Here is a 72,089-nt window from a genome sequence, read left to right as displayed (position 1 = left end):
TTCCTCATCATCTACAACCATACTTTCCTCGCAATTTTTTAATGGGCCTACAATTTCACTTTTGATTCTTTTTCATTTACCGTCTTACGTACTGATCTGAGGCTGACTTTGCTGGGATGGCCAGGTCTGAACAAGTTTATATCTTCTGGGCAGTGGAAAGATTATTACTCTTTATTTAGCAATCTTTTCAAATCTCCATTTCAGCCCTAAAGGCATCTAAAAGCTTATATCTGAGAGCCTCAGGGATTATTTTTGGACTTAGACATGGTCATTCCAACAACAGAGAGCAAAGCAAACTAAACTACCAAGTTGTGAACTGGACAGGCTCTTTAAAGAACATCCCTAAGGTGAAGATTCCACTCTGTGGTATCTGCACACAGTCCAAGCCTTGCTCACAGATGTTGGCCTTTTGTTGTACAATTTTTATGGTAAAACTGTGCAGCTATTGGTCCCAACATGTGGACATGGTTTTGGACTTTTGTAGCGATGGGTCATACAGTTGTGGCCAAAAGTGTTGACACCCCTGCAATTTTGTCACATAATACTCAGTTTCTTCCTGAAAATGATTGCAAACACAAATTCTTTGGTATTATTATCTTCATTTAATTTGTCTTAAATGAAAAAACACAAAAGAGAATGAAGCAAAAAGCAAAACATTGATCATTTCACACAAAACTCCAAAAATGGGCCAGACAAAAGTATTGGCACCCTCAGCCTAATACTTGGTTGCACAACCTTTAGCCAAAATAACTGCGACCAACCGCTTCCGGTAACCATCAATGAGTTTCTTACAATGCTCTGCTGGAATTTTAGACCATTCTTCTTTGGCAAACTGCTCCAGGTCCCTGATATTAGAAGGGTGCCTTCTCCAAACTGCCATTTTTAGATCTCTCCACAGGTGTTCTATGGGATTCAGGTCTGGACTCATTGCTGGCCACCTTAGTAGTCTCCAGTGCTTTCTCTCAAAACATTTTCTAGTGCTTTTTGAAGTGTGTTTTGGGTCATTGTCCTGCTGGAAGACCCATGACCTCTGAGGGAGAACCAGCTTTCTCACACTGGGCCCTACATTATGCTACAAAATTTATTGGTAGTCTTCAGACTTCATAATGCCATGCATACGGTCAAGCAGTCCAGTGCCAGAGGCAGCAAAGCAACCCCAAAACATCAGGGAACCTCCGCCATGTTTGACTGTAGGGACCATGTTTTTTTCTTTGAATGCCTCTTTTTTTCTCCTGTAAACTCTATGTTGATGCCTTTGCCCAAAAAGCTCTACTTTTGTCTCATCTGACCATAGAACATTCTTCCAAAACGTTTTAGGCTTTTTCAGGTAAGTTTTGGCAAACTCCAGCCTGGCTTTTTTATGCCTCGGGGTAAGAAGTGGGGTCTTCCTGGGTCTCCTACCATACCGTCCCTTTTCATTCAGACGCCGACGGATAGTACGGGTTGACACTGTTGTACCTTCGGACTGCAGGGCTTTGGATGTTAGTCGAGGTTCTTTATCCAACATCCGCACAATCTTGCGTTGAAATCTCTTGTCAATTTTTCTTTTCCATCCACATCTAGGGAGGTTAGCCGCAGTGCCATGGGCTTTAAACTTCTTGATGACACTGCGCACGGAAGACACAGGAACATTCAGGTCTTTGGAGATTGACTTGTAGCCTTGAGATTGCTCATGCTTCCTCACAATTTGGTTTCTCAAGTCCTCAGACAGTTCTTTGGTCTTCTTTATTTTCTCCATGCTCAATGTGGTACACACAAGGACACAGGACAGAGGTTGAGTCAACTTTAATCCATGTCAACTGGTTGCAAGTGTGATTTAGTTATTGCCAACACCTGTTAGGTGCCACAGGTAAGTTACAGGTGCTGTTAATTACACAAATTAGAGAAGCATCACATGATTTTTCAAACAGTGCCAATACTTTTGTCCACCCTCTTTTTTATGTTTGGTGTGGAATTATATCCAATTTGGCTTTAGGACAATTCTTTTTGTGTTTTTTCATTTAAGACAAATTAAATGAAGATAATAATACCAAAGAATGTGTTTGCAATCATTTTCAGGAAGAAACTGAGTATTATCTGACAAAATTGCAGGGGTGTCAATACTTTTGGCCACAACTGTATATATAGAAATAAGAATATGCTATAGGGAAACTATTAATGTCTATTTAAATAAAATGAAACACGCATAACAATTGTTCCAAACGAACCTAAGGTGCAAAGACAGTGCATGAAACGTACATAATCTACACATCAAAAGCATAGGTGCCATTTCCCTTATACTGACCAACATAAAGGAAAAGATTATTCCTGGCAGCATATATAGTAGTGAGAAATATATTTGAAGAAGCTTTATGTAGGTTTATGAGAAATACAACCATACATCAGAACATAAGTGTCATCTCCCTTACACTGACCAACATATAGGAAGAGTTATTGCTGGCAGTATTATATGGTGACACAAATATCTCAAAAAGATGTAGGTAAATCCATATGGTGTAATTTCTCCTGTCTAGGGGTGAGGAAATATGGTCATTCACAAATATGTATGCATAAACAATAAATTGGATGGTCCTCACCCAGCATGAAGTTTTCAAGAGTCAAATAGCCCTTCACATGGTCCTATTTGCCCCATGTCATGCCCAAGGCTTTGTCAGGTATGAGGTGCTCTGCTCCCAAAGCAAATAAATATATATGTCACTATTATATACAGTGCCAGGAATAATCTTTCTCTTTATGTTGGTCAGTATAAGACAGCACTGTCTTTGCACCTTAGGTCAGTTTGGACCAATTTTTATATATATTTCATTTTATTTAAGAAGATAGTAAAAGAGTAAATGTTAAGTTTTAGGCAACCATATTTTGCTATTGCAGATATGTGTACTTATGAACTTCTCTGTAAATAGAGAGTAACAAAAGTCAGTGCTCCCACTAGGAATTTCGGGGGCCCCATACTGGCAAAATTTTCGTTGTCCCCTTGAAACTCCACCCCAGCCCTGCCTCCACCCCTCTAACTGTCCAGTCCCACTGCTCTCTCTTGGAAAAACTCCACTTCTCACCAATCACACATTAACAGTTCCCATCACCAGATCACACATATAGCCAGTACATATTACCACCACACAGTGACCGAATAATAGCACATACAATGGACAAATACCACCACACCATAACCAGACCACATATTACCACCACATAGGGACCAAATAATAGCACACTCAAGGAACAAATACCACCATACCATGTCCGGACAACATAATACCACGACATAGTGACTGAACACTACAATACTGATCATTTAAAAAAAAAAATACTATCACCATAAGTGCCATTATACACAGGAGCTCTGTATGCAGTGTCTGTGTACAGGTAATACAGTGATCACTGGTGACATTATACACAGGAGCTCTGTATATAGTGTCTGAGTACAGGTAATACAGGGGTCACCAGTGACATTATTCACAGGATCACTGCATATAGTGTACAGGTAATACAGGGATCACCAGTGACGTTATACACAGGAGCTCTGTATATACTGTCAGTGTACAGCTAATGCATTGATTACCAGTGACATTATACACAGGAGCTTTGTACATTGTGTCAGTGTACAGGTAATACAGGGATCACCAGTGACATTATACACAAGAGCTCTGTATATAGTGTCAGTGTACAGGTAATATAGTGATCACTGGTGACATTGTACACAGGACCTCTGTATATAGTATACAGTGTATAATGTCAGTGTACAGGTAACACACTGACTCACCTTTGACGTCTGTAGGTGAAGTCCTTCATCTTGGCTTTTCATCTTCATTTAGCACAGACCGTCATCACTTCTTCCAGCCAGAGCTTGTCTCTGCAGGAAATAACACAGTTATCTAGAGCTCCACTTGCAGAACACATTACTTAGCTTTTTCCCAACTTCTACACTACAGAAAAAAAGGCGACATAGTGTCGCTCTGCACAGTAACAGGACCACCCCCCATTTAAAACAGTATCCTCAAAAATAAAATAAATGCATCACTGCAGTAATAATATCCCTTAATTAGCCCTTATGGTAATGATATCCCCCATCCTGGCCCCTGTGTATCTCATTCCTGGCTCCAGCCATACAGTTCCTTGCGAAAGTATTCGGCTCCCTTGAACTTTTCAACCTTGGATCATTCAGAGATCCACAATGAACTTCTGGAGTGAGTTTGCTGCACTGAAAGTAAAGAGGCCGAATAATATTGCACGCCCCACTTTTCAGTTTTTGAATTTCCACAAAAATTTAAAATAACCAATAAATTTCATTCAACTTCACAATTATGTTCCACTTGTTGTTGATTCTTCACCAAAAATTTACATTTGGTATCTTTATGTTTGAAGCGTGATATGTGGGAAAAGGTAGAAAAGTTCCAGGGCGCTGAATACTTTCACAAGGCACTGTATGTTCTCCCATCCTCACCCCATATGTTCTCCCATCCTGCCCTCATGAGTATCCATTCTGCCCCCATATGATCTTCCCATCCAGCCCCACCTGTCCCATGATCCTGCCCCACCTGTCCCATGATCCTGCCCCATCTGTCCCATGATCCTTCCCAATAATCCTGCTCCAGCTGTCTCCATTCTGCCCCATCAGTCTCCATCCTGCCCCATGATCCTGCCCCATCTGTCTCCATCCTGCCCCATATTCCTGCCCCATTTGTCTCCATCCTGCCCTTTATCTCCATCCAGCCCTGTGTCTCCTTCCTGTCCCCATGTCTCCATCCTGCCCGTGCCTTCATTCTGCACCATGTGTTTACATACTGCACCATGCCTCCCATCCTGCCCCCGTGTCTCCCATCTTGCCCCGTGTCTCCCATCTTGCCCTGTGTCTCATCCTGCCCCATGTCTCCCATCCTGCCCCCGTGTTTCCATTCTGCTACCGTGTCTCCATTCTGCCTCATGTCCCCGTGTCTCCATTCTGCCCTGTGTCTCCATTCTGCCCCTTGTCTCCATTCTGCCCCTTGTCTCCATTCTGCCCCATGTCTCCATTCTGCCCAGGCAGGATGGAAAAACATGGTTCATGTGTCTCGATCCTGCCATCAAAACATATTGCGGCTTGCTGCTTTCAATAAAAATAAAAACAGAAACTTTCTCCTTACCTGGCCGGGTTCCTGCGGCGATGTGCCCTCCAGGCATTTCAAGCACGGACTTGCCGGCGAATGACAATGATGTCATATGCTGGTGACGTGCGGTCTGACGTCTGCTGTCAGCCTTCGATTGACAGGTGGCTTTTAACTATTAATGTGCAAGCCAACATGGCAATAGAGTTTAACTGAAACTGTGTCTCTGACCGCAGGTTCAGTTTCTGCACCAGAAGAATCCTGCCGCTGGCGCCCGATGAGCATAAGAGACGGGGTTCGATGCAATGCCCCATACACCAGCCAGGGCAGTAATGCCCTGATGGCGACCCTGACAAAACTTGATTAGAAACTCCCACTTTGGTTTTGTGCCTTGCCCCTTTTTGGCTTAGTGTATACCCATATTTGCTGGGATTGTCTCCAAAAATAAGGGACAGTCAAAATAAATTCAGGACTGTGATGAAATAGGCACATTTGACTGCAATGACATGGAGACAACGCCTATCTTCTAATTAGTTGCAGCTCATTTGAGACTTGTGATTCTAATTTTCAGTCTTTACAGTAGTGACATATATACCTGTGATATGTGTGATAAGTAATTTTAAAATCAATTTGGTAAACTATTCAGTGGCATAACCTTTACCACTGTGGATCTGTAAACTTAGACTCTATTAAGCTGGAGATATTGTAGGATGATCTTTATGAACTACAAGGTATATTCCACAAATCCAGGATTACATTGAATGTAATTGACTGTGGCAATGTCTTTATGCTTTGTTTAAGTCAGAAATAGAATATCTTGAATGTTAATTAAGAATGTTTTTCTTAATTCAGAATGTTTCTATTTAAACTCTGTTGCTAAATAGAAGTCAGTTATTTTTAATATTTTTCCACAAAGCCTACCACTAGTAGGGGTTTATCCTTTAAGTAGTAAGATTTTTGCATACATAACCCAATATTTCATTTTGACTGTTCAGTTGCAAGAGAAATTGTACTTTATTTCAGGAAGTTGGACCCTTAAAATTTTTTTGGGGGGTGAGCCCACAAAGCTTCACATTCCATAAAATCCCACAATATATTGAAACTTAGATCTAGTTTAATTTTTATTTAATATTGTGTATCAGACACCTGTTTCCTTTATGAATGGAACTTTTCCATTAGCATTTCAGTGCCGACTGGTGACCAAGATCTGGCATCTAAGCCACCATATCTGCATTTGGAGTATGTTCTTGCCACATGGGGCTCACTCATAAACAATGTCTCTTCCACATATCAGCTGTTATATTCTCAGCATGAAATTACTGAAATGTAGTGGTGATGACCTGACTCAAATATAAAAAATGTTAACTAATTTGAGCAGTGCCCACACATAACAACATTGCAAGAAATTCTTACCATGCATATTTCCAGTGTTCATACACGCTTATTATCCCTCCTTTGTCTGAGTGTACAAACTGTAACTTTTTTGCCAATCCATCTGCTTTCTCTACTGCCAGCCCATCTGTTCACCTTCCTGCCAGGCTGCTTCATCAGATGTTGTTCTGTATTCTCAACTGGCTGTCTCTGCCCTATGAAGTGTGTCTATCCATTCATATCCTTAGGAAGTGCCAGCTGCCCCTCTACTGTTAGGCAAGAAGCTTGTATGATTTTGGCTTGCCTAAAAGTTCAGTTTATTGGCTATACTGAATTATACCACAAGTCTCTGAAAACCACATATATACTCTTAGAATATTTTATGAAATCTAAATAGCAAATTTACAAGTAGAACATTTGTTCAAAATGTTCCTTTTTTTGTTGTGTACATACTGTACGTTTATCACCTTATAGATATAGATTGTTGAGTTTGGAGATGTGTCCAACATGATAGTTGTCTGTCCATGACTCTGAAACTACAGTGTCTCATGGGTTTATATCAAGAAGGTTGAGAGTGGAGATGTATCCAGCCTGAAAATTATTAACTGGATTGTCCAGTTCAAAAGGATAAGTCTGTAGTCAATCTGTGTGACTTATGAATCCCCCCAGAGCACGCACTGTGCGCTATGGGGATTTACCGGTTTCTGAGCTGGGATCAAAGGGTATGTATGCGTTATACATACTCCAGGCCAGAGCCCGTCTTGGGGGTGTGGCCTCACTCCATACATTTTTATTGAGCAAGGCCACGCCCCATCTAGTGACAAAGCCGACAAGTGTGTGGAAGCGAGGCCGTGCCCACTTAATCCATTCATTTCAGGTGGTTAAGCTTATTTAAAGTAATTTGGAAGCACTCATTAAGTTGTTGGCGAGTTGTTATTATTTCATTTATTTTTATTTATTATTTTGTTCATATACATATTTTTCATATCTTTTATTATTTTTTCACTTTTTATTATTGTTTTTCATTCTGTACAGGGTGGGCCATTTATATGGATACACCTGGGTGGGTCATTTATAAAGTTGGATCCAAAATGGCCGACTTCAAAATGGCCACCATGGTCACCACCCATCTTGAAAAGTTTTCCCTTCTCATATACGAATGTGCCACAAACAAAAAGTTGATATCACCAACCATTCCCATTTTATTTAGGTGTATCCATATAAATGGACCACCCTGTATATTTGATACATATGGATCCATGGTATGACTTTATATATATTTTCCTACTATACTACATCCCTATGAATTCATGATATGCAATGCTGTTGGGTATTCCTCTTGCAATTGTGGCATAATATATTTTTTACATCTGTTCATGTTACTTGTTTATCATGCACAATTCAGGTTTGCAGTGGTTACACCTGCACATCTGCCAGCTCTCGGCATCTTGTGTGTTGACTGACGTTGGATCGTATGATCAGTGTGGTCCTGATACCGCCTAGCATCTTGGTTTCCATGGCGACGGGTGCATAATTTCCGATGGATACCGCGATTTCATTGGTTTGAGACCTCTTTTTAATCTTGTCACTTCCTCTAATGCACCGCCATTTGAAAAAGTCTTCCCTCTTTTTTACTGGATATAAGTGAGCTCCTCAAGAGAGAACATTGTCTCCATATTGGTCAAGATATGCTTTTAGCTACAGGGGACATTGAACCCATGTATGCTAATATAAAACATTCAGGTTGGTTGTTTGCCACTAAATACTATCTTACCATGACTAATTTTCCCAAGGAATTTATATCACTTGCGTTCATGCACAATTTCTTTATTTTTATTGAGTCCTTCTACCTGCAGCTCCAAGGAACAGCTATGGGGGCATCTCTTGCCCCAGCATATGCCAGCCTGTTCCTGGGGCTGTGGGAGAGGGACCTCTGCCTGTCAGATCACCATTTGTCAATGGACCGTGTCCCCTTCTGGGCATGGTACATCGATGATGGTGCTGATCTGCCAGGGATCGACTGAGTCTCTGCATGAGTTTATGGAAATGCTTAACAGTAATGATAAGAATATTCACATCACATACCAGTATGTTGTGGATACGATTTACTTTCTATATGTTACTTTGAAGAGAGATGAGAATGATGCTCTGCAGGCAAACATCTTTAGGAAGAGTACGTCTACTACCATGCTCATACACACCTCCTCACCTCACCCCAAATCCATAATACGATCAGTGCCCGTTGGACAGTTTCTCCATCTGCGCAGAATCTGTTCCAGTGACCTGGATTTTGATAATCAAGTGAGTGACCTCTGTAACAGATTCTATGAAAGAGAGTGTAGCAGAAAGATGATAAAGAGCGCCTATCATAGGGCAAAGCATTCCACATGCCATTCATTACTATATAAACAGAGGGAAAGTAAGTCCACTGACAAAGTGAGATTTATTACTAACTACCATGCATATTTTTTCATGTATGAAAGGTTTTCACCAAAAAGAGTGGCCAATTTTACAAACTGACCCTATGATCTCTAAATTTTTGCTTGAGAGTCCCATTGCTTTGATTCAATGCTCCCAAAATTTGCCATACTATCTGATACAGAGTCATTATCAGAGTGATCCGAGAACAACGTTCCTTGATAATTTTGGTCCTGGGTGTGGATATGTGCCATGTAGTCGGTGCGTCGCATGTTCCAATATTGATCGGATTGTCACATTTTTCAATCCATCAGGTTCGAAAACATGTGATATTAGAAAATATATTACATCTAGATTTCTGATATATTTCGCTACCTGTCTCTGTAATTTAGTATATATTAGTTTAACTACACGCCAGCTCAAGGTGAGTGTTAGGGAACACCAGGGGCGTAACTACCACGGTCGCAGCGGTCACCACTGCGACCGGGCCGGGGGGAGTCAGGGGCCCGCAGGTCAGACCATGGTATCTCCCAACTGTGCTGATTCTCGAGACAGTCCCGTTTTTGACCCCCCTCCGCATCCCGCACTAAGCCACCATGCCCCCCCATGCACCCCATTATTGCCCTCCCAGATAGACTCCCTGCAGCCTGCAGTGAAGTCCTTTTCTGTCTGCACAGGACTTGTGATGAGGTCACAGGAGGGGAGGAGTCAGGGGTCACATGATCAGGAGCCTCGTTGTCTGCAGGACTCTGCTGTGTGGTTATCATGATGTTGGATGAGGTAAAGTTTTTGTGTGGAGTCAGGGGAGGTTAACAGGGTGGATGTAGCAGAGCTATGTGTGCACAAGGTGTACGTAGTGAAGATGTGTGTGCATGGGGTGCGCAGAGCGGAGCAATGTGTGAACAGAGCAGAGCCGTGTGTGTATGGGATGTACAAAGCGGAGCTGTGTGTACAGAGTGGAGCCGTGTGTGTATGGGGTGTGCAGAGCAGAGCCGAGTGTGTACGAGGTGTACGGAGCAGAGCCGAGTGTGTACGAAGTGTATGGAGTGGAGCTGTGTGTATGAGGTGTGTGGAGCCGTGTGTGTACGAGGTGTACAGAGCAGAGCCGTGTGTGTATGGAGCAGAGCTGTATGTGTACGAGGTGAGTGGAGCCTTGTGTACGAGGTGTACGGAGCAGAGCCGAGTGTGTACGAGGTGTACGGAGCGTAGCCGTGTGTGTACGAGGTGTACGGAGCGGAGTCAAGTGTGTACGAGGTGTACGGAATGGAGCCGAGTGTGTATGAGGTGGACGGAGCGGAGCCACGTGTGTACGAGGTGTACGGAGTGGAGCCGCGTGTGTACGAGGTGTACGGACCGGAGCTGCGTGTGTACGAGGTGTGTGGAGCAGAGCTGTGTGTGTACGAGGTGTACGGAGCGGAGCTGCGTGTGTATGAGGTGTGCGGAGCAGAGCTGTGTCTGTACGAGGTGTACGGAGCGGAGCCGCGTGTGTACGGAGCGGAGCCGCGTGTGTACGAGGTGGACGGAGCGGAGCCGCATGTGTACGAGGTGGACAGAGTGGAGCTGCGTGTGTATGAGGTGGACAGAGCGGAGCCGCGTGTGTACGAGGAGGACGGAGCGGAACCGCGTATGTATTTTGGAATGGGGGGCCCCATTTGAAAGTTCGCACCAGGGTCCATAGCTTTGTAGTTACGCCACTGGGGAATTGTTATTGGAATTGTTGGGGCGGCCGATCACTACAACATATCAACACTCAGGATTATGCAACGTCACTTCAAAGCCCATCATAGATTTGGCAGCACCCTAATTAGGGTGAGGGGCATAGATCAAATTGATGCTTGTATTCGTGGGGGAAAAGAAAGCCAGAAGAATGGCTCAACTAAAAGCCAGATGGATTTGGACCTTAGATACACTATACCCAAAATGTTTAAATGAAAATACAAAAATATTAGCTATGTCCCGTTTCTTTATTCTTTGTTGTGGGATATGCACGCTTGTTATTTTTATTATTCTTCTATATTTTTATTCTAATTTATGCTTTGTTTCATTTAGAAGCCTCTGTGTTATGAATGGGTCACTGATGAGGAAACAACACAAGCCAAGTCTCAGAAAACCAGAGGGGTTGGTAACTATGCAGATTGCAGATCCCTGATCTTACCACACAACTAGCAGCAGTCGTGGAGCGTACCTAAGATGATCATAGACGCCTCGTCACAACCGGAGAGCTACATAAGCCTAAAGCAGGAAAAGGGGAAAACTAACTGCCCCAGAGCAGACCCCAAAGGAAAGACAGCCCCCCACATGTATTAACAGTGAAACAAGAAGAAAACACAAAGGCAGAAAAATAGGCTGAGCAAACGATGGGGCCCGACTAACTAGAAAGGACAGGAAAGGAAAGACACTGTCTGCAATCTGCCAAAAACCCTACCAAAATAATGTCCAACACTTCTGATAGCAAAATTAACCCTGAAGTCACTAGACTTCTCCCACTATATCAGCACTCTGAAATATTCTGAGACAGAGCAAAAAGAGGCCAATCTAATAAGGGACCAAAAGGCAAATACAGATAAATAGGAGTGGAAATTCAGCACAAGCCCAGCAGCGGCTGGCTGACCGCAAAAAACTGAATTGACCAATAAGAGCAAGTGTGAACAATAGCAAAAACAAACTTAACTTGAGAAGACTGGAACAGAGCTGAAGTCCAAGACCTGAGAAGCAGACTGAATCACCAGCACCAAGATAGGGCATCAGCTGTCTGATATCCAGTCTGATACTCGAGAGATCCAATCGTTATCATCCTCATCAGATGGCAGATCACTACCAATTAAACCAACCTCACTACCTCCTGTCACCACCAGAGGGAGAACGGAAGGAGGAGCAGAAAATGAGTTCACAACACCTCTGTCCTTCTCCATAATTTGATGCCATGGATACTTAAATGCCCAAGGATAACTGTATCGCTGGGAATGATTTAAACACTCTACCACACCATGTACTATGTATTATTACTATGTGTTTGTATGGTTATTATTGTTTATAATACTGATGGCTAACTATTTATTCTTAATTAACAACATAATGACTCATATGTGTCCAATTTCATGGCCATATAGATGGTATATATGCCATGACCCATGTGGCCAATATTGTTCCTTTGTCTCTCGCATGGATTTGTCACTGAATTGCATATATGGACACACTTACTATGTATATGCATATGTAGTGCTAACATTATATGTTGTATTTCCTACACATGTATTGGTTTATACGGCACATACAACTTTATTATACATACATCTTTTGATTTATACCTTTTATGTGGTGTGTGTATATATGTACTCTTGATGATAGCCATGTGATAGTTATATGTGTACATTATTATTTATTATTTTTTATTATTTCATTTATTATTTTTCATTTTGAATATTTGATACAAATGAATCCATAGTATTGCTATATATATATATATATATATATATATATATATGTTCCTATTATACTACGTCCCTATGATTACATGATATGTACTGCTGTTGGATATTCCATTTGCAATTGTTCTGGCATAATATACTTTTTACATCTGTGCACATTACTTGTTTATCATGCACAATTCAGTATTTTGGGTCACAGTGGTTACACCTGTATGCATGCGCGCCATGGTCCGTGCACGTCTGCCGGCCTTCAGCATCTTGCGTGTTGACTGACGTTGGGTCACATGATCTGTGTGGACCTAACATCATTCGGCATGTGATGCCGCCACTGGGCATCCTGGTTACCATGGTGACTCGTGCATCACTTTCGGTGGATACCGGGATTTCATTTGTTTGAGACCTCTTTTTAATCCTGTCACTTCCTCTAATACACCGCCCTTGACAAAGGCTTCAGTCAAAACATCCATCTGTGGGCACACAGATATCCAGGGATCCCCCTGGCCCATCTGGCTATATTGATTAAGGTAATTGTGCAATTCCTTATAATATAACCCACATTTGGGTGTTTCTGTTTACAATACACTCACTGGCCACTTTATTAGGTACACCTGTCCAACTGTGTGTTAAGACTTAATTTCTAATCAGCCAATCACATGGCGGCAACTCAGTGCATTTAGGCATGTAGACATGGTCAAGACAATCTCCTGCAGTTCAAACCGAGCATCAGTATGGGGAAGAAAGGTGATTTGAGTGCCTTTGAACGTGGCATGATTGTTGGTGCCAGAAGGGCTGGTCTGAGAATTTCAGAAACTGCTGATCTACTGGGATTTTCACGCACAACCATCTCTAGGGTTTACAGAGAATGGTCCGAAAAAGAAAAAAAATCCAGTGAGCGGCAGTTCTGTGGCCGGAAATGCCATGTTGATGCCAGAGGTCAGAGGAGAATGGGCAGACTGGTTTGAGCTGATAGAAAGGCAACAGTGACTCAAATTGCCACCCGTTACAACCAAGGTAGGCAGAAGAGCATCTCTGAACGCACAGTGCGTCGAACTTTGAGGCAGATGGGCTACAGCAGCAGAAGACCACACTGGGTACCACTCCTCTCAGCTAAGAACAGGAAACTGAGGCTACAATTTGCACAAGCTCATCGAAATTGGACAGTAGAAGATTGGAAAAACGTTGCCTGGTCTGATGAGTCTCGATTTCTGCTGCGACATTCGGATGGTAGGGTCAGAATTTGGCGTAAACAACATGAAAGCATGGATCCATCCTGCCTTGTATCAACGGTTCAGGCTGGTGGTGGTGGTGTCATGGTGTGGGGAATTTTTTCTGGGCACTCTTTGGGCCCCTTGGTACCAATTGAGCATCGTTGCAACGCCACAGCCTACCTGAGTATTGTTGCTGACCATGTCCATCCCTTTATGACCACAATGTACCCAACATCTGATGGCTACTTTCAGCAGGATAATGCGCCATGTCATAAAGCTCGAATCATCTCAGATTGGTTTCTTGAACATGACAATGAGTTTACTGTACTCAAATGGCCTCCTCAGTCACCAGATCTCAATCCAATAGAGCATCTTTGGGATGTGGTGGAACGGGAGATTCGCATCAGGGATGTGCAGCCGACAAATCTGCGCCAACTGTGTGATGCCATCATGTCAATATGGTCCAAAATCTCTGAGGAATGCTTCCAGCACCTTGTTGAATCTCTGCCACGAAGAATTGAGGCAGTTCTGAAGGCAAAAGGGGGTCCAACCCCTTACTAGCATGGTGTACCTAATAAAGTGGCCAGTGAGTGTATATAGCGTTTATCTAGGTCATATGGGATGGTGCAATAAAAATGACAGTGTTTCTGCTGTCATATAGATTTTGTTTGCATTAATATGGATAACACTAATGTGTGATCTCTGTTTGTGCGCCCAACTATTTTGTATGCATGCAACTTTTATTCCTTCCCTTCTCTCCTTGTATCTGATCTAAATAAAGTGTTGCATATTATGGTAATACCTGGCATGTTGGATTGCTTTTTCTTTCTTTTTGCTCTTAATTAGGGATGAGCGAGTAGCTTCAGATAAGTAATTATCCAACTAGCTATATCGCTTACCGAATAGCTGCATCGGGAACCCGGATACCTGGAGCGCTCCCGATAATCAGCTGTTTGGCGCCACAGCTGCATGTGTCGTGGCTGTGTGACAGTCACAACAAACAGGCTCTCCATGTATGTGTTGTGACTGTCACACAGCCGCTAGACATGCAGCTGTGGCGCTGAACAGCTGATTATTTGGCAAGCGCTATAGCTATTTGGATAATTACTTATCCGAAGCTATTCGCTCATGCCTACTCTTAATCCTTTGAGACTGAAGAGCAGACTTGTGAGGGAGTAATCATCATGTTCAGGAGAAATTGTATGGGCTATGATTTGTTTTGAGGTGCTGGACACTTCACCCCGAGCCGCAAATTGCAAAGGACATTATATGTTTAAGTAGAGGCCAGACAGTCTAGATGTTTTTTTATACTGTTGATGTTTTATTTTCTGCTTTACTTTTTTTTTGGGCTAGTTTGAAGTAAATTATAGCTGTTTGTGGCCAATATTGTGGCCAAAAACCACTATGCTGGACCAAATGTTTCTCTTGTATCAACCATCCAATCAAAATAATGTCCCTCCCATAGGCTTACTTTTCTGGTGCCCAAAAAATAACTTGTACACAATGGGTATTTGCTGTTTAACTGAATATATGAAAGGCTAATTTCTATGCGATACCATACTATATATGCAGATTAGTTTAACATTTTTGTTCATACTGTAATATAATGAGCGTTAGATTATTAATAGTTGACTTCTAAGTGAAATCTCTCAGGCTATAGGGGTAAAATGAGTATTCCTAGCTGTAACTAAATAGAACTTTATGTTCCATCACATTCTGAATACTGGCACTATAATAGTCTTACTTCTACCCTCCCTAATCCACTGCTTCTAAGGAGGACATTTGTGATGTGTAACTCACATCAATATGACAAAAATGTCACAGCTGACATGATTCAGGGAATGAGCTGAACTGCTGGGAGATATCATTGAGGAGCATGCAATATATATCAAGGCAGCATGTTAATCTACTTCTCCCATGCCTGTGATGCTTAAGCTCTAGGGCTCTCTTGGTGACTGATTTTATCTTCAGGGCATTGTTACTGGCATCCGCTCTTGTGGCGCAGACGGCTTGATTTTGAAGGGAAGGACCCTGTTGCTGTGTGCTTGTAGTCCGCAGATATTACACTGACAAATCGAAGCTTGCAAAACTATGCTGTGTGAGTTATTGACAAAGTATAACTGTTAATAGTTTTAGCATTAATTGCAATATTGAAAAAATGAAGTAATGTTAGCCATGAAACATTTTTCCTATACTCAACCACTGTTAGATACTGAAAAAGTTTATGCGTTTTATTAGTATTTAACTGTAAAATATGTAATACTGCTTTTTTTCATTTGTGGCAGCCTATTTTTATGTAAAAATGTAAAAATCTCTAATTAAAAAAAACCCAATCATTTACATAAGAGTTTTCAAAATAAAGTCTTCAAAAGTCACAATTTGAATGAAAATAACCCCTTTTCAGCTTTTTTTTTAATTTTGTGATCAAGCCCGATTTTCATATCTGACATGTTGAACTTGTAATAACTTTGGAATGCTTCTGCATATTACAGCGATTCTTGGATTTTTTTTTTGACACATTGTACTTAAGTTAGTTTTAAATATAGGTTAACTTGTTTCGTATTTGCTTATGAAAATATCTGGAATTTGCTGATAATTACCGTATTTTTCACTTTGTAAGACTCACTTTTTTCCCCCAAATTTGGGGGGAAAATAGGGGTACGTCTTACAATGCGGATATACCTTATTTGTGCTGCCGCTGTGGGTGTCCAGTGCTTGCCGCCGCCGCGCTCTGTTCCCCGGTGATTGCCGCCGCCTCTGTGCTCTGTCCCGTGCTGCCTGGGGGGCTCTGCCGTTCCATCCATGCTTGCTTGCCCTGTGCGATGGATTGCTTCTGGGAAAATGGGCGCAGATGGAGATCTCGGCACTGAAATTTCGGGAGATGAGATTTAAGCGCTGAAATCCCTAGATTTCAGTGCCGAGATCTCCATCTGCGCTTGTGCGGTGCCCATTTTCCCGGAAGCAATTCATCGCACAGGGCAAGCAAGCATGGATGCAACGGCAGAGCCTCCCATGCAGCACGGGACAGAGCGCGGCAGCGGCAAGCACTGGGGGAGAGAACATGGTGCTGGCAGCACCCGGCAGCATGGGGGGACAGAGCGTGGCGGCAGCACCTGGCAGCACCGGGGTACAGAGTGTGGCGGCAGCATCGGGGGACAGAGCGGGCGCCAGCACCAGGTACAGAGCGCGGTGACAGCAACACCCTGCAACACTGGGGACATAGCATAGCGGCAGCTGTTATGAATTCGCTTTCTGGTCTCCCTCTGGTTATTACTGAAGGTAGTGGAGCTGGTCAGATCGACAGAGGGGTTGCGAGTTCTCTTTCTGGGCTCCCTTTGGTGATTACTGGAGGTAATGAAGCTGATCTTATTGACAGAGGCTTGCAACCTGATAATGATGATGATGCTTGGAGATCTGGGGTTTCAGATTGGGATTTAAGAGAGCTGACTCCCTCTATCCCTGCTGGTGATTTGCTTTCTGTTCCTCCTGAGGTCTGATTTCTCCAGCTCTATCCCTGCATGTTCAGCTAAGTGGTTTATTTGCTGTTTGTGTTTGATCTGGTTTTGTCTATCTCTTCTTGGTGTGGGTCAGTCAGCTCCAGCTGGGGCTGTGCTGAATCTCCGCTCATATGTTACTGCTTGTGCCAATTCGTTATATCCCCTGTTAGATTGGTCTCTTTTTGCTCTGCTTTCAGAATATACCAGAGTGCTGATATAGTGGGGGGCGAAGTCATGTGACTTCAGTGCTTTTTGCATCAGACGCGTTGGACTTTTTGCAGGGTTTTTTGCGTGATTGCAGACAGTGTCTTTCCTTTCCTGTCCTGTCTAGTCAGTGTGGGCCCCATCATTTGCTCAGTCTATTTTCCTGCCTGTGTTTGTGTTTTCATCTTGTCTCACTGAGAATATATATTTGGGGGCTATCTATTCCTTTGGGGTCTGCTCTGGGGCAGTTTAGATTTCCCCTTTCTTGCTTTAGGCTTAGTTAGCTCTCCGGCTGTGCCGAGGCATCTAGGATCATCGTAGGTACGCTCCACGGCTACTGCTAGTTGTGTGGATAGGATCAGGGGTCTGCAATCCGCTTAGGTACCAACCTCTCTGTTTTTCTTTGGTGACCCATTCATAACAGGCAGCATTGGATACCCGCACATCAAAACACCCCCTCATCCTAGCAGCAACGTTCCACTTCTTCCTCTTCCAGCAGCAACCCTGGGACCGCACTTCCCATCACCCCCGGTAAGCAATAAGACTCCTGGATTAAAAGAAGCACCACCATTTTATTAAAAAAAAGTTTTTTCCTATTTTTCTCCTCAACATTTGGGGTGCGTCTTATAAAGCGAAAAATACGGTAACCTAGAAAAAATAGCAATTTTTAAAGTTTATGCCCTTAAATTAGATAGTCATACCACACAAGCAAATTTAAGAAATAACATTTACCATAAGTCTACTTTACATCAGCATAATTTTTCAAATGTTCTTTTATTAGTTTAGAATGTTTAAAAGTTTTGCTGCAATTTTTCATATTTTCAAAGGAATTTCCAAAACTTTTTTTCAGGGACCTATTCCCATTTGAAGTGACTTTGACCGGCCTGTACATATTGGAAAACACTAAATTATACTATTTGTAAAGCTGCATCCCTAAAAGTATTTAAAACAATAATCCAGAAAAATTATTGTTGCTTCAGATGAATTAACATAAAGTGCAATTACAAATGAAAAATTATTTTTTTTCCTCTAAAAGTGTAAATTTAGCCCCACATGTTTCATTTTGACAATATTAATTGGAGAAAATGGATCACCAAATTTAATGCCCAATTTCTCCTTAATGCAGCAATAATCCATATATGTCAGAAACTACTCTTTCAACACACGGAGAACTCGAATGGAGAGGTGAGCTATTTAACTTTTGAAATGTGAATTTGGCTGGGATAGTTTGAATTTGCTGAGCCACTGAAGTGCCAAAAAAACAGAAACCACCACATGTTACACCATTTTAGAAAGTACACCTTTCAAGGAATTCATCCACGCTGGTGTTGAGCCTTTTAATCAAACAGGCATGTCACTGAATTTTATTATATTGGGACATGAACACAAACAATTATATTATATTATAGGAAATGTACCACACAATATGTTATGCAATTTCCCTGTACATGAAAATTCTTCATATGTGGTTGGAAACTATTGTTGGAGCACACTGCAAAACTTAGAAGGGAAGATGTACTATTTAATTTTTGGCTAGAATAGCTGAGCCCCTAACTACTTTCCCAGCAGAGGCCTCCCTTAAGTGATCCCAATTTTTAAATTGCACATTACACTCCTTAAGGAATTAATCTAGGGGTGTTTTGAGCATTTTAATCCCACCAGCGTTTCACAGACTTTTGTAACACTAATTTATGAAAACAAAAATGTTTTCTCCACTAAAATGTTGTTTTAGCCTCAAAATTTTAATCTTCACAAGGAATAATTGGAGAAAGTTGCCAACATAATGTGTTAATTTATGTTTCCCAAATGTGGCAATACCCCATATAAGGTCAGAAACTACCTTTTGGCCACACGGCAGTGCAGACTCGGGCACAGACAGAAGAGGGCCCTTTCCAGTCCAATAGCTCATCATAATGCACAATTCCCTCTGCTTTGTATATGGAAGGTTGGCCCCTTTAAATCTTGGGGTGTGACTGCACATATTGCAGCAATGGTATGTCTGCCCCTGCGGTAGTGCTTGGAGGGGTAGAAATACAATTTGACTTTTGGAGTTCATATTTTACTAGAACTGTTTGCAAGCACCATTTGCAGAGCTCTTGAGATGCCAAAACCCCCAAAAAGTGCCCACATTTTGGAAATTTCTCCCCTGATAGAATTCATCTTAGCGTTCAGGGAGCATTTTGATCCCACTGGTGTTTTCCAGAAATGAATGCACCATAAATGTTGCAAAGTGAAAACTGAATTTGATTTTACAAATATTTAATTTAAATGCCTCATACGCTCCTCAACATTGAAATTAATAATAATAATAATAATCTTTATTTATATAGCGCCAATATATTCCGCAGAGCTTTACAGTTTAACAGTTTCAAACACAACAGTCATAAGTAATAATATTAACAATACAATAATTAAAGCAAAATAAGACAACCCTGCTCGTGAGAGCTTACAATCTACAATGAGGTGGGGGAGATACAAAGTACAGGTGTGTATTTACCATGATGGTCCAGCCATCTTGAGGGAGTGGGGATAGATAGAGATAGTGAATGGCTACACACTGACACATAAAATGACTTTGATTAGGGGACGTGATAGGCTGCTCTGAACAAATGTGTTTTGAGGAAGCGCCTAAAACTGTGCAAGTTGTGGATGGTCCTAATTTCTTGGGGTAGAGCATTCCCAAGGATTGGCGCAGCGTGGGAGAAGTCTTGGAGTTGGGAGTGGGAGGTACAGATTAGTGCAGAGGTTAGTCAAAAGTTTTTTGCAGAGCGCAGCGATCAGCTAGGCCGATAGACAGAAATGAGAGAGGAGATGTAAAGGGGTACCACACTGTGGAGAGCTTTGTGGGTGAGAACAAGAACTTTGAATTGGAACCTGTATTGAATGGGCAGCCAGTGCAATGACTGGCAAAGAGCGGACACGCCTGAGTACCGATTAGCCAGATGGATGACCCTGGCTGCTGCATTAAGGATGGACTGGAGAGGAGAAAGTCGAGTGAGGGAGAAGCCAATTAATAGAGCATTACAGTAGTCCAGGAGGGAGTGGATCAAGACAACAGTGAGGGTTTTTGTTGTTTCTAAGTTGAGAAAAAGGATGATTCTAGAGATGTTATTTAGGTGTAAGCGGCAAGAGCGGGCAAGAGATTGAATATGGGAGGTGAAGGAGAGAGTGATGTCAAATGTAATACCCAGACAGCGCGCCTGCTGCCGGGGTGTTTTTATGGTGCCACCCACGGAAAGGGCAATGGCAGATTTAGGGAGGTTAGTAGACGGCGGGAGCAGAAGTTCAGTTTTAGAGAGGTTGAGTTTCAGATAGAGGACAGAGGTGATGTTGGAGACTGTGTAGGGAGGAGGCCCTCGCCCGAGGACTGGCGAGCTTACAGGATGGGGGAGTGTAGGGAGGAGGACCCCCACAGAGTGTCCGGGCCGGAACCAAGGGGACCGCCATCTGAGTTCCTAAGGAAACAGTACCCAGGGAACAGAGAAGGAGATTGGACTGTTGAGAGTGACAGGACAGCAAGGGGAGGGGCGAGTATAAAAGGGGCAGGGAGCGCGCAGAGGAGTCAGTTGGTGATACATCAGACATGGAGCAGGAGAGAGCGGGAAGACACTGATAGTTCAGAGAAGAGACCAGCAGCAGAGGGTAGATACGCAGTGGCCCTCAGGAAAGAGGCGCCGAGCTTACCGACAGGGGACTGTCTCTTCACCCCAATCCCGGGTTACAATATGCCCCCGGTCATCCTCGGCCGTTACCGGTCAGCTCGAGCCCTCCACGGCCTGTCCGCTCCCTCTCCCGGCTGCTGCCATCCCCCTTCAGCCCGCGGTTGCTGCCTGCCCGCTGCCACTCGTGGACGCTGCCGGTTCATGTCAGCCCGTGGTTGTGGCCTGTCTATCTCCGCTCACAGCCACCTTCACCCCGCTGCAGTCGGCCGTTGGGGCCTATTCCTCATCAACAGAGACACTCTGCACACAGCCCCAGGCTGTGTGCGTGGCCAGTAAACCGCCACTCTTGAGCACTGCGACACAACCCTGCTTGGGGACAGGAGTCCCATTGAACTCGCTAACAAGCGCAACCCCGCTGTTACAACAGGGGGTTACTTCATCTCAGGACTCCATCGGGGCCTGTTGTGCCCCAACTCGTCCTGGGCGCTGGGCGCCTGAAGACTACTCCAAATCTTCAGCAGCTGGGCCCAGCGGCTGCGACGCCAAGGCAGCCTCATCAAAGACGCCACAGCAGCCTCATCAAAGACGCCACAGCAGCCTCATCAAAGACGCCAAAACAGCCTTATCAAAGACGCCAAAGCAGCTTCATCAGCAGCGCAGCTTCCACAGAGACACCGAGGGATGTCAGGACGGATAAGTGACATTATAGAGTATAAGGACCCGTAGACAGCCATATCGTGGCCCCATAGTAAACGGCCTCGGCCGGGTTAGTTGTATTCTTTCAAAATAGTGTTTGGTTGTACTGAGTCCCTGCGAGGACAACTGTTGTTATCCCTTTTTGGTTGCTTAGTATAGCCCTAGCGGCTTTAAATTATAAAAAGTTTGCTTTTCAAAGTTCAACCAGTCTCGCGTCTCATCACTGCATCCTGTGAACCTGCTGTTACCTACACTTGGTGTAGTCAGCAGGATGCAGTCTCCGAGCGCGGACAACGACGCCCCAGACCAGGGCAGGGCCATGAACTCAACAGTTGATCATGGCCCTCATACCAGCATTTCATTGGGGGCTATGCTGAGCAACCTGCCTAGATTTTCCGGCTCCAGTACCATGCTATGGAGCTGGACAGAGGGAATGCGGGGGCTCTTTCGAATGCACCCAATGACTCCTGACCTGGAAGCAGAAGTAGCTCTCATGGCATTAGACAGGGAGGCTCAGAATTCAGTGATGTTAAAACTCTCGGGACACCGCAACACCTTTGATAAGGTTTTGCAGATTTTAGAACAGACCCATGGGGACCCAACCAACGTGGGAGAGTTAAGAAGCCGGTTGTTCAGTCGGATGCAGGGGGAGGGGGAGACCATAACCCAGTATATGAATGTCCTCCAAGAATTACACACGGCCATCGAAAGAAAAGACGAGGTAGGGATAGGACCTGTTGACATTACACTATGCGACCTGTTGGTGACTGGACTGTGGGACCCGTTAATAAAGCAGGCATTATGGGAGCAGATTAGAATGAATCCACGTATAGACTTTTCCGAGGTGGGAAGTCAAGCACGCACTCGAGAACAGGAGCAGGGAATGGCGGTCCCTGTGGGGAAGGTCCGGAGTGTAGAGGCTTCCCTGAACGCAGTTGCGGAGCCTCAATGGGTAGAGGAAATTAAGCAGGAGTTGAAGAACATCCAGGGTGAGTTGGCTGAAGTGAAAAGAAGGACTGAGTCTGGGACTGGACGGCCTAGTTTCAACCCTGGTCCCTGGGACAGTGCCCCACCCGGGGCAGACAGACCTTGCAGACCCGGTGCTATGAGTGCGGGGAGCCGGGCCACTTCCCTCGAGAGTGTCCGCGGCGTGGGAGATACCCACCCCGGCGGCCATTAAACTAGAGGGCTCCGGGCTGGGGGGACGCCGCTCGGAGCCAGAAACCACGATTAGGGGTGGTGGAAGGCCCGAAGATTTGGACGCAAAGTGTCCGGTGGTATGGGCAGAAGTCGAGGGTCGTGCCTGGTGGATACGGGGTCACAAGTAACAACTATGCCTGCAATTTATTTCCAGCAGAATTTCCCCGAGGCAGCGAGACCCCAGTGGGGGCCCATGATCAGACTGGTAGCCACCAATCAACTACCGGTCCCTGTTGCCGGGGTGGTGTGGGTACAGGTGACACTGTGTGGTAAATTCCTCAGCCGCAGAGGAGTGGTTCTGACCCACGGAGAAACTGATAAACAGCACCCAGTCATTCTGGGCATGAACATACTGCGGGAGTTCGGCAACCTACTCCTCAATGATCCCATGCATGAGACCTTGAAACAGTAGGGTTCCCGCACGGCCCAAGGACAGGTATTCCAGCAGTTGGTGCGGGAAGCACGAGTCCTCCAGGACTGCCAGGAGGGCGAGGCCCTGGGCAGTGGTGGCCATGCCTATCGGGTCCTACGCCGTATAAACCCTGAAGGACCTGTGTACAAAATACGACCTGAGAAAGATGAAGCGCTGCCTACCCACATAGTGCATCGGAATATGCTACGCCCCTGTATTTCCACCGATCCGAAACAACCTGAACCTGCTCCTCAGGTGTCATGTGGACCCGTCCTGTGTGACTCGACCCGTAGGCCGGTAACTCAGACACGGCACGTGTAACTGTCCTGTGTGACACAGTTACAACGGTGGGCCCTGCGATAGGGAATGGGGATGTGGAGACCTTCTGCACTCCTCTGAGTCAGTGTCCCTCCACTCCTAACGATCCCTAGGCCGGTTCCGCACCGGGCGCCGATCAGGATACCTGTCTCCCTAGCACACCCTACACCTATCCCTTGCTAGGGAGCTGGGTGGTGCAGGCACTGGGCCCACCGCTGTACTAATACATACCAGGGAAAAATACAAACAGGGGAAACACAAAAAGACTTACTGTATCTTGCTCTGCTGCAGCACAGGGCAGCAGAGTGCATCACCGGATTAACTTTTCACAGTGGCTCGACACCTCAGAGCCAGCTGCCACCTTCACCATCTCACTCTGCTGCGGACACCGGGCAGCCAGAGTTCAACACCAGTTTTAGCAGTGGCTCCAATCTTCAAGCCAGCTGCTAACTTTACCAGGTTTCTGCAGTGGCTTCACCTCAGCCAGCTGCTCCCTTCACCGTGGCTGGAATCCCAAAAAGACACTATCATCAACCAACACCTGCTCATAGACCATGTGACCCTATATAGGAAAAGGGAGAGGTCAAATGATCAGGGGCTAAAGGCTGCTATAATCCCAGTGACCACTGGGGGCAAAAGGCAAAGCAAAGAAAACATCATGTGTAATGACCCTAATGGCCACCGGGGCAAAACTAGAACTGAAACCACACAGTGAGGAAAAAAAAAGGTTACTAGTAGAGATGAGCGACTTTGCCTTTTTTCGGGTTGAGTCGGGTTTCATGAAACCCGACCTTCTCGAAAGTCGGGTCAAATGAAATCGGCCGATTATCGTGAAAAGTCGAAGGCTGACTGAAACACGAAACCCAATGCAAGTCAATGGGGAAGAAAAGTCGGCAGTGAGTGGAGGACAGGAAACACACCTACAGTGCCCATTTTAATGCCAAAAACATCAATTCTTATTACTTAAGCTTGTCAACCTTAATTTACTTTATAATAATAGTTAGGCATTGAAAACTGGGGGTTATTTCACTAAAGTTGTGGGGGGGTAGGGCTGGCTCCAGATTTTTGTGGGCCCAGGGCCAAAGAGTGTCAATGGGCTCCTTTAACACATGCCACAATTCATGATCCTCTGATACGGCAGAGAAATAGCGGTAAAGTACAATGAAAAATACTTCACTTCTTACATCTCATGACTGATATCCATTTTAAATTCTCCAATAGCTCCAAAAACGGACAGTATATTACTCCATACAGTATTATGGCCACCGCATAGTGCGCTATACAGAGTAATGAGGCCCATATATTTCTCCATACAGAATCATTGGTCCCATATGATGTTTGAAACAGTATATGATGAGCTCCACATAATGCTACAGTATATGTTGGTCCCCATGGATGAAGCTCCACTGTGCTATGGGCCCAAATAATGCTCCATATATAATGGGCCCCATTTCTAATGCTCCAGTGCATAATGGGCCCTGTAAATGCTGCTCCAGTGTCTGTTGTCCACCTTTGGAATGCTTCAGTGTATGGTGGGCCTCATATATCATTCTCCAGAGTGTAGTGCTCCCCAAAAATAGCTGTCCCAACATTGAAAACAATTAAATAAGTCTCCTCACTAGGGAATCCCTGTACTAGTCTGGACTCCTTGTTGTCCCCATCTTCCATCTCACTGCACTTGGACTGTTTAGGCAGAGGGCGTACAGACGTGATGTCATTGTGCTCTCTGACCAGAATGTCACTGTCAGGAAACGCGGAAGACGTCACGGCGGTGTAGCAGGGAGAGGTAAGTATTTCAACTTTGCAAGTGCTGTGATCCTGAGCAAGCAGGGGGGCCCACTCATTGGCAACGGCACTGGCACAGGGCCCCTCATAGTACACTGGTGTGTCTGATGGCGGGTGTCCACCCCCACCGTCAGAGACACTTGATTGTACTATGAGGGACCTTGTGCCAGTGCCGTTGCCAAACAGTGTGCCCACCCACCTGTCCAGGGCAACGGCACTCGCACGGGTGTGTGCGCCAGGTGGTGACCACAGCCCTGTGGGGGGGAGGCAGCCCAGTTAGGGAGGTGGAAAAATTGGCATATGTTGATGTTGAACATTCAGCAGCTGCAAATGGAGTAATTGGAGAAGTCCGCGGAAGAGGAGGACAAAAGCAAGCCATTTTTCTGGCAACCTACGTGTCAGCAGGGGAGGGTGGGACAAAATCCTTTGAGACCCATGCATGGTTCATTTTAATGAAGGTTAGATCATCAACATTTTGGGTCGACAGATGGGTCCTTTTTTCTGTCAGGATTGATCCAGCAGCACTGAAGACTCGTTCAGATAACACACTAGCAGCAGGGCAAGCGAGCTCCTGTAAGGCATATTGTGCCAATTCAGGCCAGGTGTCAAGTTTACTGGCCCAATAGTCAAAGGGGAATGACCGGTGAGGGAGAACATCGATATGGGAGGAGAAGTAGTTTGTTACCATAGTTGACAACTGCTGTCTCCTGTCACTTTCGATCGATGCAGTATTACCAGTCGTGTGAGCGGTACTTGAAAAATCAATCCACAACATGGTCATGAAACCCCTGTGTCCAATGCCACTTCGGCTGTGTGCACCACGAACACCTCTTTCATGTTGCCCCCTACAGCTTGTTGGAAAAACATCACCGCCGCTGTGTGCTGGGAATGCCTCAAACAAACGGTTTACCAGAGTTGCTTGTTTGTTAGCCAATATTAGCTCTAGGTTCTCCTGTGGCATGATGTTTTGGAATTTGCCTTTATAGCGTGGATCCAGGATGCTGTAGTCGACATCGTTCATCATTTTGGCAATGCGGGGGTCCCTTTTTAGGATCTGCAAGGCATAATCAGACATGTGGGCCAATGTTCCAGGTGTCAATGATGCACTGTGAGTGCTGGGCGGAGGAGCACTTTCTGGCAAATCCACATCCCTCCAGTCACACGCAAACCCTGTGCCTGACCTTGCCACAACAACATTTTTTCTTGCCCCCTGAGACGCATCCTCCTCCCCAAAATAATCATCCCCATCATCCTCCTCCTCTTCCTCCACCTCGTCCACGAGACTTCCCTGAGCAGACAATGGCTGACTGTCATCAAGGCTTCCCTCCTCCTCTTCCTCCTCGGCTGCAGACGCCTGCTCCTTAATGTGCATCAAAGTTTGCATGAGCAGATGCATAAGTGGGATGCTCATGCTTATGATGGCGTTGTCTACGCTTACCAGCCGTGTGCATTCCTCAAAACACTGAAGGACTTTACAGAGGTCTTTCAGCTTCGACCACTGCTCACCAGACAACTCCATGTCTGCCTGCAAACTGCCTGGCCGTGTATCCTCCCACAAATGCATTACAGCCTGCCTCTGTTCGCACAGCCTCTGAACCATGTGCAGGGTGGAGTTCCACCTTGTTGCAACATCGATAATTACGCGGTGCTTGGGAAGGTGGAGCAATCGCTGCAGCTTCTGCATATGACTGGAGTGTATGGGCGACCGGCGGACCTTATGGAGCAGGGCAGTTAAATCCGGATAATTATTGAGGAAGCACTGCACCACCAGGTTCAAGGTGTGAGCCAGGCAAGGTATGTGTCTAAGTTTTGAAAGGGCTATGGCTGCCACAAAATTCCCGCCGTTATCACTAACTACCTTGCCTGCCTCAAGATGTAGACTGCCCAGCCATGACTCAGTTTGTCGCTGCAAGTAGTCGGCCAGTACCTCCGCGGTGTGTCTGTTGTCTCCCAAACACATCATCTTCAACACAGCCTGCTGACGGTTACCACTGGCTGTTAGATAGTGGGACACCTCGTGTGCAACACTGGCAGCTGCGGATGGAGTACTCGTGCGACTGCGCTCTGTGGAAGCTTTCGCTTCTGGAGGAGGAGGGGGAGGAGGAGGGTTGAACGCCTACAGCCAACTGTTTTCTATACCGTGGGCTAGGCAGCACTGTCCCACTGCCGCTGTCCCCTGTGGACCCTGCATCCACCACATTAACCCAGTGCGCAGTGATGGATACGTAACGGCCCTGGCCATGCCTACTGGACCATGCATCTGTTGTGAGGTGCACCTTTTCACTGACTGATTGCTTGAGTGCATGGACAATGCGGTCTTTTACATGCACGTGGAGGGCTGGGATGGCTTTTTGTGAAAAGAAGTGCCGACTGGGTAGGTCATAGCGTGGTACTGCGTAGGTCATGAGCTTGCGGAAAGCTTTGCTTTCAACCAACCGGTAGGGCATCATCTCTAACGAGATTAGTTTGGCAATGTGGGCATTCAAAGACAGTGTACGCGGATGAGAGGATGAGTACTTTCTTGTCCTACTCAGAGTCTCTGGTAGGGTGAGCTGGACTTGAGAGCTGCATATGGTGGAACTAGCGGTGGACATGGCAGACTGAGAGAGGGTTGGTGATGGTGTTGGTGGTGTTGCTGATGACCTAGATTCAGTCTTTCGTAGCAATAACATTGTGATTCCATGACTGCTTTGCCCTTGCGACGACACCTCGACATTTGCTGCTGGTGGTGTGCTAACAGGTGGGCTTACAGTGGGGGAAGCGATGTAGCGATGTTGACTACCTTCATTTGGAGCAGGTGCACATGTGGTACGTGAGGTTTGGTAGTCCGTCCACGCTTGCAAGTGCATGGTGGTTAAATGTCTATGCATGCAACTGGTATTCAAATTTCTCAGATTTTTCCCTCGGCTAAAGGTCTTTGCGCATTTCTTACAGATAACTTTTTCCTGATCATTAGAATTTTGTTAAAAAAAGTGCCACACTGCACTCTTCCTACTATGGAAGACATTTTGAGACCTTGCACGCTGTGCTAATTTGACCGTCTGGCCAAGCTGTCCTGCAACTCTTTTGGTTTTTGTAACAAATTTTTGGACTGCTACGGTCCTGCCAGATAACAGCTGTTGCAATGTCGTTGCCTGCTGCGGATCCTCCTCCTCCTCTTCTGAGCTATTGGCAGCGGCACCCTCTTCCCCCAATGGATGCCAATCTGGGTCAACAACTGGGTCATCCATCACCTCCTCTTCAATTTCATGTGCACCTTCCTCTGTGTCACCGTGTAAGGTGGTATAGTATGCGGGAAGGGGCACCTGAGTTTCATCAGGGTCTGATTCTGCCTCAGTACACTGCGAGGACAATGTAGTGCTCTGAGTGAATGTACCAGCAGAAAAATCTAGCAGTGGCTGTGCATCAGTGCACTCCATGTCAGATTCATCTTGGACTGGGGAATTCACGATTTGACTTGCTAATCCAGGCATGGTATGTGAAAAGAGCTCCATGGCGTAATCGGTTGTGTGGCCTGCCACATCCTTCACTTTTGGTAGGGGTAAAGGACACAAGGAAAGGTGTTGTTCCTGACCAGGAGCCTCCAATGACAACTCAGTGCTTTTATTTTTTGAAACTTCAGAAGAGGAGGCGAGAGAGCTGGAGGCTGTGTCAGCAATGTAAGGCCAATCTTGTTCCTGAAGCTCCGGCTTTAAAAGTGGTTTACCTACTCCCAGAAAAGAGAGCCTTCGAGGCCTTGTGGAGCCAGACGATGACTCAGGCTCAACACCTCCTGCCTTAAATGCTATTGTGCTTTTGCCACTACCAACAGATGCAACACCACCACCACCATCGGGACCAGCTGGCAACCCCCGCCCACTTCCATGGCGTCTTCCACCATACTTGCTCATTTTTGTGAAAATGTACCCAAAATACCACCAGCTATATGGTACTGTAAAACAAGGTAGAAGGTATATCTACTATTGGTGAAAATTTGAATCTCACTAGATATTTGAGGACGCTTACTATTGTCTCTGACCCAGTAGAGATTACACCTCAATGTAACAGACTGAAATTAGATGGTGTATGACAAGGTGTAGGGTGTCTATTGGATTCATGAGAATTTGAATCTCACTATAGATATGAGGACGCAGAACTATTGTCTCTGGCTCAGTAGAGATTACACCTCAATGTAGCAGGCTGAAATTGGATGGTGAAGACAAGGTGGAGGGTGTCTATAGGATTGGTGAGATTTTGAATCTCACTATAGATTTGAGGACGCAGAACTATTGTCTCTGGCCCAGTAGAGATTACACCTCAATGTAACAGAATGAAATTGGATGTGTATGACAAGGTGTAGGGTGTCTATAGGATTGGTGAGAATTTGAATCTCACTATAGATTTGAGGACGCAGAACTATTGTCTCTGGCCCACTAGAGATTACACCTCAATGTAACAGGCTGAAATTGGATGGTGTATGACAAGGTGGAGGGTGTCTATAGGATTGGTGAGATTTTGGATCTGACTAGAGATTTGAGGACGCTGACAATGATGCTCTCAGTCCAAGTATGGACGCAGGCAGCCTAATAAGCAGGACTGCTGCACAGTGCACACACAAAAGGGTGGAAAATTGAACCCTTGGTAACTGTGCAGAAAAGAGGAAGAAAAGTATTTTTGCTTTTAAAAAAGCAGTTTGCACAGCAAACAGCAATGCAGCTATCAGGGAGCCTTATAAGGCAGCCTAATAACCAACAGAGCTGATGCACAAAAATAGAACATCCCCTGTCACTGCACACAAAGTGTTGTGTTGTAAGTGGAAATCGCTAACAGCAGAAGAAGTTTTTTTGGTCTTCTTCCCTGCCTAACGCTCTTCCCTGCCTAACGCTGGATCATGACAGTACCCACCCCTTAATGAGGGGCCTCCGGACCCTCAAGGCCGCTCCTCATCAGGGAACCACCTTCAGCGGGGACGCCCAGGTCCAGAGTTCACCCCAGCAACTATCTGCACTTCAGGCTAATGACAAACGAGCACAGCTGATATTGGCAATGTATGTTCCGGAGGCACCACCTATCTCCAAAGCGCAGATCTGGGGAACGAGAGGTGTATGGGCAAGTATGTGGGTAACTCCAGCAGGTAAGTCTCCGGGTCCTGGACAGCCGACACCAGATACGGCCCGATCACCTGAGAATTCCACACCCCCGCAACACACTTCCACTGGATGTTTTTGGTGGCCACACATACATGCTCGTTCACACACAGGTCCGGATCAGAACATTTATTGCCCCACATTCGTTTGTCACAACACGGTGAACTCTCTCTGGAACTGACAACAGAGGCGTCCCCCTGTGTCACCACACTCAAACCCTCGTAATTCACCAAGGTAAACACCACCCTCCAACCCCTCCCACTACGAGGCCCGTGCCTCTCAGGGTTGACTAATGGAAAGGGTTGAGCCTTGCCCCTACTCTCCTGCAGCACGTCAGCTGCTACCACTGGAGAGGAAGGGGACGTTTGTAGAGAGACGGCAGAGACAGTAGCCCCTAGGCAGCAGCCCTCACACGACTGCTCCCAGCTGACTACTTCCCTAGTCCGCCAAACTAAAACCGGGTTGTGTTTTTTAGACCAAGGGGGCCCACAACGACAGGTGCTGAACCTCCCCCCAAAACGTAGTATGGCTGGGACACATCCTGATGTCTGCCATACAGCTCAATGTCTTCTATGACTTGGTTCAACCTCCCTTGGCTCGGCGGGACAGAGTTAATGGCCTGGACGCTTATGGGTTTGTCCAGCGTCTTACCACTCAGACCATGAGTCTGGACAAACTGAGAATCCACCAGACTGACTTCTGCTCCACTGTTAACAAGCCCCGGTATGCCCTCAGGTACCTCGCCAATGATCACCTCTGCTGACATAGTACCTTCTGAGGGCGAGGAGGAAATATACACTCCCAGGTTGTCTTCCTCCACACGACCAGGGGGGCACGGCTTCTCTGACAGTACAGAATTTTCAGCGTCAGTGCCAAGGACTAAATCATTAGTCTGCTCACTACAGGGACGTACCCCTTCACCTTGGGGAACACCAGGCAGCACCATGGGGATACTGACTCCACTCACCTGCCTGGGTGCGTCCGCCTGTATAGGCAAGTCCTGCTCCCCAGCAGGGACTCCACGGCACACCCTAGCCAAAGCCGTATATGGACCCTCTAGTTGAGGCAGAGGATAGGCCTCAGACCCATAATTCCGCTGCAGGTGCTGCTGAAACACATCATTCAGCTCCTCACTAACCTCAGTGAGGGCCAGCAGCAACTGCTCACTGGTCTGCACTTGGCCCATGGCTCAACAGAGAAAAATGTTATGGTTGGTGATAATGTCACGTGGACCCGTCCTGTGTGACTCGACCCGTAGGCCGGTAACTCCGACAACAAGACACGGCACGTGTAACTGTCCTGTGTGACATGGCCCGCAGGCCGGTACTAAAACAACAAGACACGGGGAAAGGGGCAACAGTTACAACGCTGGGCCCTGCGATAGGGAACGGGGACGAGGAGACCTCCTGCACTCCTCTGAGTCAGTGTCCCTCCACTCCTAACGATCCCTAGGCCAGTTCCACACTGGGCGCTGATCAGGATACCTGTCACCCTAGCACACCCTACACCTATCCCTTGCTAGGGAGCTGGGTGGTGCAGGCACTGGGCCCACTGCTGTACTAATACACACCAGGGAAAAATACAAACAGGGGAAACACAAAAAGACTTATCTTGCTCTGCTGCAGCACAGGGCAGCAGAGTGCATCACCGGATTAACTTTTCACAGTGGCTCGACACCTCAGAGCCAGCTGCCACCTTCACCATCTCACTCTGCTGCGGACACCGGGCAGCCTGAGTTCAACACCAGTTTTAGCAGTGGCTCCAACCTTCAAGCCAGCTGCTAACTTCACCAGGTTTCTGCAGTGGCTTCATCTCAGCCAGCTGCTCCCTTCACCGTGGTTGGATTCCCAAAAAGACGCTATCACCAACACCTGCTCATAGACCATGTGACCTTATATAGGAAAAGGGAATGGTCAAATGATGAGGGGCTAAAGGCTGCTATAATCCCAGTGACCCCTGGGGGCAAAAGGGAAAGCAAAGAAAACATCAAGTGCAATGACCCTAACGGCCACCGGGGGCAAAACTAGAACTGAAACCACACAGTGAGGAAAAAAAAAAGGTTACTAGTGTTTTTATCTGTCATGATCCAGCATGGATCATGACATCAGGTCTCTGAACCATTGCTTGTGTTCTGGGACTCGGACGACGAAGAAGACTTCCCCACAATAACCAGGGGCTCTCTACTCAATGAAAAACCAACTGACACAATTAGCCCGCCCGAATCAGCTAGCCCACCACCGGCCACCACCCCAGAAGACTCCACCCTCGTCGAACTAAGACTCTCCGAGCGGTAGACAGCCGGCAAACCCCCCGAACGATACGAACAGGACCAGTTCATATGGCAATGAAAACTGACACCTCCGCAGATCAGCCCAAGTATTCTGAGGCCCTCGCCCGAGGACTGGCGAGCTTACAGGATGGGGGGAGTGTAGGGAGGAGGACCCCCACAGAGTGTCCAGGCCGGAACCAAGGGGACTGCCATCTGAGTTCCTATGGAAACAGTACCCGGGGAACAAAGGAGGAGAGTGGACTGTTGAGAGTGACCGGACAGCAAGGGGAGGGGCGAGTATAAAAGGGGCAGGGAGCGTGCAGAGGAGTCAGTTGGTGATACGTCAGACACAGAGCAGGAGACGGAGGGGGCGTGAGAGAACGGGAAGGACACTGACAGTTCAGAGAAGAGACCAGCAGCAGAGGGTAGATACGCAGTGGCCCTCAGGAAAGAGGCGCCGAGCTTACTGACAGGGGACTGTCTCTTCACCCCAATCCCAGGTTACGATCTGCCCCGGTCATCCTCAGCCGTTACCGCTGAGCTCAAGCCCTCCGCGGCCTGTCCACTCCCTCTCCCGGGTGCTCCCACCCCCCTTCAGCCCACGGTTATGGCCTGCCCGCTGCCACCCGTGGACGCTGCCGGTTCATGTCAGCCCGTGGTTGTGGCCTGTCTATCTCCGCTCACAGCCACCTTCACCCCGCTGCAGTCGGCAGTTGGGGCCTGTTCCTCGTCAATAAAGACAGTCTGCACAGAGCCCCAGGCTGTGCGCGCGGCCAGTAAACCGCCACTCTTGAGCATTGCAACACAACCCTGCTTGGGGACAGGAGTCCCATTGAACTTGCTAACAAGCGCAACCCCGCTGTTATAACAGGGGGTTACTTCATCTCAGGACTCCATCAGGGCCTGTTGTGCCCCAACTCCTCCTGGGAGCTGGGGCGCCCGAAGACTACTCCAAATCTTCAGCAGATGGGCCCAGCAGCTGCTACGCCAAGGCAGCCTCATCAAAGATGCCACAGCAGCCTCATCAAATTCGCCACAACAGCCTCATCAAAGACGCCATAACAGCCTTATCAAAGATGCCAAAGCAACTTCATCAGCAACGCAGCTTCCACAGAGTCGCCAAGGGACGTCAGGATGGATAAGTGAGATTATAGACTATAAGGACCCATAGACGGCCATACTGTGGCCCCATAGTAACCGGCCTCGGCCGGGTTAGTCGTGTTCTTTCCAAATAATGTTTGGTTTTACTGAGTCCCTGCAAGGACTACTGTTGTTATCCCTTTTTGGTTGCTTAGTATAGCCCTAGCGGCTTTAAATTATAAAAAGTTTGCTTTTCAAAGTTCAACCAGTCTCGTGTCTCGTCACTGCATCCTACGGACAGACAGTCACTGGCGTTTTGTCGTATGGCTGGGTAATGTCAGGGGATGACATGTATAGTTGTGTGTCATCAGCATAAACATGGTACTGAAAGCCAAATCTGCTGATGGTCTCTCCAATTGGGGCCGTGTAGAGAGAGAAGAGAAGGGGGCCAAGGACTGATTGCTGAGGTATCCCAACAGTGAGAGGAAGAGTGGATAAAGTGGAACCAGCAAACAAAACACTAAAGGAGAGGTCAGAATGATAGGAGAATCAGGAGAGGGAAATGTCCTTAATGCCTAGTGACTGGAGCTAAGAGAGTAGGAGACGGTAGTCAACAGTGTCGAAAGCTACAGAAAGATTGAGAAGAATGAGCAGAGAGTGGTCACCGTTACATTTTGCTGTCAGGTCAATGGCCACTTTGAGTACAGTTTCTGTCGAATGTACGGGGTGGAAGATGGACTGTGAAGGGTCTAGGAGGGAATGTGTGGAGAGGTAATGGGTAAGGCAGGAGTAGACAAGGCACTCAAAGAGTTGAGATGAAGGGGAGATTGGAGACTCATCTGTAGTTGTTTGTGCAGGATGGGATGAGGGCAGGTTTCTTTAATAATGGAGTAATGATAGAGTGTTTAAAGGACGATGGGAAAATGCCAGAGGAGAGGGAGAGATTAAAGAATGTAGTAGGTGAGTTGTGATGACTGGAGAGAGAGACTGGAGGAGATGTGAGGGAATGGAGTCAGTAGTGCATGTAGTCAGATGAGAAAAAGAGAGGAGCCCGGACACTTATTCTGTGATGGGATCAAATGTGGAGAGTGAGCCAGGGGAAATGCAGACAGGGATGGGAGTCACTGCACTTGGTGGCTGGGAGCAGATTTCCTGATGGATATTATCTATTTTCTTTATAAAGTGGGAGGCCAGGTCATCAGCACAAATGTCTGTGATAGGGGCTTGTGCTTTCGGCCTGAGGAGGAAGTGAAAGGTGTCAAAAAGATTCTTGGGGTTGTTAGATAGTGGGGAGGTCAAGGTGGTGTATTAGGTCTGTTTGGCGAGGTGGAGGGCAGAGTTATAGGTTCTTAGCATAAATTTGAAGTGTATGAAGTCTTCTGGTGTGCGAGTTTTCCTCCATAAGCATTCAGCACTCCTAGAGCATCACTGGAGAAATCAAGTTTGCAATGTGAGCCAGGGATGTTTTACTCTGTGTTTGGAGGTTCTGAGGGTGAGGTTGAGGGGAGCTACTTGGTCAAGGGTGCCTCTGAGAGTGTCATTGTAATGGTGTACAGCCAGATCAGGACAGGAAAAAGAGGAGATTGGGGACAGGTATGAGTGTAGGAAGTCTGAAAGTGTATAAGGGTTAATAGCATGTAGATTTCTGAATGTGTGGTAGGTAGGCGTGTGCTGGGGTGGCCGAGGAATTGTGAGCGTGAAGGAAAGAATGTTTTGGTCAGAGAGGGGAAGCAGTGAGTGATTTAGGTAGGAGATTAAACAGTCGGTCAAAGACCAGGGCAAGGGTGTTACCGTCTTTGTATGTTTCAGAGGTTGAGAGCTATTGCAAAAGAATGGGGAGACAAAAAAGCGCAATAGGGTCTTATCCACGTTACAACGGATAGAGTATATCATAAAATTTGCTCACCTGGTTAGGATGAGATAGGAGCATGTAGGTAGCGGCTGCTGCAGATCCACAGGTCTTCAATGACCAGAATAAATGAAGTATTCAAAGGGAATTCATAGTTACAATTCCGCGCTGCTGCTGGAATAAATTCCAGGAGATTGTTTATAGAATTACAGTGGTTTTATTCAACGCGTTCCAGGGGTCTCATGCCCCCTTCATCAGGAAATGATGAAGTGGTTAGTGATAGAAGCTGGGATGCAGATGTGGAAGTGGGGCTGTTAATTGGGATGTTGAAGTCTCCCAAGATAAGGGTTGGTAGTTCTGAGGACATGAAGTGCGGCAGCCAGGCCGAGAAATGGTCAAGGAATTGTGTGGGTGAGCCTGGGGGCCGATATATGACTGCTACTTTGAGGGAGAGTGGACGGAAGAGCCTGATGGTGTGGACCTCAAAAGAAGGAAATGAGAGTGATGGAGCTGGGGGGATGACCTGGAAGGTGCATTGTGGGGACAGGAGTATGCTGAAATCGCAACACCATGAAGAAATTATGGAAATCATAGGCTCAATAGTCATGTTAACTGTATGCAAATGATGACTTTGCATGGACCTGCGAATTTTAGGAAAGTTGCCTCAAAGTTGATTCTCTTTGAATCAATCTGCTCATCTCTACCACCTACAAAACCGTATCAATTCCACTAGGTACACTTGCACACAATTTTTGAAGGCACTCTTCATGGAATTTCTTCCAAACATCTTCGACAACTAATCACAGAGCTTCTGTAGATGTAGGCTTATGCAAGACATTTTGTCTTTTTGTATAATCACAGACAAACTCAATAATGTTGAACTCAGAGCTCTGTGGAACATTTTAATCCTTGCTCTTCTTTTTGCTGAAGGTAATTCATAATCACGTTGGCTGTATGCTTATGCATAGTGCTGCTGCTGAGCAAAATTTGGAGAAAATCCGATGCCTCCCTAATGGCCATTGTGTGATGTGTAAAAATCTTCTTGTATTTCTCAGCATTGAGAACACAAACTCTATCTGCTGAGAATGCAGACTCAAACTCTTATGAGAAGCCTCCAAAATACTACATTGTTGGCTATGGTGAACCAACTGAGTAGTAATGCTTCTATATTTCTCATCAAATATAATCTGACAGGTGTCCCACCCCTATTAAAGTGTATCAAAGTGTGTGAGTTCTCTGCCTTCTTCCCTTCAACTACACACAGCGCCCCTTCCCTATCAGACCATTTGATAGCATCTGTGTGTCTCTTTGTCCTAACAATTTTTTAGTTTTTGGTAGTGTTGTTCTCGCTTCAGTTAATGTGTTATTGAATCACCATTATTAATTTTAATAGCATTATTGGTCATATACACAATATGTCCAACAATGCTATTCCCACCTCCTTAAAGTTCTTACCCACCTCCTTCCAGATCCCAAGTATAAAGTGTGCTTTACACTGTTTGTAAAAAATGAAAGATACTATATTGTAAAGTTTATAGAGTTTATTGATCAAGTCCGAATTGGACATACTACAGTTAATGGCATTTCAGAATGATGGAATGATGGATTCTGCAACACCCAAATTTTTATAATTTTGACTGATCAGTCCAGCGCATCTGTTGCCATTTTCCTGCACCTCAGTTCCTATATTTTTCTACATAGTTGAGTTTCTTGTCCTCGTTTCCTTGCAGAAGATATGCCTTTTTGGTTGAAATTCTTAGAAGACAACTTCTAAATGATTTCTCCAAACAATAGATGGATGTAGCTGGGTCCCACTAGATGTTTTCTTGGCTAACCACTGTATTTATGGTCTCTAACATTGCCCATTGCTACTTGCTTCTTCAAAAGAGCTTGAACACCAGTCTGCTTTGAAATCTTTGCCTAGGAGAGACATTCCTGATGCAGTTTAACTACGTTATGTCTAGTTACTGTGCTCTACTTTGAAATGATGCATGAGTCATGAAGCTTACCTTTTTTTTACCTATGCTATTCCTCATGCATTTTTAACCTTCCAACAAAACTGTTTCTGTTTCAGTTAATGAATGTGATCATTAGCATCTGTTTGGCTTAATTTATTTCTCATACGCTTGATTATAATCCTACAAAATACTTGACTTTGCAAATGTACCTCGAAGAATTGATGATGTTTTGAAGGTAGTCAGTGGTCACATCAAATTGGTTTTTGTGACACATTGTACTTTATGCTAACATTCACTTTATGACACATTCACAATGCCTTTTGCACATGCACTTTAGATGCTTGTAAAAAAATAAAAAAAGCCTCAATCAATCTAATCTGTTGTTAATGTACATGTGGATTTCTGGATCAAATAGAAGAATGAGACTAAAACATTATCAGTGGTCAGTGTGAAAATTGCAAGTCTTCTTATTTGTATTTTTAATTTAGATTGTGGTAAGGAAAAAAAATTGCAATAAAAAAAGAATTTTAACACAAAAACCTTATTTAAACAGTATATAATTTTCTGATTTACACATACCCTTTAATTTTAAAGTAAAAGAATAACCGTTGTTACTAGTGATGAGCGACTATACTCGTTGCTCGGGTTTTCCTGAGCATGCTCGCTTGATCTCCGAGTATTTTGGTGTGCTCAGAGATTTAGTGTTTGTCGAGGCAGCTGCATGATTTGCGGCTGCTATACAGGTAGAATACATGTGGGGATTACCTGTTTGTTAGGAATTCCTCACATGTATTCAGGCTGTACAGCAGCTGCAAATCATGCAGTTGTGTTGACAAACACTAAATCTCCGAGCACACCAAAATAATCGGAGATCACCCGAGCATGCTTGGGAAAACCCAAGCAACGAGCATACTCGCTCATCACTAATTATTACCTAAACAAAAAGGAATGGCACCCAGATCTCTTCCTTGAGAATTGGGTATTCTCACAGGTTACTGATATTTTTGGAATGTGAACTTTGTGTTAGCTCTTCACACATAGCTAAATTTTTCCTTTGTGAACTGTGAAGGCACAGCATTTAGTCTTAATTATCCAAACGTAAATTCAATAATTCAGGAGACGTAGACTGTTATCTTTATGTTGACTCTTCTTGTAGGTTGAATTTATATTTGTAAATTGATGAATGGTTGTTATTTACCTCTTATATCAGCTCCTACAGTTTATTGTATTGTTATCTTTGCAAAACAAGGATGCATGGTCACTGAACAATGATGTTTGCTAATATGTTGATTAAACATTATACCAGGCCAGGCTATGCAGTTTGTTGACTTGCAAACATTGAAGGATAAACTATGAATAATCAAACAATGCGGGTTTACATCATCAAACCTTTTTCTTGACCTCTGGATAATGGCTTGATGGACAACAGTTGTGAACTATATAAAATGGATATGCCTCTGTAACAAGAGATCCCGAGATCCAAAAGAATCAGAGACTTTTTACAAAACATCAGCCAGAAACAGTCTACAGCAGACCTGGGCAAAGTGTGGCCCGCGGCCCACATCCGGCCCTCTGGCTGTCTCAGTCCGGCCCATGGACCGAGACAGCCGTGGGGCTGGAAACTAGAGGTCCGTGGGTCGCACTGTGCCCGCGCGCTGGCTCTCTCCATTTTCTCCCTAGGCACAGTCAGCATTGGTGGAGGAGGGGCCTCCGGCCACTTCCTCCACCAATCAGTGTGAAACACCAATCAGTGTGAAACAGCTGACGCGATGATGTCATCTCAACGTGTCAGCTGTGTACCGCTGGAGAGTCAGCACACTGGAGGCAGAAAGAAGAGCAGAGCGCCAGGGAATGGGATCAAGGTGAGTACGTGGTAGTCCTTTTTTTTCATGTGTATGAATATTGGGATTCTATGGCGGTGACAGACAGCACATGGGAATTCTATGGGGTGACAGACAGCACATGGGGATTCTATGGGGGTGACAGACAGCACATGGGGATTCTATAGGGGTGACAGACAGCACATGGGGATTCTATGGGGGTGATAGACAGCACAAGGGGATTCTATGGGGGTGACATACAGCACAAGGGGATTCTATGGGGCTGTCATGCAGAACATGGGGATTCTATGGGGGTGACATTCAGCACATGGGGATTCTATGGGGCTGTCGTGCAGAACATAGGGAGGCTATGGGGAAACACAGCACATGGGGAGGCTATGGAGGTGACATGTAGTACATGGGAAGGCTATGGGGGTGACATGTAGCACATGGGGATTCTATGGGGGTGATAGACAGCACAAGGGGATTCTATGGGGGTGACATACAGCACAAGGGGATTCTATGGGGCTGTCATGCAGAACATGGGGATTCTATGGGAGTGACATTCAGCACATGGGGATTCTATGGGGCTGTCGTGCAGAACATAGGGAGGCTATGGGGGAAACGCAGCACATGGGGAGGCTATGGAGGTGACATGTAGTACATGGGGAGGCTATGGGGTTGACATGCTGTGCATGGGGAGGCTATAGGGTTGTCGTGCAGAACATGGGGATGCTATGGGGGTGTCATGCTGCACATAGGGAGGCTATGGGGGAGTCATGCTGCACATGATGAGGCTATGGGGGTATCATGCTGCACATGGGGAGGCTATGGGGGTGACATGCTGCCCATGGTGAGGCTATGGGGGCCTCATGCAGTATATGGGAAGGCTGTGTGGAACTCATGCAATATATAGGGAGGCGGTGTGGGGATCATGCAATATATGGGGAGGCTGTGTGGGGCTCATGTAGTATATGGGGAGGTTGTGTGAGGCCTCATTCAGTATGTGGAGAGACTGCGGGGCTCATGCTGTATATGGGAAGGCTGTGTGGGGCTCATGTTGTATATGGGAAGGCTGTGTGGGGCTCATGCTGTGTATAGGGAGGCTGTGTGCAGCTCATGCAGTATGTATAGGGAGGCTGTGTAAGGCTCAAGCAATATATAGGGAGGCTGTGTGGGGCTCATGCAATATATGGGGAGACTGTGGGGCTCATGCAATATATAGGGAGGCTGTGTGGGGCTCATGCAGAATATGGGGAGGTTGTGTGAGGCCTCATTCAGTATGTGGAGAGACTGTGGGGCTCATGCTGTATATAAGTAGGCTGTGTGGGGCTCATGCAGTATATGGAGAGGCTGCGTGGGGCTCATGCAATATATAGGGAGGCTGTGTTGGACTCATGCTGTATATGGGAAGGCTGTGTGGGGCTCATGCTGTATATGGGGAGGCTGTGCGATGATCATGCTGTATATGGGGAGGCTCTATATAAGGGGCTGTGGGGGGTTCATATGATATACAGAAGGGGTTGTACTGGGGTTCAACGATATATAGGGGGATGTCAGCATACTTAATTCTGCTCAATATTAAGTGATACAATTAATTTTATACGGTAAATTAATATTCAGTAGAATTAATTTCAAGCTATTGGTTCGGCCCTCCACAACAGACATGGTCTCTCATGTGGGCCCCTTGGGAAAATTAATTGCCCACCCCTGGTCTACAGTATAGTTGCCATAACATCATGGCTCCATCACGAGTGACACAGATTCGACATTTTACAGGATGCCAGCTTAGGGGACCATGACACTAGCAGAAGGAATACAGATATGCTACATTGACCATTAATGAACCCATGAATACATTCGGGGAAATTAGGATTTGGACCCACCGGTCACCTGAGCCCCATGGATATGTTTGAAAAAGACAGGATTGGGACCTCACCTGGCTCCATGGAGATGTTCAGAGAAGCCAGGTTGTGACCTTCCAATCACATGGCCTTGTACCTCAATGAAATGTCAGCTTCCTAAGCTTGTCATTACCTTCTGTCTGTGTGTGCCACAGGTGGGAGTAGCCCTGGAAACTCTGAAGTCACAGCTGCTCTTATCTCGGCGAGTCAGTGGAAGGGTGAAACTCTGTAATTTTGCACCATCTTGGGTATTTTTCTGGGACTGTTCTATGTGTTATTTGTCTGTTTTGTGGTTCAATAAAGTATTGCCATGCTATTTTACTCTCACCTTGTGTTGTTTGAGTAGTATTATGCCCATGGTAAAAGGAGAGCAGGCGTTCTGTGGGATGATGCCTGGTCCAAGCTGTCTCGAGCTAGCGGACTAGCGCACCCACTGACCCCCATGTCTCCACATGAACTTTTCGCAAAATGTGCATGTGTTACAGGCAGTTTACTAACTTTTCAGTCTAAATCTCTTTATTTTAGTAAACTCTACCATTGTCAGGAATCTGTCAACTCAAACAGGTATCCACTGTCTTTGCTCAAGCTGTTTAACTTTGCAGGTCCCAGAAGTACCCTAGTATTTATCATTTTACATCTGTAAAGAAATCTGGCCTTTGCTTCAGGGGCCCTGTGTTGTTTCCATCAAGTAGATGCTGAGTGATTAAGCAAGGTGAGGGACAAATGAAAACATTATAGTGACAAGGACTAAATCAGAGGTAAAATCATTGTCATAGAAAACATTGAAATCCATAAGACCACTCCAGTGAGGGGGCATTCACTGCCCTCCTCTCTCACACAGAATTGCAGTAGGAGAAAGAACTTACTATCCACAAGACTCCTTGTCGTAGAACCAAATGTTTAACATAGGTAAGTGAGGAAATTATGTATAGCTGAGAAGTGACAAAATCAATTAAAACTCCCTTTGAAGCGGAGGACCCCTGCACTGCCAAGCAGGATTTCTACTGTGAAGAAGACTGACATTTATAGATTGGAGAGGAAGAGAACCAGGAAGTCTAACACTGTTTAAGGAACCTTTACATCTGCAACTAGACATTTGGGTGCTGATGGAAAGTTATGAATATTGGGGTTTCTATAGATCTAATATTGATGGGACATACTGTACATCTTCAATTTCAGGACTAATTGGGGAATAAAATGCATATTTTTTCATAACTGTGACACCTGCCTATAAGCTCCAAATCAATAGTGGCCAGTTGGGTGACAATAGCAATGCCATGTTTCCTATTTATGAAAAGGTAAAAATCCAGATAAAAAATTTGAGGCGATATTGAATGTCTGTGATAATCAGGAGTGAAGAAGTCGTGAATGTTGGGAATATCAAAATTTTCAGAATCTGAAGCCACATCCCATAACCAGCCGTGTTGTGAGATGGAGAGGTATGTGGGTGTAACTTAGGTACTCATAAAAGGACTGCTGTTAAATTGTGATCTTGTTTACATGTAGAAAAATAAGAGAGATACATATCAGTGTATGCATGATTCCCATTCACTGAATGTTTCCAATTGAAGTGCTCTCTTTCACTAAGATGAGCCATCTCTGTGACCAGTGTAGTAAATTTCTTTTTTATCCTTGTATTTAATGTAATTGTATATGCTGTATTGTTTTGTCCCGTTTATAAAAAAATGTACAAAAGATTTTACAAACACTGCCTATCATTCTAGATTAAATATAAAATGTAATAGTTCTGTTTGTTTTGTTCTGTAAACCACACTCATGAAAACCATATGTTACCAGAAATCAGCTGTATAGTCAGCCTGTAGCAGCGAGAGATTCTTTGGTTTTTATAGCGTTAGGAGTGACCATACTGGGATACATATATATATATATATATATATATATATAATATATATACACTCCATATGGAATCGGAGGTGTATATACAGTGCGTTGTGAAAGTATTCGGCTCCCTAGAACTTTTCGACCTTTTCCCACATATCATGCTTCAAGCATAAAGATACCAAATGTAAATTTTTGGTGATGAATCAACAACAAGTTGAACACAATTGTGAAGTTGAACAAAATTTATTGGTTATTTTGAATTTTTGTGGAAATTCAAAAACTGAAAAGTGGGGCATGCAATATTATTCAGCCCCTTTACTTTCAGTACAGCAAACTCACTCCAGAAGTTCATTGTGGATCTCTGAATGATCCAATGTCCTAAATGACTAATGATGATAAATATATTTCACCTGTGTGTAATCAAGTCTGTATAAATGCACCTGCTCTGTGATAGTCTCAGGGTTCTGTTTGAAGCAAAGAGAGCGTCATGAAGACCAAGGAACACAACAGGCAGGTCCGTGATACTGTTGTGGAGAAGTTTAAAGCCGGATTTGGATACAAAATGATTTCCAAAGCTTTAAACATCCCAAGGAGCACTGTGCAAGCGATCATATTGAAATGGAAGGAGTATCATACCACTGCAAATCTACCAAGACCCGGCCGTCCCTCTAAACTTTCATCTCAAACAAGGAGAAGACTGATCAGAGATGCAGCCAAGAGGCCCATGATCACTCTGGATGAACTGCAGAGATCTACAGCTGAGGTGGGACAGTCTGTCCGTAGGACAACAATCAGTCATACACTGCACAAATTTCTCTAAGATAACCATAAAAGTGTGATTTAAAGTTCGCAACAAGCCACCTGGGAGACACATCAAACATGTGGAAGAAGGTGCTCTGGTCAGATGAAACCAAAATCGAACTTTTTGGCAACAATGCCAAACTATATGCTTGGTGTAAAGGCAACACAGCTCATCACCCTGAACACACCATCCCCACTGTCAATCATGGTGGTGGCAGCATCATGGTTTGGGCCTGCTTTTCTTCAGCAGGAACAGGGAAGATGGTAAAAATTGATGGCAAGATGGATGAAGCCAAATATAGGACCATTCTTGAAGAAAACCTGTCTTCCAACAAGACAATGATCCCAAACATAAAGCAAAATCTACAATGGAATGTGTTGTGAGTTAATTTTCTGGTCTACCAGTTGTGCATTCTCCTTCCAGGCTCCCTCTGGTAGTAACAGGAGGTAGTGAGGCTGATTTAATCAGTAGAGATCTGCCACCTGATAATGAGGATGACGATTGGACCTCAGGAATCTCAGATTGGATTTAAGACAGCCGACGCCCTACTCTGTTGCTGGTGATTCCTTCTGTTTGTCAGGTTTTGGTTCTCAGCTCTGTTCCAGTCAGCTCAAGCTAAGTTTCTCTGCTAATGTCCACACTTGATTTTGTTGTTCTATTCAGTTTTTTGTGTGGTCAGCCATCCAGAGTGCTGATATAGTGAGAGAAGTCTAGTGACTTCAGGGTTAATTTTGTTATCAGAAGTGTTGGACATTATTTTGCAGGGTTTTGGGCAGATTGCAGACAGTGTCTTTCTTTTCCTCTCCTTTCTAGTTAGTTTGGGCCCCATCATTTGCTCAGCCTATTTTCCTGCCTGTGTTTGTGTTTTCATCTTGTTTCACCGTCAATACATGTGTGGGGGCTGTTTATTCCTTTGGGGTCTGCTCTGGGGCAGTTACAGTAGTTTTCCCCTTTTCTTGCTTTAGGCTTATTTAGTCCTCCAGCCGTGACGAGGCGTCTAGGTTCATCGTAGGTACGCTCCACGGCTGCTGCTAGTTGTGTGGTTAGGATCAGGGATCTGCAATCTGCATAGTTACCAATCTCTCTGGTTTTTCTGGGCTTAGCATGTTTAGGTTTTTTCCTCCTCGGTGACCCATTCATTACAGGAATGGTTCACAAATAAACGTATCCAGGAGTTAGAATGGCCAAGTCAAAGTCCAGACCTGAATCCAATCGAGAATCTGTGGAAAGAGCTGAAAACTGCTGTGCACAAATGATCTCCATCAAACCTCACTGAGCTCGAACTGTTTGCCAAGGAAGAATGGGAAAGAATTTCAGTCTTTTGATGTACAAAACTGATAGAGACATACCCCAAGCGACTTGCAGCAAAAGGTGGAGCAACAAAGTATTAAGTTAAACGGGCCGAATAATATTGCACGCCCCACTTTTCAGTTTTTGAATTTCCATAAAAATTTAAAATAACCAATAAATTTCGTTCAACTTCACAATTTTGTCCCACTTGTTGTTTCTTCACCAAAAATTTACATTTGGTATCTTTATGTTTGAAGCATGATATGTGGGAAAAAGTTGAAAAGTTCCAGGGAGCCAAATAATTTTGCAAGGCACTGTACCATAAGCTTACTCATAGTTCTCCAATAGCTGGCCTATTAGTGGTAACAGCTGCCTTTTTTGGGGAGGGGGGTAGGAAGGAGTGGCAATTAATGTGTGACCCTGCTCTGTCCACTTCTATGGAGCAGCAATGTAATGGACAGAGCCTAGTCATGCATTAAACCACCACTCTGTCCATTTCTATGGGAGCAGTGGTGTAATGTGCGCCGCTCTCTGTCCAGTACATTACTACTCCATAGAAGTGGACTGTCCCATCCTTTGTGAGACCTATATCTAATCTCATAATGTGATAAACTACACTTAGCCCTGTATCTAATCCCCGTGTGTGTTATTCTAAGTGAATCTACACACTACTTAACGTATCTAACCTCAACTTATTATACAGCAAGCAGCACCAACTAACAGAATCGTTGTAGCTGGCCATCCTTGGGGACACTGTCCACATCTCAGCATTAATTTGCAGTCACCAACAAAATGGCTCCTCACTGTGATCCTAAACTTTATCCTTTCTTATACTTTTGCAAATACCCAGAAGGGGAGGGGAGGAGTGACATCGCACACATGTGAGCACATTAAGCCCACAATTACTGCAGTTGTAATAAGAGCTAGTTGTACACTAGGCTTTCATTGCAAATTTCAGCAGCTGTTACTCCTAGTGTTTAAAAGTGGAAATACCAAATCTTTTTAAATTATTTTTCAGATTTAACTTAATTTAAAACAAATTGTATTTTAAAAAAAGATTAAAACTTTACATATTTTTTGTTTTTCAAGAGAGTAAAGTTCTGGTAGGGTGCCAGAATCTGAACCTCCAAGGTTCTGCTCATTTCTATCAACTAGTTTTGGAAAAGATAGAGATGATTTTAATCTCCAGTGTCTGAAAATCGCCAGTCTGGTGCCATCTAGGCAAAGGAGGATGCACTTCTTTAAGAAAAAAAAAGAGTCTGAGAATATCAGAAATATTGGAGAGAGTGGAAGAAGTCATGAAAATGTATAAAGTAATTAGCAGAACCATGAATTCCAAGCCAATCTATCATGCTGGGTCTGAAGCTGTGTAATGTTTATGATCTGACCTGGGTAAGCACAATAAGCTTTGAAATGGCATTAGACAAGCACATTCAATTTAGCAAATTACCATTTTAATTTAACAACACATGGCAAGACACAGGATATGGGCAACTGGTGTATATAATACAATGGGGAAAAAAAGTATTTAGTCAGTCAGCAATAGTGCAAGTTCCACCACTTAAAAAGATGAGAGGCGTCTGTAATTTACATCATAGGTAGACCTCAACTATGGGAGACAAACTGAGAAAAAAAAATCCAGAAAATCACATTGTCTGTTTTTTTTTCATTTTATTTGCATATTATGGTGGAAAATAAGTATTTGGTCAGAAACAAGCAATCAAGATTTCTGGCTCTCACAGACCTGTAACTTCTTCTTTAAGAGTCTCCTCTTTCCTCCACTCATTACCTGTAGTAATGGCACCTGTTTAAACTTGTTATCAGTATAAAAAGACACCTGTGCACACCCTCAATCAGTCTGACTCCAAACTCCACTATGGTGAAGACCAAAGAGCTGTCAAAGGACACCAGAAACAAAATTGTAGCCCTGCACCAGGCTGGGAAGACTGAATCTGCAATAGCCAACCAGCTTGGAGTGAAGAAATCAACTGTGGGAGCAATAATTAGAAAATGGAAGACATACAAGACCACTGATAATCTCCCTTGATCTGGTGCTCCACGCAAAATCCCACCCCGTGGGGTCAGAATGATCACAAGAACGGTGAGCAAAAATCCCAGAACCACGCGGGGGGACCTAGTGAATGAACTGCAGAGAGCCGGGACCAATGTAACAAGGCCTACCATAAGTAACACACTACGCCACCATGGACTCAGATCCTGCAGTGCCAGACGTGTCCCACTGCTTAAGCCTGTACATGTCCGGGCCCGTCTGAAGTTTGCTAGAGAGCATTTGGATGATCCAGAGGAGTTTTGGGAGAATGTCCTATGGTCTGATGAAACCAAACTGGAACTGTTTGGTAGAAACACAACTTGTCGTGTTTGGAGGAAAAAGAATACTGAGTTGCATCCATCAAACACCATACCTACTGTAAAGCATGGTGGTGGAAACATCATGCTTTGGGGCTGTTTCTCTGCAAAGGGGCCAGGACGACTGATCCAGGTACATGAAAGAATGAATGGGGCCATGTATCGTGAGATTTTGAGTGCAAACCTCCTTCCATCAGCAAGGGCATTGAAGATGAAACGTGGCTGGGTCTTTCAACATGACAATGATCCAAAGCACACCACCAGGGCAATGAAGGAGTGGCTTCGTAAGAAGCATTTCAAGGTCCTGGAGTGGCCTAGCCAGTCTCCAGATCTCAACCCTATAGAAAACCTTTGGAGGGAGTTGAAAGTCCGTGTTGCCAAGCGAAAAGCCAAAAACATCACTGCTCTAGAGGAGATCTGCATGGAGGAATGGGCCAACATACCAACAACAGTGTGTGGCAACCTTGTGAAGACTTACAGAAAACGTTTGACCTCTGTCATTGCCAACAAAGGATATATCACAAAGTATTGAGATGAAATTTTGTTTCTGACCAAATACTTATTTTCCACCATAATATGCAAATAAAATGAAAAAAAAAAACAGACAATGTGATTTTCTGGATTTTTTTTCTCAGTTTGTCTCCCATAGTTGAGGTCTACCTATGATGTAAATTACAGACGCCTCTCATCTTTTTAAGTGGTGGAACTTGCACTATTGCTGACTGACTAAATACTTTTTTTCCCCACTGTATGTACACTATGAACATGACAAAATCAAGGACAATGGTGATTGAACAGTAAATTGTGTTCCACAATATTAGCTCACTACCATCTGCATTTTTCCAAATAGAATGCCTAAACTCGGTGAACCATTTGTTAAACTACAGAACAAAAGCTATGCCACATGCCTAGTACAGTCAATAGTGCATGTGCAAAAGAAAAAAAATAATGTATGCCATGTGCCTAGTATGAATGTTCAGAAAAAACTTGGCACTCATAAAAGGAAAATGCTTGGAGGTAGAATCCAATGTATATGGGGACTGCGCGTCTGTAGTAAGCGATGGATCTTCGCTAGTGGTATGCGCTGACTGCCGGTTGTGTGATCCCGCTCTTCTGCAAAGTGCGACCGCCGTCGCTATGAATATGCGCATATAGGATTCTGCGTTCCTGGCATTTATAGCCTACCTGTGAAACTCCAATACATGAGGAGAATAAACCTACACTACTGAGCCAGACTGTTCTGATGAAGGTCCTGTGGTGGACCGAAAATGTTCAACTTATAGTCTGGATGCATAATAAATGAAATATTGATTTTCCTTTTATGAGTTCCAAGTTTTTTCTGAACATTAATACGACGGGCTGGATACCCTACTTGAGCACCTACAGCTGACAAGTACATGAGTGTCATGTTTTTTTCATATGTGCCTAGTATGGTCGTGTTATGGATAGCCCACACTTTAGTTTAAACACAAGGCCCAGTTTACTCTTAAATACTGTAGGTCATGATGAGAGGAAAACTTTTATGACATATTTCTGCACAAAGTGTACAATAATTACAAATCTGAAAAAAGTATTACATTCTGGTATAGCATTTGTACGTGCACTGGGACCGCTTTAGAATTTATGGAAATGGTTTTTCTACAAATATGAACAATTGGGAATAGACTTTTGTAGTATCCTTATTAAGCTGAAAATGCAAATTTTAATTTTAATGAATTTAGTCCATCGTGTGCATTTAATGTGGATAAACAATCAAATCTGCAGGATTGTATTCTAAGGAAACTTCATTACCAGGAAAAAAAAATCTTAATATTCTTAATTTTGCAACACAGAGATTCAATTGTAACCTAATCAATAGAGCTGAAATTAAGTAGGAATTAAAAAAAGGAAAAGGTAAGAATCTGAAGTTTATAGAGTTGCAGCAATTTGCAAGGCATTTGTCAAGGTTTATCTCAATCTGATCACATTAACTTCTGATGCTGGTAAATATATAATTTTATAATCTATTATGAACCAGCATCCTGCATAATGCGTGAAGCTAAAAATGTAATTATCACAGCAGAAGCAGGGGAGCTGTAGGCATTGGGCCTGTAACTTAATATTTCAACAGATAAATTAGAATTTTTTCATCTTTAATTTATACTCCTCAACATTGAATTTGCAACATCAAGAAGGAAAAGTCGTTCTGGAAATCACAGGCTTAACAGACATGTTTTTGATAGGGAAGTTAAGAAAAAATTGCAAACAAAATGTTCAAAACATCTTAATTTATTCAATATCAAGTGTGATCGCCATGCGCAGGAATGTGTGAACTTACATGCTTTGGCATGCTATCAGTGAGACTACTAATGGTTGTCTAAGGAATTCTCTATCAAGCTGAATGCACTTATAGAAATAAATGTTAGCACAGCCAAACAGGGAGGTGCCACAAAGTAGGTTCCCAAACCTTTTAACCAGTAGTCATTATTATTATTTTTTGTTATAGTGCCATTTATTCCATGGCGCTTTACATGTGAGGAGGGGTGTACATAATAAAAACAAGTACAATAATCTTAAACAATACAAGTCATAACTGGTACAGGAGGAGAGAGGACCCTGCCCGCGAGGGCTCACAATCTACAAAGTCAAGCACATTCCTGCACCACGATATGATGGGGATTGTATTAGCCTATTGAAATGCAGGGAGAAATTTTGGATTTATGAATTCAATACTCTTGCACCTAAAGGACTTAATAGGGATTACAATCGTTTGTTTAATGCCGAACTATACATCTGCCTTTCTTTATATTTCTATGGTCTCTATGTTATTGTGACATTCCTATTGCCATCATGATCTGACTCCATTTTTCTCTTCCTACAGAATAGTCAATATTAAGTGAAATGAATTCCTTTCCACCATTCACCACGTCCTTAACTATTCCCGTCCTGCTTTGGATCCATCACTCCACTTAGTTCTTCACTATACTGTGATTTACAATCACTAGCGCTCTCTGGAATGCATAGACCAGACACTTCCTGCCAGTGGAACGCAAATCATTGTCACTTCCGGCCTGCCGTCCCAGGCTCCGGCTCACAGCAGCTGCTTACGCACTCTGCTTTCTATAAATAGCCACTAGATGCTTTCCCCTCCCTGTCTTGCGGTGGATACCGTGCCATAGGATACCCGGCATATACCTCTTTTGGGTAAGTTAACTCCTCACTGGCTTGGCTGCTCTGCCTTTAGCGCTTCCACAGTACTAACTATAACCTACCATTTATGTCACAGCATGCCTGATTGCAGGTCACTGAACACATATGTTCCGGGCTACACTCTTTACCTGGTATGTCATTATGAATTTTGGCTTCCTTATAGCACTATCATGGCCCTGAAATTTACCCCCTCTCTTTTCCACCCTAGATCTTTGGCTACTATTTGTGATTTATTCACACTAGCATCTAGAAATTAACCCTAGGTAGGTTTGCTCTGGCTTTTTCTCTTTTTATTTTTGGTCTCTAGGAAATTTATAAACATATGAATTGTCCTCTCTTACAGTTATCTATGTATATTGCTGCATTTATTTGACCTGTGATTTTGTATATACTTTTGTTTTTTATTATATTGCATGGTTTTATTTTTGTAGTACACTGATGAAGGTCTATCACGACCGAAACGTTTGTAACTAGTGGCTACTGTATCTGTTAAAATTCTGATTTTTCTGCTTGAAAAAACCTTGCGTGTGTCTGGCATTTTTTACTCGCTGAATGCTCTTAGGCAGCAAATCAGGATGATCCGCAGCTGGCAGCTCCCTTTACAATTGTTGACCAATGACACCCCAGCTGTCTTTGATGGGAGACAAGTCTGCAGACTTTACAGGCCTTGGTAGCACATGTAGGCAAGACAGGCTTCTCTCAGTACAACAAGAAACAAGTAGCCTAGCATTTAACACAGGTACCAGATCCACATAGTAAATGCACCCATATGTTGACGACTCATAGCAATTGAATTAGCATGGAGAAAAAAGAGACATTTCATGCCATTTAACCCCTTCCCGACATGCGCTGTACCTGTACTTCAGTACAGGTACGGCGCACCAATCACACGGCATCGGGAGTGGGTGACAGCTCTGTGGGAGAGCTGACACCACGCAGCATCGCCCATGATCGGTGCTAGCACCAATCACGGGCATTTAACCAATATAGTAATGGGCATAAATGGTTGGATCGTCATATATCCTTTGAGACACCATTTTATCATGTCAATCACGTTGCGGTCTAAAATGTAATTGCACAATTGTTTTCCCATTCTTCAATTTAACAGGTGTACCTTGATCTGTCAAGATAGAGATGGATACAGAATCAAAGTGTTGTTTGCATAAAGGCACATAATCTGGACTTTTGTACTGGAGGGTGATAATTTCAGAACTTTTCCCGCTGACTTGAGCCGTTCTCACAAGCTGGACGTAGCTGTCTCCCAAAAGTTGGTGCTGAATTATATCTGTATACACATATAATGTATAAAATTCGGCTTTTAAATCGGCATATGTCTCCTTTCTATCCAACATACTATTATCGTACATCTCAATATGAATCGGCAGTCCTAAAATATGCCACAATTATTGACCTGGAGCAAACTGTATTGTGGGGGAATCCGATAAAGTTACACTTCTCTTCACTTCATCGTATCGAAGTTTAAAACCGTCACTGGCAACCTTCAAGGTGTCAATACACTCATTAATCGCTCTTATGAGATCCATAATATTTGAATAATAGCCCACCTTTATGTCCTGTCAATGCAGCTGAAAAACACCCCCATTTCATGATGCTGCCACCACCATGTTTAACTGTTGGGATTGTATTAGGCAGGTGATGAGCAGTGCCTGGTTTTATCCTCACAAACCGCTTAGAATTATCACCAAAAAGTTCTGTCTTTGTCTCATCAGACCAGAGAATCTTATTTCTCATAGTCTGGGAGTCCTTCATGTGTTTTTTTAGCAAACTCTATGTGGGCTTTCATATGTCTGGCACTGAGGAGAGGCTTCCTTTGGGCCACTCTGCCATAAAGGCCTGACTGGTGGAGGGATGCAATGATAGTTGACTTTTTGGAACTTTCTCCCATCTCCCTACTGCAAATGTGGAGCTCAGTCACAGTGATCTTGGGGTTCTTCTTTACCTCTTTCACCAAGGTTCTTCTCCCACAATTGCTCAGTTTTGCTAGATGGCCAGGTCTAGGAAGACTTCTGGTGGTCCCAAACTTCTTCCATTTAAGGATTATGAAGGCCACTGTCTTCTTAGGAACCTTGAGTACAGCAGAAATTCTTTTGTAACCTTGGCCAGATCTGTGCCTTGCCACAACTGTGTCTCTGAGCTCCATGGCCAGATCCTTTGACCTCATAATTCTCATTTGGTCTGCCATTCACTGTGAGCTGTAACATCTTATATAGACAGGTGTGTGCCTTTACAAATCAAGTCCTACCAGTTTAATTAAACACAGCTGGACTCCAATGAAGGAGTAGAACCATCTCAAGGAGGATCACAAGGAAATAGACAGCATGTCAATTAAATATGAGTGTCTAAGCAATAAAATGGGAAATAAAAGTCGGCATTGAGCGGATGACATTCATCCACTCAATGCCGACTTTTAATCTCCATTGACTTGCATTGGGGTCGGGTTTCGGACGAAACTCCGACTTTTTTTGCCCTAGTCGGACCAGTTTCATCTGAAACAAATTTTGTTTCATGAAACCCGATCCGACCAAAGTCGCTCAACTCTACTTATGACAATGCAATATTTCGGTTTTTCTTTTTTAATAAATTTGCAAAAATTTATACATTTCTGTTTTTCTGTGCAGAGTGCACATTAATGAGGAAAAAATGAACTTTTTTGGATGCAAAGAAACAAAGAGTGAAAAATTTAAAGGGGTGTGAATACTTTCCATACCCACTGTAAAAAACAATATAAATCTGGTATTGCTGCAATCTCATCAACTCAAAGAGTAAAGTCATCTAGTCACTTTTACCGCAAGAGAAACAGCATAAAAAATGAATAAAACCAATTCTTGACCTGTTGTTGATTTGTTCATTCTGCCTCCAATAGATCGTAGTAAAGCGCGGATTATCCTGTGCTCCACGCTGATCGCTTACACCAGGGTTTCCGTTTAAATCTCAAATACATGATTAAGACAGAACCCCCTCAGAAGATTTCCCTGTATTGAGGCAGACACTTTGGACCCAGTCTGACCTATGATCCAGCGATGTCCATCTCTTTAAGGGTGCATTAAAGTTTGGTCGACCACAGTTTTGTGTACCTCTGAAAAGGACACCGCTGAATAGATGCCAAATGAAGTCCAGAGTAGCTTTGCTTCCCCATAATAGTCAATTGATGTGTCGGGGTTTCATCTGAATCACATTGGAGATTTAGATGGAAACTCAAATGTAAGTGTTCAGCGTAGAGCACAAGATAAATGTGATCCATTATGTAAAATGTTCCCAATTAAACCTTCAATTCAATCCACTAAAAAAGCAAGCCCTCACTCAGGTCCATCATCTATCAGTGGAAAATAGAGAGCTTCCACATTAATGATAGTACAAAGGCTCTATAAATGTGCAATGGCTCATCGCCCCCCCCCAAAACAAATATAGCTAATTCTGCATTCCCAAATCCAAATGCGCCATCCAGAAGCATAGCTAGGGTTTTGGTTCAGCAAAGGGGGTGAAACTTCTGAGTAACCAAGTAATCCTTATAACATCTATGACAGCACACCGTAATAGTAGATGTAGGAGAACCTAAAAAAAAAAACTAAACATGAAGACCAACACTGATATTGCCACCATGTGGTGACCATATATTGGTAGATGCCAGTGCTGCAGAACATGTAAGAGATTACAGTGCAGTTACGAATAGTGAATTACAGCTGACATTCTTTTCCATCTGACCCAGACCAACATAATAACTTCTTCCAACTAGAACTGGGTTGCAGAGATTCCAAAGATATATTTGACTTCTCACATTTCCATCACCATCTCCATCTATTCTAAACCTAAACAAACTCCTTATCCAGCCAAAAGCCCAATGCTTAGACACTGCTCCCATATGTGTCCCTATTGCTGCACCTATTGTGTGGTACTGTGTGCCCTTTAAATGGCAAAACAAACCTCAAAAATATGTGTGTACGAGGTGTATGGAGCGGAGCCCTGTGTGTTCGAGGTGTGCGGAGCCCTGTGTGTATGAGGTGTACGAAGCGGAGCCCTGTGTGTATGAGGTGTATGGAGCGGAGCCCTTTGTGTTCGAGGTGTAAGGAGCCCAGTGTGAACGAGGTGTAAGGAGCGGAGCCCTGTGTGTATGAGGTGTATGGAGCAGAGCCCTGTGTGTACGAGGTGTAAGGAGCAGAGCCCTGTGTGTACGAGGTGTAAGGAATGGAGCCCTGTGTGTACGAGGTGTATGGAGCGGAGCCCTTTGTGTTCGAGGTGTAAGGAGCCCAGTGTGAACGAGGTGTAAGGAGCGGAGCCCTGTGTGTATGAGGTGTATAGAGCGGAGCCCTATGTGTACGAGGTGTATGGAGCAGAGCCCTGTGTGTACGAGGTGTAAGGAGCGGAGCCCTGTGTGTATGAGGTGTACGGAGCGGAGCCCTGTGTGTATGAGGTGTATGGAGCGGAGCCCTTTGTGTTCGAGGTGTAAGGAGCCCAGTGTGAACGAGGTGTAAGGAGCGGAGCCCTATGTGTACGAGGTGTATGGAGCGGAGCCCTGTTTGTACGAGGTGCATCTAGCGGAGCCCTGTGTGTACGAGGTGTAAGGAGCGGAGCCCTGTGTGTACGAGGTGTAAGGAGCGGAGCCCTGTGTGTTCGAGGTGTAAGGAGCCCTGTGTGTACGAGGTGTAAGGAGCGGAGCCCTGTGTGTTCGAGGTGTAAGGAGCCCTGTGTGTACGAGGTGTAAGGAGCGGAGCCCTGTGTGCACGAGGTGTACGGAGCGGAGCCCTGTGTGTACGAGGTGTACAGAGCGGAGCCCTGTGTGTACGAGGTGTATGGAGCAGAGCCCTTTGTGTACGAGGTGTGCAGAGCCCTGTGTGTATGAGATGTACGGAGCGGAGCCCTGTGTGTACGAAGTGTAAGGAGCGGAGCCCTGTGTGTACGAGGTGTAAGTAGCGGAGCCCTGTGTGTGCGAGGTGTATGGAGCAGTGCCCTGTGTGATCGAGGTGTGCAGAGCCCTGTGTGTATGAGGTGTGCGGAATGGAGCCCTGTGTGTACAAGGTGTATGGAGCGGAGCCCTGTGTGTACGAAGTGTACAGAGTGGAGCCGCATGTGTATGAGGTGTGCAGAGCCATGTGTGTATGAGGTGTGCGGAGCCGTGCGTGTACGGGGTGTATTAAGTTTGAAAGGAATGCGGCCCCCCAGCTCAAATTTTTTTTATGTGCGGCCCATTTACTCTGCTGAGTTTGAGACCCCTGGTCTAAAGTGAGTCTGTGTGCAGGCTCATACCGTATATAGGGGTGTGTCAGCATACTTATGCTTAATATTAAGTAATACAATTATTATTAATATAAAATAATAGTTAGAATAACATGTTAATATTAAAATTGAGCAGAATTAATTTCAGCGTATTGGTTCAGCCCTCCACACCTGTCATGATATTTCATGTGGCTCATCAGAAAAATGAATTACCCACCACTGTTTTATGCTATTTTCTGGATTCTGTCCAGGCTGGATATGAATGTGAAATTCTATGGAAGACAAGGCTTGTGTCACAGTGAGCAAAGCATAATACAGGAGTGCCAGGAATCGTCACAGAAGACCCTCCTCCCATCTTCATTCAACAGTGTTTTAGGAGAGGAGGAGCAGACTTTTACTATCAAGGAGGAGAGGTACTTCTAAGGTGTAGAGAATGACAGAATGAAAATGTTCAGTTTACTGGGTTCCATAATGATCATATGAAGAAATGAAATGTGAAATGATAGTTACACTTTAAGTCCATATTTATTTATTTATTTATTATTATTTAGATTTACCCTGCGCAGTTGCATGATGTGTCTTGGCTATCACTGACCCCAAGGTTTGTTGTCATTCTCTCTGCCCTCCCATGTACTCATCCTCCACCTAACAAGTGGTGGGGCATCAGTGCACTCAGTCTAATCAATTTCTGGGGTAAAGGCAGGTGGATCGGCTGCAAAACAGCCAGTGGAGTCATCAAAATACAGAATAGACTGCTGCATGATTTGGGGCTCAGACTGCTTGGCTGATTTACAAGGGGGTGAGGTGGAAGCTGGATGACTTTGGTGCTCAGGTGCCAACTGTTCACTTTCTGCAGTGTGTGGGTGGAAGATAATGCAAAGTGACCGAATCCACTCTCAGCCATCCAATCTAATACCTTTACAAAATCTTGTGGCCCACTATTTGTGTAGCAGAAAGGACACATAATGTCCTGACGCCTGTGTGCACCTGAGGAAGGTGTTGTATTTGGGCACCTAGCAGGTACAGAACAACCACGTCCTCTCCCTGCATCAGCTACACCACCATCAGCAGCTACCCCAGCACCACCATGGTCACATCTCTTATTTGATGCTCTCCTCATCTTTGGAAGTGGTTTTTCTAAACACTATTCACAAAGAGATGGAGACGAGTAGATTTATTTATTTGCAACAGTATTATAAAATACACAGCGGTCCGTAAAAATAATATTTTGGACCTAAAAATGGTAAGAAGACAGCTGATGCCAATTATTTAAATCACAGACTAGAAAAAACACACCCAGAAAAAATATTTTTTGGGCCTAGAAACGGCAACTAGAAATCTGATGGCAATTATTTATTTCACAGACCAGTAAAAAACAGACACCAGTCCAGAACAATTATTTTTTGAACCTAGAAATGGTAGCTAGATGGCTGATGCCAATTTTTTATTTTCACAGACTAGTAAAAAACACACACCAATTCAAAACAATTATTTTTTTGGCCTAGAAATGAAACTGTAAGGCTGATGATAATTGTTTATTTCACAGACTAGTAAAAAACACACATCAGTTCAGAATAATTATTTTTGGGGTTTAGAAATGGCAAATAGATGCAAAATATTAATTTGCAAAACTACTGGAAAATACATAGCAGTCATGAAAAATTCTTTCTTTGGACTACAGGAAAGATATATATCTTTGTACCGTGTTAGCCAGTAGATAGAAAAATATTTGGAATTGAGAGTCCTCGGTGGTTGATACCTTTTAATGACTAACTGAAAAGATAGTATCAAACTGCAAGCTTTCAAGACTACTCAGGTCTCTTCATCAGGCATATAGACTAATACAAAATCTGAAGAATTATGCACAACACAGCACAGAACTGTCATTATGGGAGAGTGATAAACAGTTGTCTCCATAAATATTGGAACAGTTTGTAGATAAGAAGTGAAAGTTTTATTGTCCTCTGATTGGGGTCTGGTTCTGTGTTGTGATGCCCCAACAAGGTCTGAAGAGCAAATTCCTTAATTCATGTTTTTCATAGAAAACACAGGGACTGATGCTGATTCTGTGGTGAAACTTATAAAATTCATCCTCACCCACACTTACTTTGAATTTCACAACAGGATATAGCTACAGGAGACTGGCACAGCAATGGGAAGTAAAATGGCTCCATAGTATGCAAAACTTTTCATGGCCAAGCTTGAAAGTGACTTCTTGTCCTCATGCTCCATCATGCCTCTTGCCTACTGAATGTGGATTATTATCCAATTCGCAGTAATTTTATCTTAAAACTACTTGATTTGTTTTGAAGAGGAACTACTTTGTTTTTGACAGCTGCTTCTATTTACAACAGTGAGGGACTGCAATGGGGGCAGCCGTCGCACCAACTTTCGCCAACCTATATTTAGGATTATGTTATAACCTGGAAATGTTACATAGACGACGCTTTGATTATTTGGCAGAGTTCAGAGGAAGAGTTAATTAATTTCATCAACACCCTAAACAAAAATGATTTGTACTTGAAATTGACACTCTCGTTTAATAAAGATCAGATACCTTTTTAGACATGATTCAGGGGGAAGAAAAAAACTTTTTACAGACAGACCTGTACAGAAAGGAGACAGCTACTAGCAGCATACTTGATGCTAGTAGCGCTCACTTGATCAACACAATTAGAGCAATCCCAAAGGGAGAATTTCTGCGGTTACGCAGAAACTGCTCCAGATTTGAATGTTTTAAGAAAAGGGCTCAAGAATTAAAAGTGAGACTTTTGGAAAGAAATTATTCCAAGAGAATGATTAAAACGACATACAATATCGCTTTGAGGGCTAGAAGAGAGGAATTATTGGTTCCTAGACAACATAATCCATCAAAAACTTTCAGTTTCGTGACAGGGTACCATGAAGAATGGGAAGCGATGACAGGGATCCTGAACAAGCACTGGAACATTCTTAAAATGGATTGTGATCTTAGGAAACTTCTGCCACCTCGAATATCCCTAGGATTTAGGAAGGTAACATCAATCTCTAATCATCTTGCGTCCAGTCATTTTGTCATTTTAAACGGACAAATAGAACAGTGGTTAAAGATCCCGGATTTTTCCCCTGTAAGATGTGCAGGGCTTGCCAAATATTGATCCCGAAGAAAGCCATTACTGATACCTTTGGTAAGACCTATTATTTATCTCAGCATTTGAATTGCTTTTCACTTGGGGTAATTTATTCTTTAGAATGTATATGTGGTCTACAATATGTAGGGAAAACAAAGAGGGATCTCAAGGCTCGGATAAGGGAGCATATTAGAAGTATAACAAAATTTGGTAAAGAAGAGCTCGCATGTGTCACGTGGACCTGTCCTGTGTGACATGGCCCACAGGCCGGTAACTAAAACAACAAGACAAGGGGAAGGGAAAACAGTTACAATGGTGGGCTCTGCGATAGGGAAAAGGGATGTGGAGACCTCCTGCACTCCCCTGAGTCAGTGTCCCTAACGCTCCTAACGTTCCCTAGGCCGGTTCCGCACCGGGTGCCGCTCAGGATACCTGTCGCCCTAGCACACCCTACACCTATCCCTTGCTAGGGAGCTGGGTGGCGCAGGCACTGGCCCCACCGCTGTACTAATACACACTAAGGAAAAACACAAACAGGGAAACACCACTTAGCTTTACTCTGTTGCACTTGCTCCTGGCAACAGAGTCCACCACCAGAATGCAGCTCTCCTCCTGAAATGCTGCCACCAAGCTCTGTCAGAGCTACAAGGAAATCCCCTATGACTCCTTCCACACCAGGGCTAAGACAGTGCTGCAAGGAGCGCTCTCCAGCTCCTTCCTCCACCAAGGATGGTTGAAATGAATACTATCACCAACACTGATTGCATCACCTGTGACTCTTTTATAGCAGAGCCAGCAATCACACCTGCATTATAATCATGTGCAATGACGTTCACCACCACCGGGGGCAAACTTAGAGCAAACGACACCACAGTGCAATAATCCAAAAGGCCGCCGAGGGCAAAACCACACTTAAGCACGGCTGAAGATGAAAAAGGTTACCTGTGCTCTTTATCAGTCCTGATCCAGCACGGATCATGACAGTACCCTCCCTGTTATGAGTTCATTTTCCCCTTCACCATTGAGGTCTGATGAACTCCCTCTTCTGGTGAAGGAAGGTAGTGAGGCTGATTACCAAGCACCTGAGCTGGGAGAGGATTACTGGGCGATGGGGATCTCTGACTGGATATAAGGCAGCCGACGCCCTTCTGCCTCACTGGTGATTTCTCTGTGGAATTCTAGGAGACCAGTCTGATTCCTGCTCCTCAAAAGCTAAGTTTTCTGCTTTGCCTTTTTGCATTTGTGTTTTGGTTTTAGTTTGCCTTGCTTTTCTGGATTCTGCCATTCCCTGCTGGGGTGAGCTGAATTCCTTTTTGCCTTTTTGCTCTGTATTCAGAAAATACCTGAGTAGTGACATAGTCTTTTTGAAGCCTAGCGTCTTCAGGGCCTTTTTCCCTGTCAGTCTGTTGGCTCTTATTTTGATAGGGTTTTTCACGGATTGCAGATAGCAGCTTTCCTATCCTGTCCTATCTAGCTAGCTTGGGCCCCATCATTTGCTCAGTCTATCTTTCTATCTGTGTTAGTGTTTTTTCTTCTTGCTTCACCGTCATTATATGTTGGGGGCTGCCTATTGCTTTGGGGTCTGCTCTGGGGCAGTTTAGATTTCCCTTTCTGTCTTTAGACTATTTAGCTCTCCGGCTGTGATCGAGGGGTCTAGGGCACCGTAGGAACCCCCCACGGCTACTGCTAGTTGTTGTTGATAGGTTCAGGGGTCTGCAATCCGATAGCTGCAAACTTCTCTGGTTTTCTGGACTTAGCCAGCATTTCTGTTTTTGCCTCCTACGGTGACTCATTCATAACACCTCCTCTTAATGAGGGGCCTCTGGACCCTAAAGACCACTCCCCATCAGGGAACCACCTACAGCGGAGACGCCCAGACCCAGAGTTCACCCCAGTAACTACCTGCATGTCAGGTTGATGACAAACGAGCCCGCTGGTATTGGCATCGTATGTTCTGGAGGCAACACACATCTCTGAAGGGCTGACCTGGGGAACGGGTTGTGTATGTGTATGTTTGGTATGAGCTGGTAACACTCCACAACACACTTCCACTGGATGTTTTTTGGTGGCCACCCATACACGCTCGTTCACACACAGGTCCAGACCTGAACGTTTATTGCCACTCATTCGTTTGTCACCATTTGGAGAACTCTTTCTGGGATTGACAACAGAGGCGTCCCCCTGTGTCACCACACTCACACCCCCGCACTTCACCAAGGGGTACACCACCCTCCAACCCCTTCCACCACGAGGTCTGCGCCTCCCAGGGTTGGCCAATGGCGAGGGTTGAGACTTGCCCCTGCTCTCCTGCAGCACATCTGCTGCCCTCACCGAAGAGGAAGGGGTCCATTGAAGAGAGACGGCAGAGACAGTAGTACCTAGGCAGCAGCCCTCACACGACTGCCCCCAGCTGACTACTTCCCTCGCCCGCCAATCTATTACCAGGTTGTGTCTATTCAGCCAAGGGAGGCCTAAAACAATAGGTACTGGCATTCCCTCCAAGACGCAGCATGATAAGGACTCCTCATAATGTCCTATACACAGATGGATATTCTCTACGACCTTGGTCAAGCTCCCCTGGCTCATCTCCCCACTTCCAGCAACCTGCCCCGTACCAGACATCTCCCCACTTCCAGCAACCTGCCCCGTACCAAACTCCTTCCCCATACAACTTGCCATCAACATCATCTGCTCCTACAGTCCCTGCCCAACTCTCCACTCCACCACCCACCACCTCTTCTGCTTCCCACATGTCCACCCATTCTGTAGTTTTTTCCACACCTTCACCTCTAACTGTTCCTTCCCCACCACGATCCCAGTCCTCTCTCCACACTCCCAGTGTCGAAGTGTCCTGCAGCCCCTCCAGCAGTATTTCCACCACACACTACACAGATTTATAATGTGTGTATTTAAATAAAAATGACCAGTTTTATGGTTTCAAAGCTTTATTAAACAAGTTTATTAAAATTTTAAAAAAGTTTACTAAAAAAAACATTTTTCAATAAAAGTTAAATTATTTTACACTGGTTGTCTGTCATTTCTTTCTGCGGCGAAAAAGGTTAAATACAGGGTATTTATAAGGTGAAATGATATTCAAAACTAGGTATATAACTGTGGGTAAATTTTAGCTTTTTGCCACAGTTGTGTTCCTGGTTGTGTTTGAAGCAAAGTATTTGACCTAAAAAGTTGTGTTTATTGTTGGTGATTTCCTAACAATGTACACAACTTTTGTTAAAAGGTGAAATACTTTGCATAAAACACAACCAGGTACACACCTGTGGCCTAAAGCTAAAAATAGAGACCATGACAAGATAGCCAACTTTGGTTGGCAAAGGTATATACTGTTGGTACAGAAGGTACACAAGTTTGGTTAGGGCACAAATCTTTCACACTCTGTCATCCTGCCAGTGTACTCTGCCTTGAGGTGACATAAAGTATAGTGCAAAATTGTCCCTCATTACTGAAACCGTCACAGAACTTCTAGTGGTAATGTCATGGTAATCTTGCAAGGTGGTTTCTTCAGAGGTGTCCTCAATGGAAATGGGTTCCTTGCAGATAACAAAATTGTGGAGTACCACGCACGCTTTGATCACCTTGTCCACAGTTTCTGTCTTGAGGTTGATCGCAGTCAATAGGACCCGCCATTTGGCTGTCAGAATACCAAAGGTACATTCAACCATTCTTCTTGCTCTTGTGAGGCGGTAATTAAAAATGCGTTTTGGTCTTGTCAATCCTCTGCTAGAGTACGGTTTCAAAAGGTGTTCTAACAGCTGGAAGGCTTCATCCCCTACACAGACAAATGGCATAGGTGGACCAGATGTTTGCGGCAGCGGTCTAGGTGGTGGGAACTGGAAGGTGTTTCCATACAGTTTACGCCCCATGGCAGACAGTTTGTAAACTTGAGAGTCATTGGAGCGGCCATACGCCCCAATATCAACCGCAATAAATTTGTATTCCGCGTCAGCGATGGCCATGAGGACAATTGAAAAATATTTCTTGTAATTGAAATATTCCGATCCCGATCCAGCTGGCTTTACAATGCGGATATGTTTCCCGTCCACAGCGCCCAAGCAGTTGGGAAACTGACATATCTGTTGAAACTTGTCAGCAATTTCAATCCACCTCTCTGTTGTGGGCTCTGGTAAAAACTCTTCAGCTAAGGAGTCCCACAGTGCACGGCATGTGTACTTCACAATTCCAGATATGGTGGAAATCCCGAGTCTGTACTGGAAATGCAGTGACGAAAGGGATTCTCCAGTTGCAAGAAATCTGTGGGGAATTAAAAAACAATAAATTAGTTTTAAATCACAGCATTACATACCAAAACTGAGCTATAACACTTGGAGATACAAACTACCACCAACAAGATTGCAGTGAAAGTGTGCTCTGATGCGATCACATCCAATAAATGTGGCTTACCTTAAAGTCACCATCAGACGCTCTGCGGGTGAAACAGAGAAGCGGCAATAGGTGTCCGCTTTTCTTATGAGGTGTGCAATGCGCTCCACCAAGTAATCAAAATTCTCCATTTTCATCCTAACATATCCAAAAAATTTATCCGGGTTTCGTCGAAGGTCCATGCAGAGTGTAGAATAGACCCCACACGTCATTCTCTTGGCTGTGATGGGGTGGATCCACAAACGTCGTCTACGATGCCTGATGCGCTGCTGTCTCGCTCTCTCCTTCTCCAGAACAATCACCCTCAAACGATTCGCCTCCGCTATAAAATCCGCCAAATTCTTCAAAATATTTCCAATGACAACATCCATCTTCGCCAGTAACTTGCTCTTCTCTCCAACCTGCACTTTCTCCTCTACAACCTGTCAAAGAAGGGCTGTAGGAACATGCTATATATAGTTTTCCAGTAGCCAATCCCGTTCGGAAGGCCACAAGGGTCAATTTTAAAAACCGGATCCGGCGTAACCCGTCGAAAAACGGATAGAAAAACGGATGAACCGGATGAGACGGATCCGGTTTTGTCTGTCAAGAAAAAGACGGATCCGGCAGAAAACCGGATCCGTCACATCCGGTTTTACTAAACATTTGCCGGATCCGGCGTTCTGGCACGACGCCGGATCGCGCCTGACGCCGAAAACCTGATGTGTGAAAGTAGCCTTAGCTTGGAAAGAACTCAAGGGCTGGGCACTTTGCCAAATAAAATTGAACATCAGAGAGGGTGATCTGGACTCCATTCTCCTGAAGAGGGAGAGTAAATGGATATTCAGGCTTCCCAACGGCTTGAATGAGAATTTTAACTTTGGCTGTTTTCTGTAAAAAGAACATTATGCTATAATTTATAGTGCTATTGACTTTAATATCTTTACATGGATTATGGAATATTATCCTAATAATAACAATTGGTGTAGAACTAATATAATTTTATATTAACCTATAATTATCAATAAAAATAATCCCCCCCCACTTTTATGTGTATAGTAAATATATTGTATTAGGCATTTGGAGATACAGTGGGTCAAAAAAGTATTTAGTCAGTCAGCAATAGTGCAAGTTCCACCACTTAAAAAGATGAGAGGCGTCTGCAATTTACATCATAGGTAGACCTCAACTATGGGAGACAAACTGAGAAAAAAAAATCCAGAAAATCACATTGTCTGTTTTTTTTTTCATTTTATTAGCATATTATGGTGGAAAATAAGTATTTGGTCAGAAACAAGCAAAAGCAAACAAGATTTCTGGCTCTCACAGACCTGTAACTTCTTCTTTAAGAGTCTCCTCTTTCCTCCACTCATTACCTGTAGTAATGGCACCTGTTTAAACTTGTTATCAGTATAAAAAGACACCTGTGCACACCCTCAAACAGTCTGACTCCAAACTCCACTATGGTGAAGACCAAAGAGCAGTCAAAGGACACCAGAAACAAAATTGTAGCCCTGCACCAGGCTGGGAAGACTGAATCTGCAATAGCCAACCAGCTTGGAGTGAAGAAATCAACTGTGGGAGCAATAATTAGAAAATGGAAGACATACAAGACCACTGATAATCTCCCTCGATCTGGTGCTCCACGCAAAATCCCACCCCGTGGGGTCAGAATGATCACAAGAACGGTGAGCAAAAATCCCAGAACCACGCGGGGGGACCTGGTGAATGAACTGCAGAGAGCTGGGACCAATGTAACAAGGCCTACCATAAGTAACACACTACGCCACCATGGACTCAGATCCTGCAGTGCCAGACGTGTCCCACTGCTTAAGCCTGTACATGTCCGGGCCCGTCTGAAGTTTGCTAGAGAGCATTTGGATGATCCAGAGGAGTTTTGGGAGAATGTCCTATGGTCTGATGAAACCAAACTGGAACTGTTTGGTAGAAACACAACTTGTCGTGTTTGGAGGAAAAAGAATACTGAGTTGCATCCATCAAACACCATACCTACTGTAAAGCATGGTGGTGGAAACATCATGCTTTGGGGCTGTTTCTCTGCAAAGGGGCCAGGACGACTGATCCGGGTACATGAATGAATGGGGCCATGTATCGTGAGATTTTGAGTGCAAACCTCCTTCCATCAGCAAGGGCATTGAAGATGAAACGTGGCTGGGTCTTTCAACATGACAATGATCCAAAGCACACCGCCAGGGCAACGAAGGAGTGGCTTCGTAAGAAGCATTTCAAGGTCCTGGAGTGGCCTAGCCAGTCTCCAGATCTCAACCCTATAGAAAACCTTTGGAGGGAGTTGAAAGTCCGTGTTGCCAAGCGAAAAGCCAAAAACATCACTGCTCTAGAGGAGATCTGCATGGAGGAATGGGCCAACATACCAACAACAGTGTGTGGCAACCTTGTGAAGACTTACAGAAAACGTTTGACCTCTGTCATTGCCAACAAAGGATATATCACAAAGTATTGAGATGAAATTTTGTTTCTGACCAAATACTTATTTTCCACCATAATATGCAAATAAAATGAAAAAAAAACAGACAATGTGATTTTCTGGATTTTTTTTTCTCAGTTTGTCTCCCATAGTTGAGGTCTACCTATGATGTAAATTACAGACGCCTCTCATCTTTTTAAGTGGTGGAACTTGCACTATTGCTGACTGACTAAATACTTTTTTGCCCCACTGTATATATCCTCCAATGTCAACCTATTATGTGGCTATAGTCTTGCAACATTTAATACACATAGTAAGGTATTCATTATTAATTGGTTGACATTTCAAAATGGGATATATTCTATAGCGCATATTTCTTTAATATTCATTTTTGTATATGGATATTAAGGGGATGCCCAATTTATGATCAATTTTGAAAATGAGTTTCTATTTCACCATAAAGCGCAGGATGAATATGATCAAAATCCTATAGATTTCCTTTTAACTTGAATGACATGTGATGGTTGGCTATCACACCTGTCAATCATGACAGGGTGTATAAATTTCCTGTTTGTATGGCTGGCTCTGCCCTTAGAAAAAGCCAGTATACCGGTGAAACGCACGTCAGGGACATGTGCCCAATAGAATTAGTGTAAGGCAGTCAGCAATGCCGTCAATTAATGCATAGGCGGCAGACGGCAGCCTTGAGCGCTGATATAGCTCACACCACTGCGAACCACACACTGCCGTATTGGCCTTTGCGTGCAGACTCAGCGTGTGAATGAATTTGCCTATAGCAGTTGGTGCGTGTATTTCACACTGCCATACCGGCAATCACACCCGTATTCCAGCGTGTGATCGCTTGTGTCGATAGCAGTTGGTGCATGATGTCCATTGCATAAGGTGATCGCATGGTGAGCGTGGAGCCGCCGTGGTATATAGTAAGAGTGACGTTCAGATGGCGATTAGTCATCTTATGGTGCTATACTATATGGTGAATCTCATTTTCCAATAGGAATTATAAGTTGGGGTGAGATTAACATTGGCTGTGGTATAACTCATTTTTTTTATGTGGCTATAATAACCACATGACAGGGGCCAACTAATGCTATGCTTCCTCTGCCGCATTTACTTACTTCACTTAGGGGATATATCTGACCAATATGGGGACAATGGTCAAAATCTCTTCAGATTAACCATATAATTCCCACATAATTTTGCCTATTGGAATCAGTGGGTCACGTATGACATCAGTGACCCAATATACATCCAGTGGATGTATGGAAATGATTTTAGAACAATTTTTTTTAGTGAATGGAATAAAGATTAAATTTTAGTTACACATTAGCTTCTCTTTTTCTATATTGTATTCCAAGTTTGTTGGTGGTTTACACCTATGTGTGACTCTGACTTGTGGCGATGGACTAAACATAGCACAGATATGGGTTGCAAAGTAGACACCGCGGTTTTTTTTTTGGCATAGTGCGCAGTCAGAATCTGTCCCTCCAGCTGCATCCCATCCCTACAAAAATGAGAGCATAATGGTGATGGCACTTGTGATCCGACCTTTAGGGTATGTGCACTCGCATGCAGAAAATTCCTGACAGAATACCGGACTCCTTCCCAGAAAACACGCATTTTCTCCGTGCATTTTTTGAGCTTTTTTTTGCGCAAAAAACGCACGTTTTTATGCGTTTTTTTCTGTGCATCCCCAGTTTCATAGAAAATAGCTAGAAATGTGGATTTTTCCACAAAATGAATGAGCATGCTGCGTTTTTTACTGTGATGCGTTTTTTTCGCTGGAAAAAAACGCATCAATATGCACAAAAAGTGCAGAATTCATTAAAATGAATGGGATACTTCTTGTAAAAGTTTTTAAGCATTTTTGCCAGTAAAAACGCTTAAAAAATGCGCAAAAAACGCTTACGTGTGCACACAGCCTCATACACACTAGGTCACCTGCTGTCCGTCAAATCACAGCCATGCCAAGACTTGGCATGGCTCTGATGATGGCTCCAGAAGTGCCCACAGTCTAAAAGCTTGTTGATTGGCTGTGCTGCAGCTTTTCAACAAGCTTTATTAGACTTACAAACCAAACTGGGAAATGGGATGTACAGTAAAAAGTTTGTGTTCGGGGTTCGGTTCTGGACACTAGGTATTTGGTATGAACCTTGAACTTTCCAGCTCAAGGTCACTCATCCCTAGCTATAAGGTGCTCACAGGACTGTACAGTGTAAATGGAGTAATCACAGAAAAATAAAGAGCTCAAAAAACTAGGTCCATTTCTTTCTGTAGTCTATGACTTACGTTTCTACTACCTAGATCTAATGCGCTTATTTTGGATAGTGATTCCACTATTTTACATGACTAATTGCAATCATGCATGAGGAATTTGAATGGTCCATAAGTGAGTGGTGTTTGACATTGATAGAAAAGTCAACCATTGCTCGGTGGTTAACTTCATAGGTTGATTAGCATGTGAACATTAATTTACTATTATGTACCCCGTCCTGTCACATAGAATTATTGCACTATCCTCAAATGTAATTTAGCTATGTAACGATCAGGTGCAGTGTAGGACATCTAGGCAGTAATTGCTGTGACCATTTTTCATCATAAATTCATTACATTTTTTGTATAAACATTAATTATATTTATATTAGAAATTATAACTAGATGTAGCATAGAATCTCATTAAATACTTCACTTTAGGTTTAATGGTCATTAAACAATACAGGCTATTGAATGGAAATTAAGTTCATTAAATGTCATTGAATGATTTAACAAAGGTTTGACTATGCCTACAGGCAAAAGATGAATATGAGAATAAATAAAATGTAAAGGTCAAGCAATCTATCAGATTATCCAACTGTGTTGGAACATGTGCAAAGAAAGTAAAAGGAAAGTACGTGACTGGATTAGGCAGGACAGTTCACACTCCTCTTAAAATTTGCTTTACCTGTTTAGATATGTGTAGAATTTTATATCCTCTGGTGTCTGAACCACTATTCACATAATGGACTTATAGGGTCATGAAATGCCTCTCTTTTCCACACCAAAAGTTGAGAGACACTGTTGCATGCTGGGTGGGATAGCAGTAAGACAGCAGTAAGGCAGACAGCTGTCTGACACTGGCAGGTATCAGCTATGTGTCTTACCAATTTAAAAGAAGTATTATTTCTCCTTGCGGAGCATGACATGCTAAGCATCTCGAGATGAGGAGACGTAAAGCCGCAATGCTCCTCTGGGAAATATGCTAATTATGCAAATTGTCTCTTCAGAGAGGAAGAGGACTAGAACTCTAGTGCAACAAATATATCGTGGCACTACTGCGTTGGTGCACAAAAGAAGGTTCCCACACCAGTATAATAATGTAATAAATTTTTGGCACTCAACTTGTTGCAAAGTGAAGATTTTTATTGCAGTCTCAATAATTAGATGTTTCGGCTTTCACATATAAGCCTTCATCAGTAAGCTGCAAATCAGATACAAATGACAATACAAGTCAAAGCTACATGGTGTACAAGTGATTAAAATAACATACAGAGGATAACACAATGTATTCATAGTGGTGCACTAGTGATGGGTGGGACGGGTTGAGGTATAGGGAAAGGGAGGAAAAACATTTCTTAGAAAAAAAAATTTTTAGAAAAAATTTTTTTTTAAAAAGGAAGGAGAGGTGTATAACCTACCCAGACTGCTCTCTTGAAAGAGTCTGTAATGTATCTAGAGTGACCGAAAGAGGAGTACATATATAGCATACATAACAATGATTGTATTAAGTTAGTAACAAATCAATGGTAAGTCACTACTCACTCAATAGTAAGGTACCACTATATTAGTGGTGTGGATGATCTATTCCGTGTTGAGAATGATTCTCATTCATCTTGAAAGAGAAGAAAATTGTGACTAAAACAGAGGACTAAATGTAAATATACCATGTACCTATGTTAAATAACAAAGGTTTTATGAATACCAACCGATAAGGATTTTATGACTGGAGTAATCTGTGAGATACCGAAAAGAATCCTATATGAAGGGTCTGTAGGTCATAAAGAACAAAGAGATTTCACTCAATGTATTGGGGAGTGGAATTGATAATGAGCCATCAATAGATTTACTCACTTAAAGCCAGATTAGGAATCAACTGTAGGTTTCAATACACTAGAGAACCCACACCACGCTGTATGCTGAAGCTGTCAAACAAACGCGTATGGTGTGTGAGGAGTTAAATAGCGCTACAGAATAATGCATATATTTGGATGTCCAGTTTGGAGTGGGCTTACCGTCGGTGGGTGGCGGCGTGGTGTATCAGTGTATCAGTGGGGTCTCAGGACGTCTACCCTTTGTTCATACATACCATCCATATGTGCAGATTCTACATCATTCTATACGTAGACATTGGGGCATTCTAAAGGAAGCTCATCCGGAGGTTACAGAGTTTCAACAGAACTTCTTACCGTGTTATAAACGCCCCAAAAATATTAGGGACACCTTAATCAGAGCAGACATAGGCTCAGGGGTAAGATCAACCACACAAAGATTCCTTTCCACCCCCAAAACAGGGACCTACCCGTGTTTACATTGTAATCAATGTAATAATGTACTCAAGGGGGATTATCTCCACCATCCCCATTCTGGGAAAAGCTACCAGATTAAAGACTTTTCCACTTGTGACACATCAAATGTGGTCTACCTAATCAAATGCCCTTGCGGTCTACTATACATTGGTGAAACCACCCAGCCCATTAGGGACCGCATAAGTAAACATAAATCTACCATCAGGTGTGGAAATACATTATTACCTATACCACATCATTTTATCACGGCAGGTCACACCATTCCTCAATTAAAATTTTGTGTCATAGAACATGTGCCTCCTCCACGTAGAGGCGGCAACCGTATCCAACTCCTTAAGAGGAGAGAGGCCTTTTGGATACATGAATTACACACTTTAGCACCTAAGGGCCTTAATAGGGACTATGATTTATTGTCCTTCATATAAGGGATTTGTGCAGTCAAGTAGTCCTGTGATTCAATAAACACATATATATGGCAATGTGTTCTACCTCTAAACCATGTCATTCTTGCTTCATTCTAACGTATTGTTTTGATCTTGCAGAGTCGTCAATTTTGAACAACACGCAAATGTCACCGATTGTCTTTGTTACTCCCTCGGACTTCCCCCTCCTGCCTCCTTCAAGCAATAAATTCTTTACATATCATAGATTTTTATACTATTTTTTCTCCATTAGAATCTCTCTTGATTTTGAACACCAATTGAGACATTTTAACTCACTTCTATGTAGGATATCATGAAATAGAAATCCTTTTCTATAGTGACTTAAGATAGATTACTTAATTTGCATACGATTCAGAATTACATATCTCTTTCCTTCTTTAGATATAACCGCATTCATATATAATACCACATACACATTCGCTTAAACTTTACTCTCTACAAACATTCACACTGCGCGTTTACACAGGAAGTGCCATTGCCTGTGTATGTTCATTGAGATGACGAGCATTCCAGTGCCACCTCCCACAACACGCCCCCTCATCTTACTAAGCCTATCAGCGCATTCAAATGGACGCTGACGTCACTTCCGGTGACGCGGTCCTATCAATCTGACAATGTCCCGCCCACTGTCTATTTAAAATCCACGGTGCACGCTATGGGCACCCTGGCTACAAGCGGTGGATACCGCGTTTTCCTGATACACCACGCCGCCACCCACCGACGGTAAGCCCACTCCAAACTGGACATCCAAATATATGCATTATTCTGTAGCGCTATTTAACTCCTCACACACCATACGCTTTTGTTTGACAGCTTCAGCATACAGAGTGGTGTGGGTTCTCTAGTGTATTGAAACCTACAGTTGATTCCTAATCTGGCTTTAAGTGAGTAAATCTATTGATGGCTCATTATCAATTCCACTCCCCAATACATTGAGTGAAATCTCTTTGTTCTTTATGACCTACAGACCCTTCATATAGGATTCTTTTCGGTATCTCACAGATTACTCCAGTCATAAAATCCTTATTGGTTGGTATTCATAAAACCTTTGTTATTTAACATAGGTACATGGTATATTTACATTTAGTCCTCTGTTTTAGTCACAATTTTCTTCTCTTTCAA

This window comes from Dendrobates tinctorius, unplaced genomic scaffold (genome assembly GCF_039654945.1).
Source record: "Dendrobates tinctorius isolate UK_male_01 unplaced genomic scaffold, ASM3965494v1 ptg000098l, whole genome shotgun sequence".
Lineage (NCBI taxonomy): Eukaryota > Metazoa > Chordata > Amphibia > Anura > Dendrobatidae > Dendrobates > Dendrobates tinctorius.
The sequence above is the reverse complement of the archived record's forward strand: the minus strand, read 5'-3'. Positions refer to the sequence as shown.